This window comes from Lathyrus oleraceus, chromosome 7 (genome assembly GCF_024323335.1).
Source record: "Lathyrus oleraceus cultivar Zhongwan6 chromosome 7, CAAS_Psat_ZW6_1.0, whole genome shotgun sequence".
Lineage (NCBI taxonomy): Eukaryota > Viridiplantae > Streptophyta > Magnoliopsida > Fabales > Fabaceae > Lathyrus > Lathyrus oleraceus.
Genome location: NC_066585.1, coordinates 110,881,818 through 110,953,906, shown reverse-complemented (window position 1 = coordinate 110,953,906; position 72,089 = coordinate 110,881,818). Strand labels below are relative to the sequence as shown.

The following is a 72,089-nucleotide window of genomic DNA, read 5'->3' as shown; positions in this document are numbered from 1 at the left end:
ATTACTCCGATGGATCGTCCTTTTCTTCTTTGTGGACATATACTCCTCCACAGAGTTGTTTCTTTTGCATACATACATTTGCATCATGAGGTCTCTTAGGGACCAAAATTTGTCTCATTATTGTTATTTAAGCCCATTCTACCGCGTCGAGATGAAGATTTTAACCTTCACTTCTCCGGCTAGAATGACCTTAAATAGGGGCATCTGTAAGACCCCAATTTTGTCCCTAAGATCCCTCATGGCATCATATCATAACATTGCATTGCCTCAAGGATCATTGGACACCTTGCCTCCTTCCCTGTGGGTGGGATCTTTCTTGAGAGTGGTTCTTGATCACCAAGCATTGCTTGCATTTGTATATCATTGCTTTTCTTTTAATCTCTAACCAAAAGTACAAAAATATGTCATTAACCCTTGTTACTTGCAGCTTAAGCAGTCAACAGGTCAATGCATCAGGTGAATTCATGGTACAAAGAGCAGATGGTATTTTCTTGAGATATGGATCATGTGATCATTTCATGGAGCTTATTTGAGCTATAGGTTCATTTTGGAGCAAATTCCCAAGTGGTTGAGGCCCCAAATTCATCAGAACAATTTCAGGTCATCTAAGGGCCAATGCAGTCACTGAAAAGTCAACTGTGGGTTATAAAATGTGGGAATTAAGTTTCTTCATCCCATTCATCTTCAAACAAGTCTCATTTGACATTTCAAACACTCACATTGAAGAAATTGAGGTCAAGTCAAAAGTTTCCAAAAATGGAAAGTGGCCTATAATTTCACCTTTCCAAAAATGGCAAGTTTTTGGTTCAACTTCAACTCAACTTTCCAACATCAAAGAAGCTTAAAATGAATTTTTGTCCAACATGAAAGTTGAATATCTCTCTCTCCCATTTCCAAAAAGTCCAAGATCATGAGCATCTGATGAATGGTTGAGGAGATATGATCCAATCATTGCCAAGTGTGCATGGAACTTCAAATGGCCATATCTTTTGATCCATAACTCCAAATTTGGTGGTTCTTTTTGCATTTTGCTTCTCATGACATGAGCTTTTCAAAACATTCACCACATTGCATGAATTGTTATCACATGATCATTTGCTACTCCATGCCTTTTTTGGAGGGAAATTGCAAAATTCAAAAATGGTGCATCATGGGAACTTTCTACCATTACCATTGGGTTTAAAAAATGATTTTAAGTGTAATTGATGAAGCAAATGGTACTGTTCACGTGGGATTAGTCCATGCACCATGCATTTTTGAAATTTTGCAAAACACCTTATTTTAATTAACCAAATTAAGTATGGATTAGCAAGGTGATTAAGAGAGCATATAAATACTCTAATCTAACAGAATTTGAAGGAGGTTAATCATTTTTCACCATTTCAAGATCCAAATTCTCTCTCCCTCCAAAATTTTCTCTCAAGCATAATTCAAATTTTTTTCAAATAACATTGCTATTTCTTTCCATATTCTGGTTCTTTGGCTTTGATTTTGTGCAGATCAAGCTTTAGATTGGTGAATTCGTGCAAGAATCAAGTGTAGCAAGCTCATGAAGGTGAAGATGGAAATTCTGTTTTGAGCTAGATCTACACGTTTTCAAGCTTCCTTTTCTTCATCAATTTGTGTCACACCTTTGGTGGATGTTTTAGGATTGGTTTGGTATTTTTATCATTTACCATTTCTGTTTTATGCACATGTTTGCATGGTGTGACAATTTGTGTCACACCTTTGGTTGTTCAACTTGTGCAATTTAATTTCCATGCCAATTGATCTTTGATGCTTCTGATTTTTTGTATGATGATTGGATTGGATGTGTTGAATGCTCATGATTTTTTCCAGAATTATTTGAACCATTTCTGTTTTGATTTGGAATTTTCATTCATGATGATCATATGTGAGCTTCGAAATTGTCTTTGACTTCCTTTGCACATGAAATGCTTTTGCTTGATGATTTTGATGTGTTCCTTTTTAGGACATGTTAATATTTGTTTGAAGTTGCATTGTGTTAAATTTAAGCTCCTGTTTTGGATTTTTTCTTCACTTTTGACCCTAGGCTTTGACCAAGTGGTTTGTACTTACATGTGAGCTTTGAATTTTAGGACCAAGCACCTAATCTCAATGGTTGATATTGCTTCATCATTTGAATGTTGATGTTTTCTTTTGATTGCTAACAATTGTTTGTTTTGTAGGCTTTGATGATAGCTCATTTGAGTTGTTTGGCCTATATGTTGTACATTGGGATTGTCTGTTTGTTATTGACTGTTGTCTGAACATTGTACTGATTTGTTTAGTTGTTTACACAGGTACCTAAGTTGCTTTAAGTTCATTTGAACTTTGCTTTGCTTTGCTCGTGGTTGGCATACCACTTAGGTATTTTCCTTGATCTTCATGTAGTCTGGAAGACCTGTCATGTTACTTTGGCAGGCACCTGTCTGAAGCCCTCCTTAAGAGGCCATGTTTTTGCTTGTTTAATTTTGTGCCAAGCAGGTTAAGTCCTCTTAAGAGGCAATTGGCAGATAAAAGGGATGTGTAATCCATCCCCTGCTACTCAGTGTGTCATTCATCTTGCTCACACCATGTGTTGATGAACTTTGAATAAAAAACCCAAAATCTTGTCCATAGAGTCAGTCATTTGTGGAGAAGAGTTCCTTCTTTCTGAACTCCCACACTTTCTATTGATTAAAGCTCTCCCAGGCCAGGGATAAGAGCTATGTGGCATAACCCTCATCTCCATTTCATCTGCTTCATCCTAACTCTCAATGTTAGGGTTAAGAGCTCAAAATACCCATGACAATATTGGTTTGTTTGTCAAGGTCGATATGACCCCTTGACTAAAACCTAACCTTGATTGAGCCTATTGATTGTGTATAGTGTGTGATAATTGACTGATTGATTGCTTATTTGTTCATCTGTGCATAATTGTTTGTGTGTGCCTTTGTGCATTGTTTTCATCTTTGAGCATTAATTGTATATCATTTCATGATCATTGTTCATTGCTTTATGACATTTTGCTTTGTCCATTGAAGAGTCAATTGTAAGTCTATTTATTGGCAGTTGTTTCCTGTGATCTGGTAGGAGTTGGGACTAAGACCATTGATTGGCATCCCATTTCCTTGGAGTCGAGTGTAAGACCATTTATTGGCAACTTGTTTCCTCTTGCTTATTGCATTTGTTTTCTTTGCTTTGTGAGACTAGTGTAAGTCCATAGATTGGCATCTGGTATCCATGTTTTCTTTGCTTTGTGAGACTAGTGTAAGTCCATAGATTGGCATCTGGTATCCATGTTTCTTTGCTTTGTGAGACTAGTGTAAGTCCATTGATTGGCATCTGGTATCCATTTTCATTTTGTGAGTCTGGTATAAGTCCATTGATTGGCATCTGGTTTCCATTTATTTTGGTCATCTCTGATCCATGTTTACTTGTTTATTGCTTTGTTGCTTATTCCAAAGGATGGTACTTGCTTGGATCATCTACGTATGATCTCAAGAGAGGAACTCCTAATGAAGTTTTACTCCTCATCCCCACCTTTTGTCTCTTTGCAGCCTCCACTTGCATTTGCAACCCAAACCAGAAAGCTTTGTGCAAACATTTTTCACTTGTTTTCAAAACTAGAAACCTAGGCCTTAAGCCTTTGATTTTCAAACTTCATTTTCACAATACTTCTTCTGAATTGAATCTAATGTCAACTTTGACCATCTTTGTGAATACTTTTAACTGGTTAATTCCACTCACTCAATTGTCTTTTGTGATTTCAATGATCACTTCTTAATCAAGTTTTCATGCATTAGCCATAGATCTGAATTATCTTAGTGGTTGATGTGAATCTCACCTTTTGTCTTTAGTGATCGAACTATAAGACTTCCATACTGAAAACAGGGTTAACCCCTCTAGTATGTCGAAGCTATTCTCACATGGTGGACTTGTGGTTGTTCAGGTCGAGTTTTCTCCCTTTGATAATGAAAGACCTTAGGGCTTTTGTTTAAAATCAATCCACTCACTTTTTGGAAATCTTTTAGCCGAACTACGGCGTTTTGGTCCTTATCTTTCATGAAAAGGTACGTAGGCAATGGGTTCATCCATCCAAACACAAAAATAATAAAACTTGTATATTCTTTTCTCATCTCTTCAATCAATGTTTGCACAAAAATATTTCATAAACAAATAATGATACAACAAGTTGTGAAAAGAGGTTCCCTAGGAGTACCTAGGATGTTGTGGGTGCCTAACACCTTCCCACAACATAATTACCCCCTTACCCAGATCTCTGACCTTTCATTAGTTTTCTATGTGTAAAACTTCTTAGGCTTTTGTTTGCTTTTTAGCCATTCCTTTGGATAAATAAAAGTGCGGTGGCGACTCTATCTTTGTATGCTTTGCTTTTGATTTAGTCAATAAATCATAAAGTGACGAATACACCGCTACATCTATCCACATTAATTTTTTTCTCACCCACTTCTCTTCCCAATTTCAAAACTCTTCCTATAAATACCTTCACTACATTTCTTCCTACACCACATCATTCCATTCTATACAAAAAAATATTTCATCCTTTTTTCCTTTCTCCTTCTTTCTACCTACCAATCAAAATGGCGGAGAACCAACATCAAGAAGTGCAATTCGGAAATATTATTTTCCGATTTGAAGATAGTAACTATCAACGGGAGCAGTTTGTTCGGTTCCAGCAACACGGTGTCATCTCTACCAGGTACCCAGATTTCAATTGCTTACAAGAATTAGGATTACTTCAAGGTGTGCAATGGCTGCTTAGGCTATCCGATTTAACTTTTCTGTGCATACAAAATCACCCAACATACCCATCACTCACCCTGGAGTTTTTAAGCTCTTATTCATACACCACTCCAACCGGTGAGGACGAGTACTTAACCAGTGTCGCAAAATTCCGTATGTTCAACACTGAGTACGCACTATCTCAAGAACAGTTGAGTGCCATGCTACATTTTCCTGAAGGAGACCACGTCCACCCAAGAATCCCTCCAAACTCAGATTGGAACACGGTCGCATTCGAACTTTTTGGAAAAATATCTGGTGTGGTAACCACCAATTGGGATGCATTACTTGCTTCGCACATACACAACCCCATTATCCGGTATTTTATCCGTATTTTGCAAAACACCATCTTTGGAAGAGCCAACAACAGCAAGGTCAACGCGAAAGAATTATTCTTCCTACACTGCATCTTTTCAGCAAATACAAAGGTAAATGTCGCCTCTTTCTTACTTCACCATATCCGTACCCTTTGTGCTCGAGGCAGTCAACCTTTTGTGATTGGAGGATTAATAACCACCATCGCACTCGGTTTAAATCTAGGGGACCGACTTCAAAATTTGCAATCTTTGCCACCCCTGTTTATGGATATCAGCTATTGTCGCTCATGCCGCTTAATCAAAAATAGGGTAGGCGGGAATTATTATCTTATGGTCAATAACCAAGAAATCCCAAGCGTCGTTATGCCCAACATTGCTCTCACCGATGTTACTAACCCCAACAGATTCATCTACGATTTGAATGCTCCCGAACCTACCATGCCTACACAAGCAAACCCGCCCCCAGATGAGTTTGATGAAATGGAGCAAGGTGATCAAGGTCCTGAACAACATTCTGTCCCACTTAATCCTTCCGATAATGTAGCTGGTCCATCCTTTCGACGTCGTCGAAGAAGAAGGCCTGCAACAAATGATGACATCATGGATGCTATTGAACATAAAGCCCAACGGCTTGATGACATGCATGCGCAGAATAACGAAGTAATGCAACTGATGCGCCAGATGCAACAACAACAACAAGAGAGGAATGCAATAACCGACCAGAGGTTCACTGACTTGCTTAACAGGTTTGATGACTTGGCAGTACGTGAACGATCACCAGGTCCGCGAACAAGAGGACGCAGGCAGAATTGAGTTTGTTCCTTTTTTTCGCTTTTTGAAACATTGGGGACAATGTTTCATTTAAGTGTAGGGGGGAAAACTTTGTTTCAAGTATGTTATTTCCCTTTCAATATTTCCCTTTCAAGTATGTTATTTCCCTTTCAATAATAATTTTTTTTTCTTAAGTCAAGTCCCTAGTGTGAAAATTTTTATTATCTATTCTCCTCAATTTTCTTGAGCCATAACAAAATTCAACACACTCAATAAGTATAAAGGTTGCTTATTTTATAAAACTTGAGTGAAATTAAGACAAAATTATTACCGCCCCAACACTCTAAAAACCTCAGCATGTTAGATCAGTTTAAGTACCTATTATACCAATTCCTTGAACTTTTAGTTTTACAGTAACCCCGAGTAGTTTATATGAGAAGTCGGCACCATCTTAATAGCAAACTACGTGGAGAGCCGATGAATACAAGTGAATGATTCCCAAAACAACATATTAAAAAAAATCAGGAAATGCACTAATTAAGTTAGGTGATCCTTACCCGATCATTTAATCCAAAGGTTGCGGACCCTACAAAAACATAGTATGAACGATCCATTGTGAGTTGGTTCAGCGGTTTCTGGTGCTAAACTTGGTAGGGCGGACTACGGTCTGATCCCCCGCAATTTGCAATAGACTAAATGAAGAAGTTATCCAACGTATGTACCAGAACTTCTAACTAAAAGGGGATTAGAATCGCTAACCGGTTACTCCATCATGTGCGTGAAAAGATAAAGGGCTTAATGTGATTTCGCTCGAATGAAAACGGGTGAAATAAGAGTAAAAGAACTAGGCTGAGCTATAATAGCATGACTCGAACTGGTTTGCATAAGGTGGGGTTATCTAGTGTTGTTACGGTAGTTTCTGATGTTAAGATTAAACTCAGGTTATTTTTAAACGAGATTTACTTGCAACCTATTACGAATTGATGTGTGTTTGGAAATTTCATCTTGCTTGAGGACAAGCAAAAGTCTAAGTGTGGGGGAGTTTGATAACATGAAATTATATCACATTTTTAGACTTGATTTAATTAAATTATATCGTTACTTGATTCAATTTATTTTATATTATTCGATATTACTCGGTATTTTCTTATTATTTATTTCAGGTATCATTATTTAAAGCACGTGTGAAAAAGAAAGAAGAGGGGTGCAAAAAGAGGATTTTCTAGGAAAAGCAGCAAGCTGAAGCACCAAAGCCCAGCCCACGTTTGGAACAAAGGAAATGGCTGTCACGACCGCCACACGCACGTGCCGAGCGTCACGTCCCAAAACCTAGTGTTACGACCGTAACACATAGTGTGACGGACGTCACACATTCCATCCTACATTTTAGGCTTTACGTGCGTAACAGAGTGGACGGTTTCCCCTAAGTTTTCTCCTGCACTCGTTGACGCTTTGAATCATACTGAAGACCAATTCAAGGAAACGGTTATTTGGAAAGGTGAATATAAATAGACCTCACAAAAGCCAATTGGAGCTCTCTCTTCTCCGTACAATTTTTTACAGCAATATTTTCCAACATTCTAATTTTCAAGCAGTTTATTTTCTTTTCCTTTCTAGTTTAATTTCCGAAGCATACAATTTATTTTCTCACGATAGTTTCTACACCGGAAACTATTGTGTAATTTTTACTGGATCTAACCTTACGTTAGATCATAGTATTTTATTTCCTTGTTTTTACTTTCCTATCTGATTGAGAATTGTGAAGAACAAATCCAACCGACTTGTGGTGGAGTGTTCGAGCATCGAAGCTAGGAGATAAAATCCAGATTTCTAGTAATTTTCCAGGTTCATTAATTAATTGATTTATTGTTTTAATTTACATATGCTTTGTTCCGCTGTTTATATATATTGTTTGTTTGATATGGCCGTATTTATGCATGATTATTGTTTATGCATGTTTAGCATGTCTGGCTAATTAATTTAGATATCAGTATGTAAAGTAAGCGGAATAAAGGAATCAAAACTGAGTTGGTTTAAATTTATTTCAAAATATAGTCACTCTTTTTCTGGTCTCAATTTACAAAGTTAACACCAAGGTTTTTGTACGAGAGTAAAAGACATAAAGAAGTTAAAATCAATAGAACGACGATTTGAGTTTTTAACTGGACAGTGTAAATTGAACATTAACTTTAAATCAGGGCGAAAGCAATTTTTAAGGTTAATTAAATTCTAACCATTTTCAAAAATTATTTTTAAAAGTTAAATGTGAGGACGAGAGTTAAGCATTTAAGTTTAATCATATAATCTAAGTCAACAGAGCGAGAGTTTGAGACGAGGGTGTTTAAACGGTTAGTATTTTCTCAAAAGGAGTTTCTATAGATTCTATTATTTTCAAAAGTGATTTTAGATTTAACGAAATAGTGAGAGCGTACGTTACAATATAAAGTCATAGTCTAATTCAACAGAGTGAGAGTTTGAGGAAAAGACTTTTAATTAATAGTGTCTACTGAAAAGACTTATTTTAAAATTAAGAAAAGACCAATGAAGATTTTATTCCCTAATTATGACGAACTACATACTGATATCCATGTTATTTGATATTTTATCTAGATCCAGTTTTACTTTTCCCCCTAATCATTAAAGTATCATCCGCCTTAGCTTTATGCAGTAACCCTAGAAAAACGGTAGATCGATTCATTAAGTCCCTGTGGGATCGATATCTTTTAAAACTACGCGATTAGACTGTGCACTTGTAGTTAGTACCCCAATAGACTCACAAAGTCGCGATCACATGGAATCCATTTCAGATTTCATGGCTTCTAGCCACTTCTCAGACTCGGGACCAGTTATGGCCTCTTGGTGGGTCATAGGCTCATCTTGATCCATGAGTAATACATCACCTTGATCAGTTATGAGATATCCATATCTCTCAGGTTGGTTACGTATCCGGCTTGACCTACGCTGGTCTTGTTCTACTTGAGCAGGTTGCTCTTCCACAACTACTTGTGTTTCCTGCTCTAATTCCTCCATAGGTGTATCGATGCTCTGTGATTCTTAAATTTCTTCAAGCTCTACTTTCCTCCCACTGATTCCTTTGGAAATAAAATCCTTTTCTAGGAAAACTCTAGTTCGAGCGACAAACACTTTGCCCTCAGAAGGATTGTAGAAGTAATACCCTCTTTTTTCTTTAGGATACCCCACAAATAAGCATTTGTCAGATTTGGGCTCAAGCTTAGTTGAAATTTGTCGTTTCACATAAACTTCGCAACCCCAAATCTTCATGTAAGACATATGTGGTTTCTTACCACTCCATATCTCATATGGTGTCTTCTCAACCTTTTTGGATGGAACACGATCAAGTGTGTAAGCTGCTGTCAATAAAGCATGTCCCCAAAAGGAGTTTGGAAGATCGGCGTGACTCATCATGGATCGGACCATGTCTAACAGGGTTCGATTTCTTCTCTCAGATACACCATTCCATTGGGGTGTTCCAGGAGGAGTAAGTTGGGATAGGATCCCACACTCTTTCAGATGGTCATCAAACTCTAGGCTTAAATACTCACCACCTCGATCTGATCGAAGAGTTTTAATATTCTTACCTAATTGGTTTTGTAGTTCATTCTTGAATTCCTTGAACTTTTCAAAGGACTCTAATTTGTGTTTCATTAAAAACACATAACCATATCTACTGAAATCATCAGTAAATGTGATGAAGTACTGAAAACCTCCTCTGGCTGGTATGTTCAGTGGTCCACATACATCAGTATGTATGAGGGCCAAAAGATCATTAGCTCTTTCACCTTTTCCTGTGAATGGAGACTTTGTCATCTTTCCAATTAAACAAGATCTGCATGCCTCATATGATTCATAATCAAAAGAGTCCAAGATTCCATCTTTATGGAGTTTGGAAATGTGTTTCTCATTCATGTGGCCTAATCGACAATGCCAAAGGTAAGTTGGATTTAACTCATTAGGTTTCATCCTTTTAGTATTAATGTTATAAATAGGCATTTCAAGATCAAGGACATATAGTCCATTGTTCATTTGTGCAGTAGCATAGAGTATATCATTCAAATAAATTGACCAACAATTGTTCTTTATTATAAATGAAAAACCAAACTTGTCCAAACAAGAAACAGAAATAATATTCCTTCTAATTGTAGGTACATAATAACAGTTCTCTAACTGAATTATTAAACCACTAGGTAAAGTCAATACATAAGTTCCTACGGCTAAAGCAGCAACCTTTGCTCCATTGCCAACTCGTAGGTCAACTTCACCTTTTGCCAAATCTCTACTCCTTTTTAGCCCCTGCACATTGGTACAAATATGAGAACCGCATCCAGTATCTAATACCCATGATGCAGAAGTAGATAAATTAATTTCAATAACAAAAATACCTGAAGTTGAAGTCTCTACTCCATTCTTCTTATCTTCCAGGTACTTTGGGCAGTTTCTCTTCCAGTGTCCGGTCTTACCGCAATGGAAGCAGGTGCCTTCCTTTGCTATGCCTCCACTAGGCTTCAAAGCAGCAACAGTGGGTTTGGGTTTGGCAACTTCCTTGCCTTTCCCTTTATCACCCTGCTTGGTGGGTCTTTTGTTTTGTCTCTTTCCATTTCCGATCATCCGAATGGACTTCCCTTTTGACTTCAGATTCTGCTCAGCAGTTCTTAACATGGCTAGCAGTTCAGGAAGAGATTTGTCCATATCATTCATATTGAAATTTAGGACAAATTGACTGAATCTATCTGGCAACGATTGCAAGATCAAATCAGTCACAAGTTCCTTTTTGAGGGGAAAACCCAACCTCTCTAGGTTCTCCACATACCCAATCATCTTGAGCACATGGGGACCTACAGGGGCTCCCTCAGCTAACTTGCCCTGAAAAAAGGCTTTTGAAACTTCAAACCTTTCTTGCTTTGCTTGCTCTTGATAGAGCATCTTCAGGTGTTCGATCATATCGAACGTTGCCATGTTCTCATGTTGCTTTTGCAACTCTGAGTTCATGGTAGCTAGCATGAGACAAGCAGTTTCATTGGCATCATCGACATGCTTCTTATAAGCATCTCTTTCTGCCTTAGATGCAGAACTAGGAGGTTCCTCTTCAGGAACAGGTTTCTCCAAGACATACAGCTTTCTATCATGTTTGAGGACAATCCTCAGATTTCGGTGCCAATCCAGAAAATTTGTCCCAGACAATTTTTCCTTGTCAAGGATTGATCACAAAATATTGTTAGAGGTGTTTGTTGTCATGGTAATCTACATGAAAATAATGAAAATATAAGTATCAATAACATATTTAATTGCCTTTAATTAAATATGATCCCACTATTTTACTCAAAACAAATGACCCTCACCATTTGATTCGGAAAATCCTATTGGAAGATTTTCTAGTGGGTCAAGATCCATATTTCACTTTGTTTTAAGTCCGTGTAGGCGGATTACACAAAATTAGGTTATTTAGGTAGGAACTCCTTCCAATTGTATCTAATACAACTCTCGAAAATTTTAGTTGGGTGAATAACTCCTTATTCCAATCCATCACATGGATCATTTCCAACTCTTCCTTCTAAAAATATATAATCTTATTATAATTTGTTTAGTTAAGTTTGACCCATTGTTTTAGCAATTGGATATTACAATTATTCCATCGCACCTTACTAATATAGAACATGCACCTCGCGTAGGCGAAACCTACATTATCCGATACTAGTCTTGATGAGTGCTAAAACTTGGAAAGCATAAACTTAATATTTAATTTGAGGGAATTTGAAATTATTCTGATCTCACCAGCTTATTTATCATATAAATCGTCCGTCACATGCATCAACATACATAATGAAACAGTTATGGCCCCTAGCGCAATTGTTCTCCCAAGCCAATAAGAGAATCTAAGCTAACCTAATAACGATCTAAGCTTCTCCAAGCAAGATCTTCAAGGTTGTCCTCCTTTGATATTGAATTCTTCTCTTTCTTCATAACATTACATTACATAAAAGAAACTCGTTTTACATACGAGGGAATGAGATGAGAAAAGAAGTTACATGAAGAGATTAAAAGAGAGGCACGACACGCAGGTCGTATTTTGAAAACCCAAAACAAAATAAAGGAAAACTAAGGCCATAACCGATCACCACAAGACAATAATAATAAACACATTATTATTATTAATTTTAATTCTTTTAATTAATTGAAACCAAATTAAATTTCGGCGACCAATCACACTACGCAGAGTTAGCCGGGGGTCCGCTGCCCGGTCAACGGGAACGGGGGTTCTACTGCCCGGTCAGCGGACGGTGGTTCCGCTGACCGATCAGCGGACGGGGGTGAAGGGGGCAGCGCCCCTTGCGGGGTTGTAGGGACAGTGCCCCGCGCCGAAAATTTTAATGAACAATTCATTTGAAATCGATGTCGTTTTTCGCATCAACACTTGATACTTTAAGGCACAACTCTTGCACATTCACAACCTTAATCGCATAACTCTTTGACAACACAACCCTTGTGCCGTCATTAACCCTAATGCACCAATTTCAGACCGTCAAACACATCTCGATTGTTGATTCAGTATGATTGATCAACACGTCATTGCTTCACCATACTAATGTCGGATCAAGAAGCAAACGACCATTGATCGCTCAAAGGAAAACAACCATTAAGTGTTTGAATGAACGAAACAGAAACAGTATATCATATATACCGTATTTTGCATCAGGATTACTTATAGCATATATATAACTTGATCGATCTCAATTGCATAACCTATGGACGATCGATGTATCGCTGCTTCACCATACTAATGTCGGATTTCGAAGCATAGTCAACATCAATCATCCAAATCGTACACACATGATGCCAAATTTAATTACTCGTTTATTCTTTGATTCATTTTGTCTTTTAATCGTATTAATACAGAAAATACAAAAAATAATCAGCTATCAAATGCATGGTTTCGTAAGTGGCTCTGATACCACTGAAGGAGAAGAACGATCCAAAACACAACGGAATTTAAAATTTCTCCTTTAATGATCCTTACGAATGGGCATGATCAGTGATAGAATCGTTACCTCTTGTGGCGATTGTAACCTTTGATGCAGATCTACGGAGCGATCACGAACGTTGAACGATGACAACGTGTCGTACCTCATGGAATATGGGAATACGACCCAGCGAAACGTAATCGCACGCTCGCAATGATGGACTGAACAGAGTCGCCACTGAACTTTATTTATTCCTAAAAAGGAAAGGGGAAATATCGATAAAACCCAAGACAAAACGACAATGATATTGGTCGTCGCAACCAAATCAGGGTTCGAGAGTCGATTACGCGAGGGGAATGTATTAGCACCCCTCACGTCCGTTGTACTCAACGGGAACCATTAGGTTAGTTGTGCGCGTTAATGTTGGTTTGAAATTTTAGGCTTTTCAAGTTATTAGGTGGGAAATAAAAAATAAAAGAGAGGAAAATGTTTTTGGATTTTTGACGAAGGACTAAACCTAAGTTTTTTATTAGTGGGCCTGACAAGATTTACAAATCTTGCTCCTACGTATCTCAACAGAGAAGTCAAGGCTTACGTAGTTCTGGGTAGAAAAATGTTTGTTTGTTGGTCGATTTTAGCAAAAGCTACTTTGTGTCAAATCGACGAAAACATTGTTGGACTACCCAAAACAGGTGGAGAAACATTGCCTTGCATCGTTTTGAAACAAAGTACCTTTCGTTTGAGAAAAGGTTTGAAGGGTCAATCGTACGACGGCGAGAAAAGGTTTAAAAGTCAATCGTGTGGCGGAGAGAAAAGAAATTGATTGGTTTGATGTGTTTTGAGTAATGGCGAGAACTTGGATGAGCGAGATATCAATCTTGAATCCTAGTCTCAGGAGTGCGTGGTATCCACCACGTTCCATTTCCATCTTATTTGCAAAAATGTTTAATAAGAATTACGTGTTTTTGAGGTTTGATTGAGAAAGGGTTTGAAGAAACCACATTGACAATTTTAAATGATGGCGAGAGCTAAGATAGGCGAGGCATCCACCTCGAATCTTAATCTCAAGAGTGCACGGTATCCACCATGTTCCATTTCCATCCTTATTGGAAAAGTGTTAAATAGGAGTTAAATGTTTTGGGTTTTATTATGAAAATGGCTCGATGTTGGATTAAGCATTTGATGAGCGATTGAGAAAGATTTGAATGAGAGTTTGAACGAAACAGAATAGATAAATTTGTATGATGGCGAGAGCTAGGATAGGCGAGACATCTGTCTCGAACCCTAGTCTCAGGAGTGTGTGGTATCCACCACGTTCCATTTTCATCTTTATTGAAAAGGTCTTGAATATGAATTAATATTTTTTGAGTTTTTATTAGGAAAAATGGATTGACGTTGGATCAAGCATTTGATGAAGGTTTGGAAGAAATGGAATAGAATGGGAGGAATAAAAGGATTTGATTTGTTTATTGAGAAAATACTCGACGTTGGATCGAGTCATTATTTTTGATCTTTTGGAAATGGTTGGTTTTATTCTTGTGTTAGTAGCTAACTAAACAGTCAAACAAATAAAGAAATAGAAAGCAGTAACATTATTACATGCCAGGGGAGTGGGGGTACATTTGTTATGAATGGGGATGGTTCAAGGCAATCAAACAATAAGAATATATGCCTCAATCATCATACAAGTAGGCAATAGTTATCAATCAAATCAGATAAGTAAACAAGTATATAATCAAATCAAAGAATGAAATAATGGAGCATTAAACAAGGGATGGGAAGTATGAACATGTTAAACAATCAAGCAATAGTAAGCATGGATGAAAGAAACAAGTATGATAGATAACAGATGAACCAGACAGATGAAAAGATGCACAAAAAGGGTCCATTAAAATGATTAAATCAAGAAATGAGGTAAGGATCAAATAAAATCAAGATAAAAGGCCTCTAATACATGGCCTATGAGATGAACAAGGGAGGACCAAAAGATCTCTTCAATTGCCATAAGCAATCCCTAAGTCAAACATCGATCATAAAGAAATCAACTGAAAAATCGAGCCAACTTAATAAATATCAAATAAACAGCAAATTAATCAAGAAAATTATGAAAAATTAAACTAAGTAAGTGGGGTCAGGACATCATCATCCCCCAAAAAGATTTTTAAAATAATGAAAATTAGTACATGAATTAATTGAAATAAAACAGAGATCAAACCAAAAGTCAACCAACCAAACTAAGTTAAAAGTAAATCAAGAATAAATGGCAAATTGTGAAATAAAAATCCAAGAAAAAGTCAGGTTGACCATGGGACAATGGTCAACCTTCATCCCAAAAATCAGAAGCTAAAAATAATTTTAAGTTATGAAAAATAAATCAAGAATCTAATGTGTGCTAAAATGAACCGCTTGGAATGAACAATTTAAATAAAATATTAACATTAAATAAATGTGAAAATAAAAATTAAATAAAATTAAATAAGGCATCAAGAAATGTGGAAAATATTTTTGGATATTTTTATGAATAAAGAAAATATTTTAAATCAATTAAAATCAAAACAGAAAATAAATGTGAATTAAAAAAGAAAATGAAAAGAGATGGATTAGTGCTGATGGGCCTTGAGCGTGGGGTGTCAAAAGCAGATGGCAAAGGCCCAGTCCAAACAATTATTAAATCAGCGTGACAATATTTAAATAACATTTTAATTAAAAAAAACTATGTAACTTGTATCAACCGGTCAAGGCAACTTAAGTCGCTACAGGACAAAATGGAATGGACAGCCACGATTAAAACAAAAGCGCTTGATCCAGCGGTCCTCAAGATGACACGCAGTCATCTTCCTCATTGGGCCAAGAAAAACCCTAACGCCATGCAAGAAAACGCAGCTCATGCAGTGATTTTTCCTCAACTTCCACTTAAGAATACGACCACCATAGGGCATCAAAAATCACGAAATAAAACCCAGAACTCAAGTACAAAATGCAAGGTTTAACATGGTATCTTTGTTTAAGTGAAAAGGTGGCTTAATCATGGAGAAAAATTGTCAACAAGATGACAACATGGCCACGGGTAAGAGCAGAAATTCAACAGCACAAACTCAACATCAAGAACATGGCCTCATACTGAGGACTTTTAGAAGCAAGCATAAGCATGATTAGCATGGAAACAAGCATGAAGCAAACATGAATATATCAAATGTATCAACAACATAGCTATGGAAATGGTGCAAGGAAGTTACCTAGTGGAAGCTTGGTCCACTGCCTCTTGACTATGGAGAGAATAGAAGGAAATGGTGCTGCTCTCTTGGTGCTTCAAAAGTTTCAACTCAAGAGCTTGAAGAGGAAAATGGAATCTGATCTTAATGGCCTCCTTCCTTGCTTGCTCGAAAATCAGATGTCCCCCCTTTAGGTTTAGGGTTTATGTCTTTAAATATGATGGGTCAAATGTTCTAAATGGGCTTACAAAGGATCTGTCCATGAGGTGAGCAAAGGATGTAACTTGGTTGCAATTTGGTGAGGTGTATGAGCAATGGGGCATATGAGAGTTGTTATTTTGGGCAAAACTTAAGTGAGTGGAAATGTTACTGCATGGCCAAATGAGGAAACAAAACATGGGTTGGGTTTGTGCAGCATAGTATGGATGGTTTGGCAAGCAAGGAAACATTTCAAAGTGGTGACTTTGTGGCCATATAACTTGATGATCAAATCACCAATTGATGAGATAATGCAAACAGTAGAAAGATTTCATGGAGCTTGGCACGTTTCATGTTGAGCATGAGTGGAAGAAGATGAAAAATGGCCCTCAAGATCGTGTCACACCATTGCAAAACTGGTTGGGCAAGTTTGGCACAAATTCTGCCTAGAAATTTCAAGTCATGGTGCCCACTTTAAGTGAATGTATCTCTCAAACCATGGATCCAAATGAGATGATTCCAAAGGGAGGTGAAAGAAGACATGGCAAGGTATAATTGTTGTGAAGAAAATAATTTCAAATTATGCCTTGAAGTGCAAGAAAACTGGCCAAGAAGTTTTGACAAACTTGAAGATTTTTAGACTTAGAAATTTTTCTAAGTGTCCTAAAAATAAGCCTCACTTTGACCAAGCATAACTTTCTCAATTTTGATCCAAATGGAGCAAACTTTATATCTCTAGAAAGCTTGGAACAAGAGGAACAACTTCCATGTTGGAGAAAGTTTCAAATGGAGCTTTTATCTTGATAGAAGATGGGCTTAAAGTGAGTGCAAAAATCATAAAAACTTGCCCTAAATGGAAAGTCAACCAATTCCAAATTAAGTAGCTTTTCCAATTCCGGATTAAATGATGAATCCATGATCCAACCTTGATCAAATTTCACATGTAGGCTGCCCTAGGCATGAATTTTGAGATTCCACTCTCAAAAAGTCAGGAGTTGACTTTTCTGGCACCACAGTTGACTTTTCCCAAACTGTTTGATTCCCGATTCCAGTGATCAATTGAAACACTTCTGGCTCAAATAAAAAGCTAATTTTTTTGTATGTAGACCCTTGTGGACATATGGAAGGCCATGGAAAAGAGTTTCACCCAAAGAATCAGAAATAAACTGATTTTATACCAAACCCTAATTTTAGGGCAAAATTGACCGGGAACTGATTGCACTGCTTGCCAATGGATCTTTCTGAGGAAACCAAGAAAATGAATGAAATAATGATATGAATATCAGGGTCAAAATCGGGGTGTGATACAACGCCTCTACTCAGTCCACACGAACGGATTCCTTCACATCCAGTGCTAGCTGCTACGAATGAAGGCTTTGAGTGAGAGAGAGAGAGGGAGAGAGAGAGAGAGAGAGAGAGAGAAACGAAATTGCAACTACACAAATGCTTCTACACAAGGGTTCTATTTATAGAACCACTTGTGTGGGTTGCAAGCTAAAAAACCCACTCAAGTGTATGTGGCCCATATCTTATAATATGCCAAAATCACTTAAGCGCGTGGTACCTTACCATATTTTGTATTCTACTTAAGTACACTGTACCTTACGATGTTCTACAATTCACTTAAGGGCACCGTACATTACGGTATTCCTTAGTTACTCTATCTCTCATCAATCCGTCCTTTTGTGTGTGACCCTGTAGGTTTTCGCGGCATTGGCAATTATATTAAATCACGTATTTAACATAATAAACAGTGAATAGTATCTAGCAACACATCACTGTTACCCAAGACACGAAAATGTCATGTGATCTGACAAATCCTTTTGTGATAATACTTATGTGTACAATTACCCTTTTGCCCTTATGTCTATATTGAACACAAGGCATAGACCGTGTCATCCTTGTCCAGTTCAATAGTGGGCCCATAGACATTTATCTTGTTACGCAGGATGGGCAAATTCCATCTAGGTCACTCATGTCCCTTAGCATGCTTCGTGGAGTACTCATCAACTGTCTTTATGGCCATCCAGTTACGGACAATGTTTGATCAACAATAAGGCACTCGACTCTACATCTAGGGTCCATAGTGGTTTCAGGTCGAAGGGTGGTATACACCATTATCACCATGAGAATAACTTATGACACTTTGCATAACATTCTATATAGTATTCTCATAGTGGGTCAATCCAGTATAAATATTACTCTTAATATTCATACCCATGTTTAAGACTTGATAACTCCTTATCCATGATCCATGAGATGTGATCATCAGTCTATATACATAATAGTCTTAATGCTTTAATGTTATCTCACTTCACAATAAAGCTCGACTATGGATACTTTAAGAATAGTGTCCTTATGTTTAATGTGACCTCATGATTAAGTCACACTTGATACATTAAACGGACTATCTATTCTAGGGACTTTATTAGACAAACATAATAAAGAAAAAGCCTTGTATTATTAATAATTCGATACAAGTACCAAAAGTATTGGCCTCTAGGGCTTACACCAACATTTTGATCTTTAGAAGCGTCAGGATTCAAAGAGCAAAAAAGATACAAAAATGTCAAAAGGAAGCAAGTAAAATAATGGAAACTAGCATCTCTTCACTAAGTGGGTATTGATGTTGGTGAAATAACTCATTTGGATGAAGATAATTTAATCGTCCATTGTGGTAACGTAAAGGTTTATCGAGTCGGGTTGAATAAAAATGGGATGGTGGAGAAAGGTGATGGTATACGGGTTTTAGCTGCAAAAAAGGAGATCATGGGGAAACTTAGGCATAAAATTATACTTAAACTCTATGTTGTTTTTTTTAAAGGAGGAACCAACCTTTTAATTTTTTAGTATATGCCAAATGGTAATCTTTTTGAGCTCTTCATAGAAATATAAGATATGAGAAGGTTGCATGGGATTGGAATCAAAAGGCATTAGAGGTGCAAAAGACAATGATATTCTTGGTGTTGAACTTGTTGAACTTGTTGGAGTTGATGCACGTATTAATCGGATGATATGCTACTAAGATTGAACTTGAAGGTGGAAAAAGGTTTCAACATAGTAAATGTTGGGAGGATATTTTTCACACTATTTTGGAAGCTCATCATATGATATATAATATTGGATGGTCTATTTTCATCCTGTGAAACTTGTTCGCGAGCCAGCAAAACCATTGCCTTCGGGTGGAGAGCTTTCACTTGGAGAATTGTTGAAGTACAAGTCACAGGAAGAGTTAAGAGTTATTATGTTGATTTAGGATGATAGAACTTCACATGACAAGTTTCTTTAGAAAACAATAATTTTCATTTTCCTAAACATTCAAGTTCATTATCCCTTTCTTAATGTCGGAGTCTCCATTTTGATCAATGCTTTGCATTTGTCTGGGTTAGCTTCTATGTCTTTCTTCATTAAGTAAAATCTCAAAAAATTGTCGACTCTAACCTAGAAGGTGCGTTTCTCGGGGTTAATTCGCATGATATACTGTCGAACTCGTCTGAACATGTTGGCTTGGTATTTCTTGTGTTGCACTTATTTGTTGGATTTTACGATCATATCTTCCATGTATCCCTCTAATGTTTCGTCAATCTCTTCCTCAGAGGTCTTATTCATCATCCTCTGTTAATCAAGAATTAATTTTTCTTTATTGTGAATAATTTACTTTCCTATATTAGAAGGATAGTCCTAATGAAATGTAATTACTCATTATAAATTGTAATTACATGTATCTATTGACACTATTATATATAATGTGAAATACAATAGAGAAATGCATCAAGCCAATTTTGTTGACATTGTATCAGAAGGTTCGATCAAACTTGTGAAATCTTGTTACTGTGGCTAAATAGCAACAATCCACTGGGTCACTCTCAAAATATTGTTCCTCGTTTCTGTTTGTTTCGAAACAGTTTGTTTGAAAATCAAAACCTTGTAACTATTTTTGATTCTGAGTTTTCAATTGTCGTCTCGTGATTTTGTCTTTGTGATTTTCATTGCTGCTTTGCGATCTTGATTTTGTGTTTATCACAATCGATTATCGTTTGTTTCTTGTGATTGGTTCTGTTTCATTTATGTGATTGCTTTTTGTCGTGTGTCATTGGTTTTCAATTCAAGAATTATGTGAAAGAAAATGGATTTATGGAGTCACCTAGATGATATGTCTAAGTCCCCTATAGAAGTTGCATTAGATACGTGAGAAACAAAATATGCTCAAATAATCACTTGGATCCTCAGCACTATTGATCCTCAAATAATCAATAGTTTGCACTGATATTCAACTCCTTAAGAAAGTTGGAATTATTTTAAGTGTATTTACAACCAGAATAATGCAACAAAGTATTTTAAGTTTGAACTATAGATAGCCAATTACAAACAAGTTAATTTATCTATTCAAGAATATTATTCTAGTTTTTTTTAATTTGTGGATAAAACACACTGCTCTTATTCATGCTAATGTTCTTAAGTCTGTTCTTGCGGTTGTCCAAGAGATTTTCAATATAAGTAACCGATATAAATTTATAATGAAACTTAGCCCAAAATTTAAGTTGTCGAGGTGTTTTCTAAATATAAATCTAATTCCTTATTTAGATACATGTGTTTGAGAAGTTATAAGGGAGGAACAACGTGTCATTACTCAAGGAGTCATGTCTCACATGTTGCATATACTGCTCAGAGTCGAGGTAAATTTCAAGATATGAGACATGTTCAATGTTTTTCTTTGCAAATAATTTGGACATATTTCTCGGAGTTGTAGTAAAAAGTTCTCTAATTATTGCAAGCAACAAGGTCATATTATATTTGCTTGACCCACACGTCCTCCATGACCAATGCGATGTTCATTCCAAGCATTTCATACAACTACACTCGTCTGTATTGATCTCTCATTTTTTTGAATACTCGTCCATATTGGTTTCCAGCACTCGTTTATGTTGACCCCTCTTTTCGATACTTGTCCGCATTGATTTCCAAAACCCATATGTGTTGATCTCCCTTTTTTTAATACTTATCCGTATTGATTTCCATCACTCGTCTGTGTTGATCTCCATTTTTTCAATACTCGTCTGTATTGATTTCCAACACTCGTTTGTGTTGATATCTTTTCTCAATATTCGTTCATATTAATTTCCAACACTCGTCTGTGTTGATCCTTATTTCCAATACCCGTCTGTATTGATTTCCAACACTCGTCCGTGTTTATCCCTTTTTTCAATACTTGTCTGTATTGATTTCCAACAATTGTTAGTGTTGATCCCTTTTTTAAATAATCGTCCATATTGATTTCCAACACTCGTTTGTGTTGATCATTTTTTTCAATACTCGTCCGTATTGATTTTCAACACTCGTCAGTGTTGATCCCTTTTTTCAATACTCGTTGTATTGATTTTCAATAATTGTTCGAGTTGATCCCTTCTTTCAATACTCGTCCGTATTGATTTTCAACACTCGTCCGCATTGACTCTTTTTTCAATACTCGTCTGTATTGATTTTTAACACTTTTCCGTGTTGATCCTTTTTTTCAAAACTTGTCCGTGTTGATCCATTTTTTCAATACTCGTCCGTATTGATTTTCAACACTCGTCCGTGTTAATCTCCCTTTTTTTAATACTCGTCTGTATTGATTTCCAACACTCATCCGTGTTTATCTCCCTTTTTTAAATACTCGTCCGTATTGATTTCCAACACTCGTCCGTGTTGATCCCCTTTTTCAATACTCGTCTGTATTGATTTCCAATACTCATCCGTGTTGACCCCTTTCTTCAAAACTCGTATGTATTTATTTCCTACACTCGTATATGGTGATCCCTTTTTTCAATACTCCTCTGTATTGATTTCCAACACTCGTCCGTGTTGATCCTTTCTTCAATACTCGTTTGTATTGATTTCCAACACTCATCCGTGTTGACCTTCTTATGTTCAATACCCCTCTGTATTGATTTCCAACACTCGTCAGGTTGATCTCCTTATTTTTCAATTCTCGTCCGTATTAATTTCCAACACTCGTCTGTGTTGATCCCTTTTACGATACTCACATGTATTAATTTCCCACACTCGTTCGTGTTGATCTCCCTTTTTTCAATACTCGTCCGTATTGATTTCCAACACCCGTCCATGTTAATCTCCCTTTTTCAATACTCATCTGTATTGGTTTTCAACACTCGTCTGTGTTAATCCATTTTTTCGATACACGTCCGTATTAATTTCTAACACTTGTTCGTGATGATCTCTCCTTTTTTCAATTATCGTTTATATTGATTTCCAACACTTGTCTGTGTTGATCCCTTTATACGATACTCGTCCGTATTGATTTCCAACACTCGTATGTGTTGATCTCCCATTTTTCAATACTCGTATGTATTGATTTCCAACACTCGTCTGTGTTGATCTCCCTTTTTCAATACTCGTTCGTATTGATTTCCAATACTTGTATGTGTTGATCCCTTTATACGATACTCGTCTGTATTAATTTCTAACACTCGTTCGTGATGATCCCTATTTTCAATACTCGTCCGTATTGCTTTCCAACACGCGTATATGTTGGTCCTTTTATTCAATACTCGTTCGTATTGATTTCCAGCACTCGTTTGTGATGATCCCTTTTTTCAATACTCGTCCATATTGATTTCCAACACTCGGCCGTGTTGATCTCTTTCTTCAATACTCGTCCAAATTGATTTCCTACACTCGTCAGTGTTGATCTTCCTTTTTTCAATACTCATCTGTATTGATTTCCAACACTCGTCCGTGTTGGTCTCCTTTTCTTTTTAATTCTCATTTGTATTAATTTCCAACACTCGTCCGTGTTGATCCCTTTTACGATACCCGTCTGTATTAATTTCCAACACTCGTTCGTGTTGATATTCCTTTTATCAATACTCGTCCGTGTTGATCTCCCTTTTTCAATACTCGTATGTATTGATTTTCAACACTCGTATGTGTTTATCCCTTTTTTCAATACTCCTTCGTATTAATTTCCAACACTCGTCCGTGTTGATCCCTATTTTCAATACTCGCCCGTATTGATTTCCAACACTCGTCCGTGTTGGTCCTTTTATTCAATACTTGTCTGTATTGATTTCCAGCACTCGTCCGTGATGATCCCTTTTTTCAATATTCGTTTGTATTGATTTCCAACAATCGCCTATGTTGATCCCTTTTTTCAATACTCGTCCGTATGGATTTCCTACCCACGTCCGTGTTGATCTCATCTTTTCAATAGTCGTCCGTATTGATTTCCAACACTCGTCCATTTTGATATCACTTTTTTCAATACTCGTCCGTATTGATTTCCAACACTTGTTCGTGTTGATCTTTTTTTCAATACTCGTCCTTATTGATTTCTAACACTCGTTTGTGTTGATCTCTCCTTTTTTTCAATTACCGTCTATATTGATTTCCAACACTCGTCGTTGATCCCTTTATACGATACTCGTCTGTATTGATTTCCAACACTCGTATGTGTTAATCTCCCATTTTTCAATACTCGTATGTATTGATTTCCAACACTCTTCTATGTTGATCTCCCTTTTCCAATACTCGTCTATATTGATTTTCAACACTCGTTTGTGTTGATCCCTTTTTTCAATACTCGCCCGTGTTAAGTGCCGAGCAAGTAACCATTGTCGACGATTAATTTTTACTTGTATATAAATTGAATTTATGCATTGTGATTAGGGTCGCAAGTGTCATTAAGTTCTCTATAAAATCCAATATCCAAGTCACAATGATTTAGAGATTCAATGATAAATGTATGATTATGCGCACAATTTGATGTTAATGTAAACACTTTACTTTCAACTTGTTTTGTTATTTTCTTTGTTTTGATTACAATCTTATTGCTTTTGATTCAAAATCGTCAATTTTTTTTTGCACATTTCTATTTTCTTCACACTATTCTTGAGTTCTCACGAACTCAGATAAAACCACTCTTTTAAACACACAAAAGTTTCTCAAAATATCCATGCACAAATCTGTATTTGAGATTTTTCGAGTTTAATCTTTTAAGTGAACCAAACTCGTGATTGTTTACTAAAAATATCAGTAAACACACACAAAATAAATAAAATGAAATAAATATTCACACTAAGGGTATTTAAATCCAAACTTATCCAAATTTAACCCGTAAGCCGATAAAAAAAATCATAAACCGCACAAAATCAAATATTATTGGATGTACTTTGATATAATTTGTGTGAAAACCATTCGGATCAAATTAAATTTTGAATTGATTTTTAAAACCGAATCAAATCGAATCAAACTACACTAAAAATGCCCTTAATTCACATTAGTTTAGAAGGATCTTTCTAGACACTGTTTGAAAGACGAATAAATCCTTCTAAACAATATCAATATTACCAAAATAGAAAAAAAAATGTATTAGCAGAATATGATATAAAAATATACTATTTGTAATTTAAAAATTTGATGAAGTTGAAAACTAAATTGCCTTTCTGATCAAATACAATAATTGAATAAAAAAAGTTGTGAGGATTTAAGAAAATTCAAAATATAGTATTGAATATGTTTAAAAATTTAATCACGCACGCACATACACCTAGATTTTTGAGAAAAAAATGATAGAAAAATCCCTTTTATTTATACAATCATAAGGATTATGAATAATTACTTGTCCTTGTTACTTTCATCTCTTTGAATAATGCTCGGTGAAAAGGAATAATTTATAACTAAGTTATCCTATCTTCTATTCTTGTAGTAATACAATAACTTATTAATATTCTCGTAATTTAAATAAAAATCATTAATGTAGTAACACACTCATATGCCTAAATTATTACTCCCTATAATAAGTGAGTCATTTCGTTGATCATTTTACACATATTAAGAAAAATGAATAAATAAAAGAGAGAAAATGATATTTTTAATAAATATATTTATTATGTATTGAGAATGATGAAAGTAATATTAATTAGAAAATAAAGTTGGAAAAAATACCTTAAAAATTAAAATGCATCATTCAGTTTGAGACACTCTTATTTCAAATGGATCCATGAGTATCAAATAAAAATTTAATCAATTACCACCACACTAGTTAGACAATACTACAAATCAAAAAATAGTTAACTTATAAATAAATGATATAAATGATTTTTAGATTAATTAAAAAATTGTAAAAATATAAAAAAATTGTGCATAAAAGGAGTAGCAAATTCATAGAGCTCTCATTCGTTCTTATTTCCCTCCCACCGCCAAGTTGGTTTCTCCAAGAAACCCTTTTTATTGTAGTTTCTGAAATACCCATTTGTCAAAATTGTTCCTTTTCGTGGTTAAAGCTCCATCTGATGTTGGGTCAGAAGCACCCAAAGAAGAAGGAGAAAAGATTGACCAACCTTATGAACTCAAATTTGTGAAAGGAAGAGATGGTGGAACTTACATTGATGATATTGCTCCTGGTGGATCAGCTGACAAGGCTGGAATGTTCAATGTTAGTGATCAAGTATTCACCACCAGGTTTCTGCTCTTCGTTTTATTTTCAGACAACTAGATATAATAGGGGCTTTAACCACCATGCTCATTTGTTCTGATTGCTTATATTAATATATCATGTCGTGGTTCTGCAACAAAGGTACTTTCATGGGCTGAGTTAACCAATGAATCCTATACAACATGATAAGACATACATTATTAATTACCAAAGCAAATTAAATAACACTAAACATATGCACATCAAGTCTTACTTACAATTCTCTTGGTTACTAATATGGAGGCATCTGAAATGTAGTCTCGATTTGGTCTCAGTCGAGCCCTCTTCCACTTCTCATATTGTGATGGTGAAAATGGTTTTCGATCACGACTCATGGAGTCCCCGGCAGCTAAATCGAAGGCTAGTCAAGAACGAAGAACACAATATCGACTCTCTCCTCGACGGTGCGAAAGTAGAGTCGTTAGTTGAAAATGTTGTTGTTTCTTCAGGTTTGAAGATGGTGTTGAATGTTTCGTTAGGGTTGAAACTGGTTTTGTGTCATTGAGGTTAAATGGTGAAGTATGTTTCATTAGGATTGAAATCACGTTGTTTCGTCAGAGGTTGTTTCTTGATGAAAATGAAAATATGCAACTGAAGAAACAAGCTAGCTAGCTTTGTATAAACTGATTAAATGATATCACCACAGTTGTTTTTCAAAATCGTTGTGATATATGATGAAATTTATTAAAAAAAACACCATGTCTTAAGCAAATAATTTTTTTTTTAAATATATCACAACGGTGTTTTTAGTCAACTATCGTGATATCATATTTACATTAATTATATTTTATAAAAAAAGCGGCAGGTCTGAAGCAAATAAATTTTTTAAAAAATAATTAAAAAATATCACAACGGTGTTTTTAGTCAATCGTGATGATATCATTTTGATATTTTATAAAAAAAGCGTCAGGTTTTAAGTTATTAAAAATTTTTAAAAATAGAAAAAAAAAATACCACAATGGTTTGTTTAAATAACTGTAGTGATATATATTTTTTTGTTTAAATACAAATTAATGGTGGTGCTAAATTTTGAAGAAAATCACGAATTAGCAGGCGCTGAGAGTCAAACTCATGAAACGTCAATTGATATCACCACTGTTATTTTAAAAAACCGTAGTAATAAATTATCATTTAATTAAAAAACAAAAAATTATATATGCGTCTGAATTTAGAGATATCATCACAGTTCTTCGAAGGATCATGATGATGGTGGCATCGTTGTATCTACTTTTTGTAGTAGTGATCCCTTCCAGTCTTCTTTCTTTTCTCTATAACTTGATCCTCTAAAGCCACTGCTTTTTCCTGAGAATCTTTTGTTCTTTTTTGTTTGATACCAAAATCTTTTGATAATAAATGCCATTTCTTCATCATCATAATCTTCTTCAGAAGTTCCTGCATGAGTTGCATCTTCAGATTCCCAGATTTTAGAAGACTTGGCAGGTTGAGTAACAAATTTTAAAGCAAGAGACTTTGATTTCTTGGTAGGTTCATCTCCATTGTACTCCATCTCATGACTTTGGAGATTGCTTATTTGATTTTCAAGACTTATTGTGTTTACATATTTGGCTTCCTGAATGGTTGTCACATTTGGTATGTTTCTAACGGAAAGACTCCTAAGAATCTTCTTGATATGATCAGAAGTTGTATATCTCTTGTTCAGAACATGAAGACCAGATACAGAACTTAAAACCTTGAAAACAATGTCGAACAAGTACTAAAAACTCCACTTTTCTTCCATCTTTTGCATATGATCGAAAGTGACATTTTTAGGGCATCTGTTACCCTGTGAATTTCGACATTGCATTAAACCTAGTTTGGCAGAGTCTTAGGAACAAATCCATAAGATTATGATCACTCTCTCTCTTCAAAATATATCCATAATCTCTAGTTTGACGACGCGTACATAAAATGTTAGGGACTTAATGTATTTTTAAATCAGAAGGTCAACTGAATTAAGGATGTTTTGACAACACTATATGAATCGACTAGAGGTTCTTGACAGAGGAAGTTGAGAGATTTATAGGAAGTTATCAACGTAAGTGACGATTTGAAGCAGTTTAAACATTGAAGACTCGTGGAAGCCGTGCAGGGGCCAGTTACCCACGTACATGGGAACATGTTGAGTAAGTGAGTGTTGTCGACAATTATTCTTCACTTATATCTAAATCAAATTTATGCATTGTGATTAGAGTCGCAAGTGTCATTAAGTTCTCTATAGAATCCAATATCCAAGTCATAGTGATTCAATGAGAAATGTATGATTATGCGCACCATTTTATATTAATGCAAACACATCTTTGATTTTTGTTTAAATTATGTGAATATTAATAAGTTTTGTATTATAAATAGTCTTATAAGTTACAAGAATAGAAAGAATAGAAGATATGATAACTTAGTTCTAAGTTATTCCTTTTACCAAGCATTGTCGCACCCCAAAATTTGACTTTGGCTTTGTTGACCACATCTTGATTAATCTCGTTGTCTCGTATTCATCTCAATTTCTTAAACTTCGCGTGGCAACTGGTTTGATTAGGTTTTGTGTGTTTTGGTTGCTTACCGTGTTGTATTTCGTTGTTTTAGCAAAACCTGGCCGATATCGTTGCCTCGTATTTATCTCGCTTATCTCTTTTGTGCGTGGCATCGCTTCGATTAGGTTTTGTGCGTTTTTATCTATTTAATTGTTTGTTTGTCGGTATTTTGACTGTATTTCGAATATATTAGAGTTTTCGTATTGTCCGATTATTTGTGATTGTGTTTGTTAGCGTTTTCGTGATGTCGTGTTGATTTTATTATTGCCTAGGGTTGTTTATTTAATTACGTGTTGTGCCGTGTGATTTAATCGAGTCTGTTTGAGTCGTGTTGTTGATTTTACTGGTTTACCGGTTTACTGGTTTATTGGTTTTATCAATTTGTCTGTTTTGCTATGCAAATTGTCATCGTTTTTATCGCATTCGTGTCGCTCGATTTTATCGTATTTTAATCGTGTGCCGTTTAATATTATTTGTGCTTAATATTAATTGTGTTTAGTTGTTAATTAGTTTATTTAATTAGGATTAATATTATATTAGTTTATTATTATTATTATTATTATTATATAATATATAAATTATATTATTAATTTATGTTAGATATTTTTTTAGGTTTCTTATTGTTTAAGTAATCTAAATATATATTATTAATTTATGTTAGATATTTTTTAGGTTTCTTATTGTTTAAGTAATCTAAATATATATTATTAATTTATGTTAGATATTTTTTAGGTTTCTTATTGTTTAAGTAATCTAAATATATATTATTAATTTATGTTAGATATTTTTTAGGTTTCTTATTGTTTAAGTAATCTATATATATATATATATATATATATATATATATATATATATATATATATATATATATATATATATATATATATATATATATAGATGTGGTTAGTAAGAAGAGAAAAAGGTGGATCAGTAAGGAAAAAACGTGTGGTGAGAGAAACAGAGAATTGAAAAGAAATATTTTTCCAAAAGCATTACCGTATTTCACTTGTTCTTCATTTTCGGTAACCCAAAATCGTCCCGATTATTCACCGAAACACAAAACCGATTTCATATCTTTGAAGTTCGTTGAGTCCAAAGCACAAATATCCAAGGTTCATTTCATTCCGGCGTCGTTTCACCGATCAAAAGCGACGTTGAAGTCAGGTACTCACGAAGGCAGCCAGCACTGCGTCGGTGACGGTTTCCAGCTTTCGGTCGATCATTTGGACGATCAGAAGTTCATCCTCTTCACACAAGGTAATATTCTTCACTTATCTCTGAAATCGGCAAAGTTCCGGCTTGCCGACATGTGTTTTAATATATTATTTATCTATATATATACATATATATATATATATATATATATATATATATATATATATATATATATATATATATATATATATATTATTTTTGTCTATTATATATCTAAATATATATATATATATATATATATATATATATATATATATATATATATATATATATATTTATATATATATATATATATATATATATATATATATATATATATATATATATATATATATATATATATATTTTTGTCTATTATATATTATTTGTCTAAATGTACATATATATTATTTTTGTCTACTATATATTTATTGTCTAAAATATAAATATATATATATATATTTATATATATATATATATATATATATATATATATATATATATTATATATATATATATATATATATATATATATATATATATATATATATATATATATTACTTTTGTTTACTAAATATTGTTTATCTTTTATTATTATTTTGCATATATGTTTTATTTAAATGTTGGTTAAATTAATTATTTGTTTAAATGTTTATTTTAATTAAATGTTTATTTATATCAAATGTTTATTTTGTCTAAAGTAAATGTTTATATTGTTTTTTTATATTTGTTTATGTTGTTACTAACCGTTTCGTTTCAGTTTCAGCTCGATTAACTCCACTGACTATTCGTAATACTAACTATTCATAGCTAACTGTGTTGTAATAATTTACTTTCTCGCATTTTTTATGTTCTGTATTGTGTGTTTAATCGTATTGTTCACGTTTTATGTTAAAAAATCGAAAAATCCAAAAAAGAGAAACCCGATGCGATTCCAACGGTCGCCGTTTAAGAAACCCTTTTCACACACTCACAAGCTTACTCTTGGGCTTCCTTATAATGAGCCCATTTATTTATTGTTTCAGGGTTTAGACTCATTCAAATCTTTTGCCAGCTTTGGCTTTTCAGTTTAAAAACATTTTCAAAAGGACGTGTCAGTCTCGAAGCCTCCCGCCCAGGTCGAGCAAGAGATGGCAAGACACGCCAATCTAAAATCAACAAAACAGACTTTCCCCTAGTTCTTTTGGGAGAACTACGTGGATTCTGATTTCTCCATTGCGCCTTGGAGATACGTAGGCATGAAGTCTACGACTTTATCGAGTCCAAAAGCAATAAAATCAAGTTCTTTTCTCATCTCCCCAATCAAACGATCAAAGTGAAAAAAGCAAAGCATTCACATAAACATAAGCAAAAAGGTTCCTGTGGAGTACCACAGATGTAGAGGGTGGTAATACCTTCCCTTTGCATAACCAACCCCCGAACCCGTAACTCTAAAGGGATTTATCGTTATTTTTCCCTTCCTCTTTTTGGATAAAATAAAAGACGGTGGCGACTCTTGCATTTAAAATATTTTTCAAACGGGTTAAGTTCAATCAATACTTAATCTCGTGAAAAATCCCGCCGCGACAGAATGGCGACTCTGTTGGGGACTACAAGATTAAACTTATTTGAGGGTTTAGCCTATCTTTGCTTGTTTATATGTTTGCTTTGTGAATATTTGCTAAATTGTATTGTTTATAATGTTTGTTATTTTGGGTTTTGGGGGATACTTGTGATAAATCCTATACCCGGATTTGGGGCACATTTGAGATAGGATGGATGATAATTCAGGTTGACTTAATAGGAGACAATCCTTACCGAGTTGACTTGAGCCTTTGTCCGCTTGGTGGAGGCCTCTTTGAGGGTGATAGTGCTAAACAAGTCATTTGTGAGGCATTGTTGCTTTCGACGGGCCCGTGAAGCCAAGGACCTTAGTTTACCTTTACCCCATCTTGGCCTTACTTAGGATGTGATGCGGTGACCACTTCGGACCAAAAGTCTAGTTTGGTTGATACGCGATATCACACTCAAGCGAGATTCTTTTGAGAATAATATTGGAAAGCGAGCAGTTGCTTAACCCGGTATTATCCGAAGAAGGATCCATAACCTTGGGAACTTTTAGAACCCGTTTGGCAGATGAACCTTAGAACTTATCTTGGGGCTTTGTCCTAAACTCCATGCTGGTGATGAACTTTGAGCCTTGTATTGTTTGACCATGTTTGTGTTTGTTGCATTCATGCATGACATGCATTCATTCCCATCATTTCAACCTTTTTCCAAGGAACTTAAAGTGAGGATTGCAAATATTGCAGGAAACATGGATTTTGGACGGAGAAGTGTGAAAAAGTACAATCTCATCAATCCAAAGATAGATGAACTAAAGAAACTGGTTTCTTCGATCGCAGATCCTATTGGTTTCAGAGACAGATATGGGGCACTTATATCTTTATTGACACCTAGGATGGAAGAAGGGTTATTGCAGACATTAGTACAGTTCTATGATCCAGTCTATCACTGTTTCACATTCCCAAACTATCAACTCATGCCTACATTGGAAGAGTATGCCCAGTTGCTTCACATCCCAGTTGCTGATACAGTACCTTTCTCTGGTTCAGAAAAGTTACCCGAGCACAGTTCTCTTGCCAAAGTGTTATACATGAAGAAGTCAGAATTCAAGAATAACTTCACCACCAAAGGAGGACTTCCAGGTTTCACTGCCAAGTTCTTAATGGGGAAGGTTTCTTATTTTGCCAGTCAAGGTTGTGATATTATTGTGGAGCATATGTTTGCCTTGTTGATCTACGGTTTGTTACTATTTCCTAATATTGAAGGTTTTGTGGATTCATATGCTATACGCATCTTCCTAAGTGGTAATCCTGTTCCAACTTTGCTCGGAGACACCTATCATTCCATCCATTACCGTACTTTGAAAGGAGGAGGAACCATAGTTTGCTGTATACCGTTACTCTACAAATGGTTTGTCTCTCATCTTCCTAAGTCAGCTACTTTTTGGGATCGCAAGTCAGGACTTCAGTGGTCACAGAGGATTATGTCTCTTACCCAGTCAAATATTGCATGGTATAGTAGAGTTTTAGACGATGTGAAGATCATTGATAGTTGCGGGGAGTTCCCCAATGTGCCCCTCATGGGCACAAAGGGAATCATTTCTTATAATCCAGTACTTGCTAGGAGACAACTCGGTTACCCTATGAAGGACAAGCCTCCTAACATTCTTTTAGAAGGTATTTTCTTGAGGGATAACGAGGAGGACCCTACCATGAAAGAGAGAGTAGTAAGAGCTTGGCATCGTGTTTGTCGCAAAGGGAGACTTGAATGGGGTAAGAAAGATTGTACCTCCTATGAGCCGTACCTCCAGTGGATCAGAGCCAGAGCTATACAGTTGAAAATGCCATACCCACATCATGATCCTATCAAACCCGCTCTGTTGAAGACCCCCTACCTTCCGCTAGATGACAAAGAAGAACTCCAAGCCACCTTGGAGAGGGTCGAGAAAGAGAGAGACGCTTGGAAGGATAAGCCCCAGGTGCTCGAAATGGAAAATGAAGAACTTCAGAGACAGTTAAAGGAGCAGAGTGGAGAAAATCGTGCAGGTAAACGTCCAAGGGTGCAAGAGGATTTATTTTCCTCAGGCACAACAGATTACTCCCAGATTCCACAGTCCTCAGGTGCATGGAAAGGTCTTGTAGACAGTTTGGTGAAGGAGAAAGCTTTTATGCAGAAGGCCTATGAAGAAAGAATTGAGAGACTTGAAGGACAACTCCTACTTATTTATGCTCGTCCTGATGACACATGTCCTTAAATAGTTTTCTTGGTTGTATTTTGGGTTGATAACTTTGTATATTTTGATAAAAATGCTTTAAATGAAAAAATTTGTTTTGTTATCAAAAATGTTTGCAATTCTATCTTTTCCTTCACTTAGAGTTCCTTGGAAAATCATTCATTTTGCATATCCATGCATCACGTACATACAGGTTGTCTGTCTTGGTCCAGTCTTCTAACAGTTGCTTCCCGCCAGCAGATCCATTTCAAGCTGACGCATAATTACAACACAAGAGCCAACTACAAAAGAAGAATGGAGATAACAGATAACGAGAACCGAGAATTGAAAGCTCGGGTTGACCACCTTTCTGCTATGGTCGAGACATTGATAGCAAACCAAGCAGCCCAAGCTGCTCAACTTCAAACAGCACAAGCTCAGGTTGCCGAAGCACAAGATGCACAGATCCAGGCGCAAGCACAGGCAGCAGAGATGCGCAACCAAATGTTAACCGCCCGTCTACAAGCAGAGGAAGCCCAGGCTAGGGCTCAAGTTCATAATTCAGGACAGACTTCGGCACAGAATCAACCTCAAATTCAGAATCAGACAACAGCAGCACCCGTCACTATAGTCATCGCTTCAGAAATCAACGATGTCCCAGTCACTTCTGTTACCATCACAGCATCCTGTCCTTGGGAAATACCCAGGGATCTTAATCAAGATAGATATCAACAAGAGTTCGTTCCACCAAATGCTCTTGTCTTCACTAATGTGCCTCCCGTTGTTCACTATACTCCTCACCTAGGAGAACCTGTCTATCACGGCCCTACCCCAAGTGAGGATCCTGGTCTCAATGATAGAATGGATGAATTCCAGGACCAGTTTGCGGAATTACAAAAAGAGATAAAAGCTCTTCGAGGGAAAGACAGAATGGCGACTGGAGTAGTTATGAAGAACTGGACCGCAGTTGACATCCCACATTGTGTCCACATATCAAAGTAATTAAGCTTTTCAGTTTTCAAAAATCTTCCGCTTTAGCCCAAAGCGCGAAGCATTAATTTTGTAAAATGGGCACTTTTGTCAAAAACGTACTATCCATGAAAAAGATCTTTTGTGTTCCTATACACTTGTGTCCTTTTATCTTTTCAGCTTTTTCGGAAAATGGTAACACAAAAAAAAAACCTTAAAAAGAACACATTTTTGCATGTCATGGTCAGTCCTCTAAAAACAATTGTTTGTACAGGTTACTTAAACCCGTTGAACACAATGACATCATGCCCTCTCCCAACTTTGAACATTCTGTATTCGAAGCTGAAGAGGAAGAGTGGGATGAGATTCCAGAAGAGATCGCCCGCCAGCTTGAAAATGAAGAAGACAATATTCAGCCATACAAGGAGCCTTTGGAAACAGTCAACTTGGGTTCGGAAGAAAATGTGAAAGAAGTCAAAAATTGGAGTATTGTTATCCCCACAGGTCAAGGAGCAATTGATCAGCCTGTTGAAAGAGTATGTAGATGTGTTTGCTTGGTCTTATCAAGATATGCCTGGTCTCGACACTGGCATCGTAGAGCACAAGCTACCTTTGAAGCCAGAATGTCCACCGGTCAAACAGAAATTAAGAAGAACACATCCAGATATGGCCGTCAAAATTAAAAGTTCTGAAGCAAATAGATGTTGGTTTTCTTGCCACTTCAGTGTATCCAGAGTGGATAGCAAATATTGTGCCAGTTCCTAAGAAGGACGGGAAGGTACGAATGTGTGTCGACTATCGTGACTTAAATAGAGCAAGCCCAAAGGATGATTTCCCCCTGCCTCACATTGACATGTTGGTAGACAATACAGCAAAGTTTGACATATTCTCCTTCATGGACGGATTCTCCGGGTATAACCAGATCAAAATGGCTCCCGAAGACATGGAAAAAACTACATTCATAACACCATGGGGAACATTCTGTTATCAAGTGATGCCGTTTGGGTTGAAGAACGCAGGTGCTACTTACCAGCGAGCCATGACAACGCTCTTTCACGACATGATGCACAAAGAGATTGAGGTTTATGTGGATGACATGATCGCGAAGTCTCGTTCAGAAGAAGGTCACTTAGTAGATCTATTGAAGTTGTTTCAACGATTGAGGAAGTTCCGTCTTCGCCTCAATCCGAACAAATGCACATTTGGCGTCAGGTCAGGTAAACTCTTGGGCTTCATTGTCAGCCAAAAAGGCATTGAAGTTGATCCAGATAAAGTAAAAGCTATCCAAGAGATGCCCGCACCAAAATCAGAAAGGCAAGTGAGAGGTTTTCTAGAACGATTGAATTACATATCCCGGTTTATTTCTCACATGACTACCACTTGTGAACCTATCTTCAAATTGCTGAGAAAGAGTCAGAATTGTGTTTGGACAGAGGATTGTCAGAAAGCATTTGACAGTATCAAAGAGTACCTCATGGAGCCTCCTATCTTGTTACCACCTGTTGCTGGAAGACCGTTGGTTATGTATTTGACAGTGCTTGAGAATTCTATGGGCTGTATTCTGGGTCAACAAGACGAAACTGGAAAGAAAGAGCATGCCATTTACTACTTAAGCAAGAAATTTACTGACTGTGAATCACGATACTCCTTACTCGAGAAGACATGTTGTGCATTGGCTTGGGCTGCTAAGAGATTGAGGCGGTATATGTTAAGTCACACCACTTGGTTGATATCCAAAATGGATCTAATCAAGTACATTTTTGAGAAGCCTGCACTCACTGGTAAGATTGCCAGATGGCAGATGCTGTTATCAGAATACGACATTGAGTATCATACCCAGAAAGCTATCAAGAGCAGTGTGTTGGCTGAGTACCTTGCTCACCAACCCGTTGAAGATCACGATGATAATGAGGATGAGTTTCCTGATGAAGATGTCATGTTCCTAAAATCCAGAGATTGTAAAGAGCCACTTCCTGAAGAAGGACCTGAACCAGATTCTCAATGGGGTTTAGTATTTGATGGAGCTTCCAACGTTTATGGACATGGAGTAGGTGCAGTCATTATCACTCCAGGAGGTTCTCATATTCCTTTCACGGCAAGAATTTGCTTTGAATGTACAAATAATATTGCTGAATATGAAGCCTGTATCATGGGTCTTGAAGAAGCCATTGACCTCCGCATCAAAAATCTTACTGTTTATGGTGACTCAGCGTTAGTTATCAATCAGATCAAAGGAGAATGGGAAACACGCCACCCTGGCTTGATCCCATACAAAGACTATGCAAGAAGATTGTTGACTTTCTTCACCAAGGTTGAATTGCATCACATTCCTCGGGATGAGAATCATATGGCGGATGCTCTAGCTACGTTGTCTTCAATGTATCAAGTGGGTTTTCCAAACGAAGTACCCAGAATTGTGATCAAGCGACTTGATAGACCAGCACATGTGTTTACAGCTGAGGCCAGTTTTGATGATAAACCATGGTACCACGATATCAAGCATTTCCTTCAGACTCAGGAGTATCCTCTTGGAGCAACAAAAAAGATAAAAAGACTTTGAGAAGATTGTCAGGCAGTTTCTTCCTTAATCAGAATGTGCTCTATAAGAGGAATTATGACATGGTCTTACTCAGATGTGTTGACAAAAAGGAAGCAGAAATGTTGATGAAAGAAGTTCACGAAGGGTCCTTTGGTACTCATGCAAACGGCCACTCTATGTCAAGAAAGATGTTGAGAGCTGGTTACTACTGGTTGACCATGGAATCAGATTGCTGCAAATTTGTAAAGAAGTGTCACAAATGTCAGATCTACGCTGATAAGGTTCATGTACCACCAACCTTTTTGAATGTGATTTCTGCTCCTTGGCCATTCTCAATGTGGGGCATTGACATGATCGGTATGATTGAACCCAAATCTTCCAACGGACACCGTTTCATTCTCGTGGCAATTGATTACTTCACCAAATGGGTGGAAGCAGCTTCGTATGCAAAGGTGACAAAGCAAGTGGTGGTCAGATTCATCAAAAATAATCTCATTTGCCGATATGGCATTCCAAACAAGATCATCACTGACAATGGCTCCAATCTGAACAACAAAATTATGGATGAATTATGTGAAAGTTTCAAGATCGAGCATCACAACTCTTCTCCTTACCGTCCCAAGATGAATGTGGCAGTTGAAGCTGCAAATAAGAATATCAAGAAGATCATTCAAAAGATGGTTGTTACCTACAAAGATTGGCATGAAATGCTGCCTTTTGCACTACACGGATATAGAACACAGTCCGTACTTCAACTGGGGCAACCCCATTTTCACTTGTATACGGTATGGAAGCTGTGTTACCGATAGAGGTTGAAATTCCATCAATGAGGATACTAATGGAAACTCAGTTGTCAGAGGTTGAATGGTGTCAAAGCAGATATGATCAGTTGAATTTGATTGAAGAAAAAAGAATGACTGCCTTGTGCCATGGACAGTTATATCAAAAGAGAATGAAGCAGGCATTTGATAGGAAGGTTAAGCCGAGAGAATTCAAAGAGGGTGACCTTGTACTCAAGAAGATGATACTATTTCACAATGATTCTAGGGGCAAGTGGACTCCTAACTATGAAGGACCCTATGTTGTCAAGAAAGCCTTCTCAGGCGGTGCTTTAATTCTTACAAACATGGATGGCGAAGAGCTTCCACGGCCCGTGAATACAGATGCAGTCAAGAAATACTTCGCCTAAAAAATGAAAAGAACAGCTCGCTAAGTTGAAAACCCGAAAGGGCGGATTAGGCAAAAATGAGCGTCTCGGTGGACTGAAAACCTGAAAGGACGGTCCAAGCAGAAATTAGAGACATAAAAAAACAAAGAGAATATTATCCCGATAGATTGAAAACCCGAAAGGGCAATCTAGGCAAAAGTTAGGGATTTCAGGCAAGTAACTGCATAACAGAGATAAGATCATTAAAGTATCAGAATATTTTCAACAGTTCTCCAACTTTCTCAAGGCTGCAATACAGGTCAAAAGTGGAAGAGAGAATGATGTCATTGTAGTTCAACGTACCCTTTTTCCACGAAATTACCATTTTCCAATTTGTAAAGATCTATGGAATCACGCTGTTGGCTGATTACCATCCTATCAAATCAATTTGAGCCTTTCTATATTTCTTGGCACTCTTAATTTTCATTTCAATTTACGAAAGTTCTTTTACTTTGACAAATATGTTTTGAAACAAAAGTTTTGAATTAAAAACAGTTTTTGAAAAATATAAAGATTATTTATTTTGATTTGTGGACATCAATAAAAGGATTGAGACATGTGGTCTCAGTAATTCTGAAATCATGTGATTCCAACTAGACATGTTCATATTACTATCCTTATATGTATATGATGAAAAACAATCTCCACAGGTGTTTTGGCAGTAATATTTCTCCAGCAGAGGTTGTGATTCTGGATATCCCCAGCTATGCTTCCTAGTTTTCCTCAAGAGATCATGCAAGAAATATTTCAAGAAGTTTCTTCCCTTCACTTGGGGCATGAAGACTCCCCAGTTAATTGATCATGAAGACTCCCCAGTTAATTGATCATGAAGACTCCCCGGTTAATTGATCATGAAGACTTTGATCCAGGTTTTAAGTTACAGATTTGGCCTATGGGATTACTACAGGTATTTCCCCAGTAATTTATTAAGGAGGGATCAGCAATGTCCCCAGGAAAGGATGAGAAGGAAGATTTGATTTCCCTGAGCAGGAGTAATACAGAGGTCTCCATCCCTCAGCGAGTGAAGAAAGTTGATATTCAGAAACTACAGGGAATCTCCTGTTGTTCTCTGTCCATTCAATAGAAGGATAGGTCTCCTCCTCAGTAATGTTTTGTAGTAAAAGAAGAGTGTGTTATGCATTTTAAGCAAATTCAAGAATTGCAGGATTTCTCCTGAATTCTCATTTATATTCAAAGGTCAGACATCACTGTTCCCCGACAGAGTCTCCTAGAGGAAAGATCTCGTAACCAGATATCAGACACCATAATCCCCTGCAGAGTCTTCAGATACAGAAAGTCTCCATGATAATTAAAGCAAAAAAATCAAGGATAGATTTCCCCTATATTCTTATTCCCTGGAAAGATACCACCTATCCCCAGCGGACTTTATCCCCAGCAGAGTCTTCCAGAAGAATAATCCCTTCTGCATTATCAGCAAATTCAAGAATTGCAGGACTTCTCTTCCAATATCATCTTATTTCCAGAGGATAACACCTTGTATCCCCAGCGGAGTCCTCAGAAAGGTCCAATCCTCATATACCTCACAAATTCAAGAACCACAGGGAATCTCCTGCATGTTTGAAGTAGAAGGCATCTCCATTCTTCTACGGAATCCTCAGCAGAGACAGACTTTTAAAGAAACCTGGATATGGTGCTCTTGTACCAATTCCCCAGTAAGTCTTTGTACTACTCCCTAGCGAGTCTCAGTGCAAATCTCCAGCAAGTCCTTATGCAGCTGTTAACATTTTTAGTTATTCCTAGTTTTGTCTGTCCATCATGCATTCATTACTAAATATTCATGCATATCTATGACATATCATGCTTGCATTCATATGCACCTTGTTTCCTTGTTTATATTGTGGGTTGAGTCAATCTCTCCATATAGAGTATCCTCATAAGCAGCAAAATACCTTTTATTAGTCATGTTCCCCACAGAGATCTATGCCTCGTGGAAGATGGTTGTTTCAGTTGTAAATCCTGATGAGTTCATTCCTCTTCAGTTGAAGTCTTGTTTGACCGTTTCATTCTAGTTCTATCCTAGTTTGAACCTCGTGTCTCCAGATAAAGCTCAGAAATTGCCAGTAAAAGAAGGCAACAATATAGTCTTTGTGACTCTCATTCAGTAAAACAGACATGACAGATATTGTGTCCAAGTCCTTTATACCTTCATCTTTGAGTTGGTACCTGTTACAAACTTGAGTTACCTACATCCATGAGTGGTAACCTTTGTTATCCCTCGGATAAATTAATTACTATCTCCATCTATGAGTTGATAACATCCTCACAGAAAGTTTCATGGTTCTACCTGCAACTTTGAGCCGGTAGCGTGCTTTCGTCTTTGAGTTTAGCACAGATTCCTTTTGATTCCACCTTCGTCTTTGAGTTGGTGAAGTACCTGCAACTTTGAGCTGGTAATATGCATTCATCTTTGAGTTAGCAAGATTTCTTTTGATTCCACCTTCGTCTTTGAGTTGGTGAAGTACCGTCATCTATGAGCTGGTAGTGTGCATTCATCTTTAAGCTTGCACAGGTTTCTTTTGATTCCATCTTCGTCTTTGAGTTGATGGAATGCCTTCATCTATGAGTTAGGTACACTTTATCCTATTACCTTCATCTTTGAGCTGGTAACGTGCTTTCGTCTTTGAGTCAGCACAACTTTCTCATGTTTCCATCTCCGTCTTTGAGTTGATGGAGTACCTTCATCTATGATTTAGGTACATAGTGAGCCCTCATCTATGAGCTGGTAGTATGCATTCATCTTTGAGTTCACACATTTTCCTGTGATTCCATCTTCGTCTTTGAGTTGATGGAGTACCTTCATCTATGAGTAGGGTATGTTTGATCCTTGTTGAACTGATAGTGTGCTTTCATCTTTGAGTCAGCACAGATAACTTCTGATTCCATCTTCGTCTTTGAGTTGATGGAGTACCTTCATCTATGAGTTAGGTACATTTTGTCCTTCCACCGTCATCTTTGAGTCGGTAATGATAAACATCTCCAGGAGAATATGTTCTAAATTCTTTTAAACACCTTTGTCAATGAATCGGTGGTTGCCTTCAACTTTGAGTCGGCATTTCTCTGTCTACCTCATCATGAGTTGGTAGTGTGCATTCAACTGTAAGTCTGCACAATGATCCTTAGATCTGATTCTTCATCTACACCATCATCAATGAGTTGGAATTTGACTTCCTTAGTAGTGTTATTATCAATCTTTTGAAGCTTGCCTTCAACTTTGAGTTGGCATGTCCTGTTTACCTCATCAATGAGTGGGTAGTGAGTTGTCAACCATGAGTTAACGCAGTTCGATTCTTATTATGCCCTTGTTATACCTTCATCCTTGAGTTGGTATTCATCTTTTCTGTCACCTCCATCTTTGAGTTGGTAATGTACTGTCACATCAGTACTCTTGTTATATTGATCTTTTCCCACTTTCATCTATGAGATAGTGATGTATCGTCAACATTGAGTCGATATCTCTTTTCCTCCTATTTTCCATCTATGAATAGGTAGTGAATCTTCCCCAGCTGAGTATTCTCAGTGTTTACCTTCATGCATTGAGTCGGTGTATGTCCTTCCCCAGTAAAGTTTGCACTCCTGTGTCTCTGTGTCTGTCTGTCTTTTGCATCATGCATACATGCATTTGCAGTCAAATTTTGTGGCGTTTGTCATATTTAATTACCTTACGCCATTCGATAGCCTCCGGCTATCTGGCCTAAGTTAATTAAATAGGGGCATCTGTCGCACCCCAAAATTTGACTTTGGCTTTGTTGACCACATCTTGATTAATCTCGTTGTCTCGTATTCATCTCAATTTCTTAAACTTCGCGTGGCAACTGGTTTGATTAGGTTTTGTGTGTTTTCGTTGCTTACCGTGTTGTATTTCGTTGTTTTAGCAAAACCTGGCCGATATCGTTGCCTCGTATTTATCTCGCTTATCTCTTTTGTGCGTGGCATCGCTTCGATTAGGTTTTGTGCGTTTTTATCTATTTAATTGTTTGTTTGTCGGTATTTTGACTGTATTTCGAATATATTAGAGTTTTCGTATTGTCCGATTATTTGTGATTGTGTTTGTCAGCGTTTTCGTGATGTCGTGTTGATTTTATTATTGTCTAGGGTTGTTTATTTAATTACGTGTTGTGCCGTGTGATTTAATCGAGTCTGTTTGAGTCGTGTTGTTGATTTTACTGGTTTACCGGTTTACTGGTTTATTGGTTTTATCAATTTGTCTGTTTTGCTGTGCAAATTGTCATCGTTTTTATCGCGTTCGTGTCGCTCGATTTTATCGTATTTTAATCGTGTGCCGTTTAATATTATTTGTGCTTAATATTAATTGTGTTTAGTTGTTAATTAGTTTATTTAATTAGGATTAATATTATATTAGTTTATTATTATTATTATTATATAATATATAAATTATATTATTAATTTATGTTAGATATTTTTTTAGGTTTCTTATTGTTTAAGTAATCTAAATATATATTATTAATTTATGTTAGATATTTTTTAGGTTTCTTATTGTTTAAGTAATCTAAATATATATTATTAATTTATGTTAGATATTTTTTAGGTTTCTTATTGTTTAAGTAATCTAAATATATATTATTAATTTATGTTAGATATTTTTTAGGTTTCTTATTGTTTAAGTAATCTAAATATATATATATATATATATATATATATATATATATATATATATATATATATATATATATAGATGTGGTTAGTAAGAAGAGAAAAAGGTGGATCAGTAAGGAAAAAACGTGTGGTGAGAGAAACAGAGAATTGAAAAGAAATATTTTTCCAAAAGCATTACCGTATTTCACTTGTTCTTCATTTTCGGTAACCCAAAATCGTCCCGATTATTCACCGAAACACAAAACCGATTTCATATCTTTGAAGTTCGTTGAGTCCAAATCACAAATATCCAAGGTTCATTTCATTCCGGCGTCGTTTCACCGATCAAAAGCGACGTTGAAGTCAGGTACTCACGAAGGCAGCCAGCACTGCGTCGGTGACGGTTTCTAGCTTTCGGTCGATCATTTGGACGATCAGAAGTTCATCCTCTTCACACAAGGTAATATTCTTCACTTATCTCTGAAATCGGCAAAGTTCCGGCTTGCCGACATGTGTTTTAATATATTATTTATCTATATATATATATATATATATATATATATATATATATATATATATATATATATATATATATATATATATATATATATATATATATATATATATATATATATATATATATATATATATATATATATATATATATATATATATATTAGACAATAAATATATAGTAGACAAAAATATATATATGTACATTTAGACAAATAATATATAATAGACAAAAATAATATATATATATATATATATATATATATATATATATATATATATATATATATATATATATATATATATATATATATAAATATATATATATATATATATATATATTATATATATATATATATATATATATATATATATATATATATATATATATATATATATATATATATATTACTTTTGTTTACTAAATATTGTTTATCTTTTATTATTATTTTGCATATATGTTTTATTTAAATGTTGGTTAAATTAATTATTTGTTTAAATGTTTATTTTAATTAAATGTTTATTTATATCAAATGTTTATTTTGTCTAAAGTAAATGTTTATATTGTTTTTTTATATTTGTTTATGTTGTTACTAACCGTTTCGTTTCAGTTTCAGCTCGATTAACTCCACTGACTATTCGTAATACTAACTATTCATAGCTAACTGTGTTGTAATAATTTACTTTCTCGCATTTTTTATGTTCTGTATTGTGTGTTTAATCGTATTGTTCACGTTTTATGTTAAAAAATCGAAAAATCCAAAAAAGAGAAACCCGATGCGATTCCAACGGTCGCCGTTTAAGAAACCCTTTTCACACACTCACAAGCTTACTCTTGGGTTTCCTTATAATGAGTCCATTTATTTATTGTTTCAGGGTTTAGACTCATTCAAATCTTTTGCCAGCTTTGGCTTTTCAGTTTAAAAACATTTTCAAAAGGACGTGTCAGTCTCGAAGCCTCCCGCCAGGTCGAGCAAGAGATGGCAAGATACGCCAATCTAAAATCAACAAAACAGACTTTCCCCTAGTTCTTTTGGGAGAACTACGTGGATTCTGATTTCTCCATTGCGCCTTGGAGATACGTAGGCATGAAGTCTACGACTTTATCGAGTCCAAAAGCAATAAAATCAAGTTCTTTTCTCATCTCCCCAATCAAACGATCAAAGTGAAAAAAGCAAAGCATTCACATAAACATAAGCAAAAAGGTTCCTGTGGAGTACCACAGATGTAGAGGGTGCTAATATCTTCCCTTTGCATAACCAACCCCCGAACCCGTAACTCTAAAGGGATTTATCGTTATTTTTCCCTTCCTCTTTTTGGATAAAATAAAAGACGGTGGCGACTCTTGCATTTAAAATATTTTTCAAACGGGTTAAGTTCAATCAATACTTAATCTCGTGAAAAATCCCGCCGCGACAAGCATCAAATAACATTTTTGTATTAATCAATCAAAGATGCATTTTAATGGTTTGTTTTTATGATTTATCTCTATGATGATTCTTATTATTATATTTATGTAGTAGTAAATGAATAACTTTATTAGTTATTGATGCAATAATGGAGTAAGTTGCATATTTTATTTATTTTATTAGTGTAATAGATTATAAAACCAAATATTATATGTGCTTTGATATCAATTTTGTGCGATACCGCTCAGAACAAACTGAATTTCAAATATAAATTGATTCAAACTATATCACAAACGCCCTTAATTCACACGTTTTGAAGAATCCTTCTAAACAAGCTTTAAAAGATTTCATAATGATTCTTCTAGACCATATAGGGTTAGTTTATTTTGACTTTTTTAAAAATGATTTTTATAGTGTTATATATTTTAGTGTAAAAAAAGTTTATAAAGAAACTTTTCATAAAAGTTTCAAATGAAAATTTGGTTTGAATAATTATTCTTAAAATGTTTTGAAGCTATTTCAAAAAATCATTTAATTTTGAAGCTATTTCAAATATGTTTTCATACAAATCATTTTTAAGATACAATTTTTTGAAAAAATTATAATTTTGAATATGTTTTGATCTTCAATAATGTATATTTATGTTATAGAATGAAAAATTTAATCTTTTAATTTATAAAAAACAAATTTAGGAAAACTTATAATATTTTTGTAAAACATTTTTGTAGAATCCATTTTCAAAAATACAAAGAAAAAATATATTTTTTTAAAGCTAAAACAAATTGACCCTATAATAGAAAACAATATAGAAATACATTATTTGTAATTTAAAAATTTGATGAAGTTAATGATGTCGAAAAATAAATTACAATCAAATACAATAATTGAATAAAAAAAAGTTATGAGAAATTAAGAAAATCCAAGATATAATACTAAATATATTTAATATTTTAATCACACACGCACACACACAGACTTTTGAGAAGTCTTTGAGAAAAGAAATGATAGAAAAATTCCCTTTATTTATACCATCATAACGATTATGAATCATTATTGACCAACGTTATTGACCAACGTTATGTAATCAAATTTGTGAAAGGAAAGGATGGTGGAACTTACTTGCCATTGCCATCAGGTTTGTTTCTTTGAATTTATTTAAGCTTGCAAGACTGTTTTGAATAGATTATGAAACAACATATCACATGTCTATAATTTTTTTTTCTTCTTATTTTGACATGATCTCCGTGACAGTTATTGATAATTCATGTCTACAAATTTATTGAGAGCTGTCTCGGAACTTGAAGAAGCTGCATTTCACTACTTCTTCATTGATTTTGGATCATTCATGCTTATAACTTTTTGAATAGATTTAATCCTTCTATATAGGTTGTGAGTAATCTCGTCCAATGACCCCTCTATATATGTATTATAACATCAGCCACAATATTTAAATTAGAGAAAGCATGTTCCAACCTCATTTTGGATCCATTTAAGTCCCACATTGGCTACAACATCACACAAGCAAGTGTTTATAAATGCCTTACATGCTAGTTAGTTTGTTGAGCTGAGTAGCGCCAGCATGTGACCCATATGGGGGCGTCAAGGAGATGGAACATGGCTAGGGCTTAATAGGTTGGTCTGATGGTTGCACCATGCTGGACTGCCTGAAACCAGCGGAGGGTTCACATAGTACATCATCACAGTTTCAATATTAGTATACTATTTTTAAGAATTGAATGCTAACTATTTTTAAGAATTGAATGCTAACTATTTTTAAGAATTGAATGCTAACTATTTAAAAGAATGTCTTCATTCTGTTTCATAAGTTTTCCAATAAAGAACTGTTTTAAGGTTAATAATGATGATGGTAGTTTGCCACCATTTGCTTAGAGCACATTTTGGCATTAATTAAATGAAGTGTCTAAATTAAACATCGATGTTCATAGAATGACATGATTTGGTTATTTAGGTGCTATAAAAGCCATAACACTTCCAGCCTCTGCTTATGGATTTCATCTTAAGAACAAAGTGAAAGAGTTTCCTAGTCCTTTCTTAGATCGTTTTGAAAAGAATTTGAAGACATGTGAAGCAAGTGCCTAGTTTCACTTTCAGCTTCAAATTCAATGAGCAAGTGCTTAGGTAATTGACGTCACTTTTAAATGTCTTACTACAAATTGCATTTGGCAAGTTTTCTATGTCTCTGATTACATATATCCTGCCAATTTTATATTGTTTATTTGTTTATACACTTTACACATTTTGCTGTTATGTTAAACTTGTTTATCAATGATTATGTTTGAGTATTTGGAATACAAACACATTTTAGATCCATTGAAAAAATGAAAAAGGTAAAACTAGAACTAGGTTTGGTGGGGTGTGCCCAGCTATTGCAATAGTGCAAAGCAAAAGCGACACATGAGAGACCCAATAGCAAGCTATTAAAATGATAAGAACAGATATTACGCTTGATCTTAGCCAAAAGGCCAAGAAAGGTATGAGTAAAAAGATATGCTTGTTGTGTTTTTTATAACTGACAATCTGTTACGTTTCTTACTTCACTAACCGAAGTGAGACTCTTGTGCAGCAACTTAGAAAGACTTTAAGTTTCATAACTGCAGAGCTATTATATCAGAATACAAGTTGAAGATCTCTACACTCTCATTTCCTTCCTCTTGATTCTAAATATTTTCACGTAGTGATTAAACATCAAGACCTTACTCACATTTGATAGCAAAAACTACTTTGTAAATTAGCTTGTTGGCTTATAATATTTTCTATACTGGTGTTCCTAATTGGTAGTTTGGTTGAAGTGAACACAATTTTTATGTCCACGTGTTTATCATTTATGTAAGCAAAATCATTTCTAACAATCACTGTCTTGGCCAGTTGCAGAATATGGAAGAACAAATGTATACACCATATTTTGTGACTGAATCAAAATGTTTGAGATATGATAAAAATTTCAGATGCAAAACTGTCTAAGGAAATAAGAATTGACAGATGCAAAACTTTCTACATATTGCCTGCAACATCAACGTTACACCCAAGCTATGTTCACAAGTAATTGGAGGCATCATGCTCACAAGTAATTGGAGGCATCTATGTTTGTGTAATTTGATGGTACATTAAAAATCTGGTGATGAATACATCTTTTGAATATGACTTTAGTACTTAAAAACAATATATGCATATGACGAAGCAATAGTAATAGTAAAATGTTGAACATCTGCAATGCTGTTTTTAGGACTTAAACATGTCTAGCTGAGAAATATGGAAGGACAATGTACACGATTCGACAAAGAATTGGCCTGTTACTCATAGTTTTCATTTTTTCGCAGGAAACAGTAGAAACTGGTCATAATCCAAATTATCTTGAAACCAACACTTGTTGAATGAAAAATCATGGAAGCAGATACAAAATGAAATAACATTCAAACTTCTTAAATAAAGCGTCTTATCAATACATTATGATGTGTAATGTGAAGGATGAAGTTCAATTGGAAGGCCTTTTTCAGGTTCTAGCATAGGATCATACTTGAAGTTCTCATCAGGATTAACTAAATCCCACTTGAAACGTTTCACAATATTATGCATAAACACGAGTATCTCTAGCCGAGCAAACTCTTGTCCCAAACACATTCTAGGTCCTCCTCCAAATGGAACATATGAATAAGGTATTGGTCCTTCTCCTTCAAATCTTGATGCATCAAATTTTTCAGGATTTGTAAACAGTGTTGGATCCATGTGTGTTGTACGAGTGTTCCAATGCAACTGTCAAAAACACCATACACACATGCTTTATCATAAACACACTTGTTTTCTGTGAAACACAGACATCGAACACGACACCAACACGGACAAGTCAACACTGGTAATAATTTGAAAAATAAATTATTTGAACGCGGTGTTGATGTCTGACTCTAACACAATCACATTTTTTAGAGGTGTTGATGCTGCATAGTTTGTATAACTAGAATCTTAATAATGATACGTCATTAACATACCTTCCAATCAATAGGGATGGTATAATCAGCATAGGTCAAATCCTTCATAGCATTTCTGTAGGCGCCGTTGATTGGCGGTGACAACCTCAAAACTTCAGATGCAACATTCCATGAGTATTTCATTTTTTGAACATCCTCCCATTGTAATAATTCTCCTTCCTCTTTCCCTTGGCTAATTTCAAGTTGTTCTGTCATTTAAAAAGAAAAAAGGCAATTTCAACATTTATCCTAATCAAATTTTTATTAAAAGTTCTCGTGTTTCAACATCAAGTCTGCTGCATTGCACAAAAAACCAATGTATCAGACTTAAAAGTCGGAACACCTTGAAATGAGTGTTGGAATATTTCATTGATAACCTTTTAACACTTGTTCATAAACTTCAGGCAAATTTCCAAGATACTTCATGATCAATGATATTGCTGATCTGGAAGTGTCATGGCCGGCGAAAAGAAGTAGTAACATGTTATCAAGAATCTCTACTTCACTCATAAACCTTCCACTTGTGTCAGATGTAACAAGTAAATGTGACAAAAGGTCTTGTGTAGGTGATGCTTTCTTTTCTTCCAAATCCACTTTCCTTTTCTTCATAATCAATTTAATTTCTTTCTTTATTACATCTGCAGCTTTCATTGCCTTATGAAACCTTGTTCCAGGAAAATTGATGGAGAAGCCAATGATCCCTTTGAGAAATTCTTCAAAATAGGATGAAAGGTTTGATAATTGTATAGGATCTTCCATACTTAAGAATAAGCAACAGGCCAATTCAAATGTGTATAGCTGTATTATTGGATAGACAACAACCTGCTCCTTTCCTTCAAAAAGTGAAAACCAACAAGTATTCAACTTTTGATCACTAAAAAGTTATTTAAAAAATAAATAATTGCAAAAAATAAGAACCGGAACCAACCGTAGTTCAATCAGACTAAAGTATAATCAGAATCGAATCAACTGATGAACTAGCTAGTCTCTAATTTAACCGATTAAACCGACCAATTCAGTATTTTTTGTTTGTTTATCGACTATTTCAAAGGGACTAATCCCACGGTTCAGTAGCAGATCCCATTTAAAGGTAGAGTAAAATTTTGTATGGATTGATTCAACACAAAAATTACTAGCATCTAACAACCTAAAATCTTATAAGAGAAACACACTCTCAGATCCTATGTCTTTACCAATAGGCCAACCCTTAAAAATTAAGTGGACAATTTTCATAAATTTAACCAACAAAGTATTAATTAGCAAACTTTAATCAAATGGAAGAAACATATTCCCCTATATTGGTGACAAAATTTCTTACCTTTCCAATGTGTGTTGATATGATGCTGAGCAATCCTATCCATTTTTGGCAGGTAATTTCTGAGTGTTTCTGGATTAAGAAAACTCATAAGCAACCTTCTAGTTATCTTTCCTTCATCACCAACTTTATTAACAAAAGACAACCTTAACAGCTTCTTAACAGAACTTGGCCACCACACTTGAACATTCTTGTTTTCATTGCTAAACAAGAATTTGTTCCCAGCTGTTCCACAAAACACAGCAATATTCTCTCCAAAAAGTGATGTCTTGAAAACCCTTGAGTCATATTTCTTCATTCTCTCTTGTATGAACCTTATTTGTTTCCCCTCAAGATTTGCGTTGAAAAACTCTAAAGTTTCTCCAATAATAGGTAATCCTAAGGTTCCCTTAGGAAGATTGAGCTTTCTGAGTTTGATAATTCTTGTGGTGAAATGCAAAAAGAGGACAAAAAGTGCCAAAACTGTTGGTAAAACTATGAGCTTAATCATCTCTATAATAAGCTATGATGAACGATAGACAATTAAAGATTGGTTTTTGAAGATATGTGATAAACAAAAGTACTCGATTTTAATGTATCAATTAACCAAATTCAATATGGTAATAGCTGAATTGTTATTAAGGAGTGTTGAATTTTGAGATCTAGTAATATGATTTCTCTGTATATGTTTCTTCAATGAGACTAAAAGGGTTATTTTTCAATAGTTAAGCTTATAGGAAGTGAAGTAACATCAACATGTGCATAGAACAGACCATTGACATTAAAATGCTAGTTTATAGTGTAGTGGAATGCACATGTAACAATGACACACACGTTTACTTATTTAATAAGTTCAATAATTACATTATTTATATTGGTTTATTGTTATTAGTTTATCGCCGACCATTCCTTATTTTATGTTTTACCCGAGTCTCACTTCATATTTTTTTAAAATTAGTCCGTAGATGCATCTTCGGACTAACCCTATCAATTTATTTATATTTAAACAATTCAATAATTTTTTTGAAAATGCATTTTCGGATTTGTGAAAGTTTAAAAATCTATCACCTTTATACGTCAATCATTTTTGGATGTGCATTTCTAAAACAACATGATTTTTAATAAAATAGAATCTTGCATGATCAACCACAATTACCATTTTTTTTACAAGGTGCAGCTAATTTATTTAACCCAAAAGTGATGGGTTGTATTGGAATGCACATGTCATGAGATTGATAAAACAAACTTATTTATTTAAAAGACATGTTTTTGTTACACAAAATTAGTTGAATTATTACATTATTTATATTAGGTTGTTCTAAGGAAATTTCTTTTCCCACCTCTATACCTTATCATAAATTCTTGGTAACAACTCAAATAATTTTAGAGTTCGAAGATGTATCTTCGGACGCCTCAATTTTCCACAAAATTAAACACAAACGAGTGAGTCACTCATATTATACTTAATTTTAGTTCGAAGTTGTATCTCCGAACGTGTATTTGGTATATTTCGAAGATTCATATCCGAAATAGACATTGATACTTCAAAACAGAAACAAAGACAATATGAACTAAACCACAACAATTTGACATTAAATTAAAACACTCAACATTACATAAATAATCATTAACATAAATTTAACATTACATATCATTATAAACTAATAGTTGAGGACATTGCAACATATTGATAATATCTTCGACGAATCTTGCAATCTTCACATCCACTTCAATCTGACCCTTTGATTCATAACGGTGAAAAATACTTCGCATAACCTTTAAATCTTCACTCGTCTTCAATTCAAAGTTAGTGAATTGTATCTTCCATTCGCTGTAAAAAAAAGAGTGAACGATACTCAAGCTTGACAATTTTTCGATGTTTTGGATATCGAAAGAGAGTATTCAGTTTTGATATCAGATCGGCGAGATATGTGTCCTTGTGACCCTAAATTGAAGTGGCGGATTCACGTCATTGAAATATACAAATACAAGGTGAGGATATGCGTTCATTCTCCGATTTTGGAGTGTTTTGTAGAAAATATGGGATGAGGGACACCCTATTTATACATATTTTAGATCACTTTGGATCTTAGAAACCTTATCCTATCATCAGGACACTTTTCGGAGATGAATATCCGAATACACCTTTTTTAACGAAAAATTGTGTTTACTGATATGCATATTCGTAAAGTGCACAATTGTGTTTTTTTTAATTTAGTAAGGAGTGTATCCGGATATGCATATCTGGAATCACCCCTGAACCAAAAATAGAGCAAAATTGTGTAAACATAAACAGAAGATGTAAACCATTAAATTTGTAAACATAAACAGTCGACATTTACATCATCATCAGTGAATATGTATTACTTATGTATTAAACCGTATCGAGATTACATCATTGACGATAATACGTTCAAAAAAGTGTATCGTTTACAATCTATAATGCATCCAAAGATGCATCATCGCCAAAATCTAATACGGGTTCCTCCTTCAACTTTTTCTTATTAGATTCTCTTTTAAGTTCGCTAAATTTGGTGAACTCTTCCATCCTTTTCAGAAAGTGATTCGACCAAGTTTTTGTCTCTTATGTGGAATGTGTTGTCCACTCCAATGACGTGTTTGGTATAGGACACTCAGGTTTCAAATAAACCTCAACAAAATGTAGCTATTTCAGATGAGTCCAAAATATGTCACGAACATTGACTTTATCCTAAAAAACTTTGTACCTAGAAACATAATGGTTATCATCCAAAAGCTTCAAAAGTTGTTACATTTTGGATCCTGAATCTCTTATCGCCATGTTGTTTCGATAACACGCATTGTATACCCGCTTGATTTTTGAAACACTTTAAGGTCTTTTCCGTTTCAAATCTTCAACTATGTTTTCGGAGCCACCCTGATTAAAGACATGTTCAAAACAATTTCCTTCTCCTTCGGTTTAAGGCGACATACGATAGGATGACCGACTAGCTCGGTTTGCAAGACATGATTATGTATACCAGAAACCACATTAAATTTCCATGTATCATTCACCTTACAATATCCGCACAATTTAAACAGACTCTCGCATTTCTCAATCTGGTGTCATCACGTTTCAACTTCAGAATCACTGAAATATACGTGCCACTTCTCTTGTATCTCATGACTGCAAATGTTTACCTTCTATTTAAACCATTGTCAGGTCTTCCGATTACAATGTCAAACCTCAATTTCACGGCCTTCATGTGGACCCATTGAAGCATATGTTCACGAGCAGTAAACAGTTGTTCATTTCTAAAATGTTGACCAACATCTGTTTCGACAACAACCGGTTTAACATCCAGTTTAACATCATCTTTCACCTCATCCGGTTTAATATCATCCTTCACTTCATCCAGGTTTAGATCATTACTTACAACATCTTTGTGAAACATATTTAGGTGCACCATATCTAATACAAACCAAAACAGATAAACGGTTTAAAAAGCTCACAGTAGCAGGAAAATTAGGAGATGCAAATTCGAAACATGAAAAGGTAAATTCGGAAATGCACATCCGGACATAACATACATTTTTTCAGCTCAAGAACAAGATTAATGCAAGCAATGGGGGCTGAAATGAGTGAATTTTACTTTAATTTGCAACTTGTTTTGCTCCCTTTGATGTGATAAAACACAAGAATGATGATTTGGAGTCGAAAAGTTGATTGAGAATGAATATTTTTAAGAGTTTTGGGCTATGGAGGTGGTATGGAGTGTGGGAGAGATGATCATGCAATGTGGTGATATATTCAATTTTCCGCTTGACATTTTCGAATATGAATCTTCGAAGATATGAATCTCCGAAAATGTCACAGAATGGTTAAATAAACAAGCTCAATGAAATACGTGTAGTGAATGGGTTTTTTCAGAGATTCAACTTGTTTTGCTTTGAAAAACTCTAAGGTTTCTCCAATAATAGCTAATCCTAAGGGGAAGATTCAACTTTCTGAGTTTGATGAAATGCAAAAGGAGGACAAAAAGTGCCAAAACTGTTGGTAAAACTATGAGCTTAATCATCTCCATAATAAGCTATGATGAACGATAGATAATTAGAGATTGGTTTTTGAAGATATGTGATAAACAAAACTACTCGATTTAATGTATCAATTAACCAAATTCAATATGGTAATAACTGACTTGTTATTAAGGAGTGTTGAATTTTGAGATCTAGTAATATGATTTCTCAGTATATGTTTCTTCAATGAGACTAAAATGGTTATTTATTTAGAAGTTATGTTTTTGTTAAACATAATTAGTTGAATTATTACATTATTTATATTAGGTGGTTGTTACACCTCTATACCTTTCAAAAATATCTTTAGAGTTGGAAGATGCATTTTCGGACGCACAAATTTCTCACAAAATTAAACACAACTGAGTGACTTACCCTTTTTATATTTAATTTTAGTTTGAAGTTATATCTCCAAACGTGTATTTGATTTCAAAACAAAAACAAAGACAATATGAGCAAGATCTATAAACCACAACAACTTGACATTAAATTAAAACACTCAACATTACATAGATAATCATTAACATAAATTTAACATTACATATCATTATAAACTGATAGTTGAGGACATTGCAACATATTGGTAATATCTTCGACGAATCTTGCAATCTTTGTATCCACTTCAATCTGACCCTTTGATTTATAACAATGAAAAGTACTCCACATAACCTTTAAATCTCCACATGTCTTCAGTTCAAAGTTAGTGAATTGTATCTTCCATTCGCTGTCAAACAAGGGTGAATGATACTCGAGCTTGACAACTCTTCGATTTTCTGGATATCGGAAGAGAGTATTCAATTTTGGTATCAGATCGACGAGATTTGTGCCCTCGTTGACCCTAAATTAAAGTGGCGGATTCACGTTCATTGAAATACACAAATGCAAGGTGGGGATATGCATTCATTCTCTGATTGTGATGTGTTTTATATAAAATATGGGATGAGAGACACTCCATTTATACATGTTTTGGATCACTTTGAATCTTAGAAATCGTATTCTGTCATCAGAGCACTTCTCGGAGATGCATATCCGAATACACCCTATTCTTTCTACGAAATAAGGGTGTTTACTGATATGCACATCCGTAAAGTGCCCAATTGTGTTTTTTTAATTTAGTAAGGAGTGTATCCGGATATGCATATATGGAATCACCTTTGAACCGAAAACAGAGCAAAAACTCTATAAACTTAAACAGAAGATGTAAACCATTAAATTTGTAAACATAAACAGTCGGCATTTACATCATCATTGCTAAATATGTATTACTTATGTATTAAATCGTATCAAGATTACATCGTTGACGATAATACATTCAAAAAAGTGTATCGTTTACAATCTAAAATGCATCCAAAGATACATCATTGCCAAAATCTACTATTGGTTCCTCCTTTAACTTTTCCTTATTTGATTCTCTTTCAAGCTTGCTCAATTTGGTGAACTCTTTCATCATTTCCAGAAAGTGATTCGGCCAAGTTTCTGCTTCTTTTGTGGAATGTTTTGTCCACTCTAATGATGTGCTTGGTATAGGACACCCTGGTTTCCAGAACGTTGGTTCTTAAAGTCGAATGAAAAAGATTAAGGTTGGGGTTGCTCTTGAAAGTAAGCAAAGTTCTAAGTTTGGGGTTGGGGTACTAGAGTTAAGTGGTCAAAATTTTTAAAAATATTGAGAAATAAGAAGTAGAAAAAGTCACTTCTTCAAAAAAAAAGAAAAAAAAAGACCAAAACTATAGTACCAACAAGAAGGAACGAAACAGTACAACAATAGAAGGAGAACTAGGTACCTAACTCCAAAGGTTTAAACATACTTTCCTAAAAATATCCTACCCGAATATAAGCCAAGTTACAACCTGAAAATACTTTTTATGTGTGTGTTATGATTTTTATGATAAACTATATTAGAACATGATCAAGGCAAGTATAATTTATTTTGCATGTTGATTGAGTGATAACCATATCCATTGAGCAAGTAAAGTGAGCTGAGAGATATAGTACAAGTCAATTTTATTCCAACAATATACCTCAGAGTCTTTACCCTTTTTATGTGCCTTCAAACACAAATTTAAAAATTCATCATCTGAGCTCGAAGTAGAAGATGAAGAGGAGCTCTCATCTTCGTCTTCTCAAGTGATATAAGCCTACAACCTTTGGTATGATTACCATTCGTCTTGTAGGAGGATTTATCCTTCTTTTTGTTGCACTTGTTGAGACTGAGACATGCATGTAGTGCGGTAATAACATGACTTTCCACATTCATAACATGTAACACTTTCTTCCTTTTACTTTTCTTCTTTCTCACGTGGATGATATTTCTTAAAGTTGATTAAATTCATGTCAAAGCGCTTAAGCCGATGTTTCTTTATATATAGATTATAACGCTTGACAGATAACCCCATTTATTTCTCTTTGAAAGAATCTTCGTCAGAACTTTCATCATCTTCCTCTGCTTTCAAAGGAGATGTCAAACTTCTCTTCTTTCACTTTCTCTTTCTTTCTGGCATTTACTTCAATGCAGCAAACCTTCTTAAATCATTTTCATGTTCAATCAATTTTCCAAATAAGGTTGAAACTCCCAAATTATTTAGATCATTTGATTCACTAATGATTGTAATCTTAAGGTGTCATTCCATACACATTGATCTCAAAATTTTGTTAGCACATTGTTTATTAGAAATGGATTTATCCAAATTTTCTAACTTGTTGATTAAGTGGAGAAAACAAATATGCATGGATTCGACTGTTTCACTAAGTTCCATACAAAATAGTTCATACTCCTTTGTCAACATTTTAATTTTAGATTCCTTAACATCTGTACTCTCATGGAGCACTTTAGAGCATTCACATTAATTGTGTAATCTTATGATGAGGAATTGAGTAATGCATTTTTGCACTTAACACGGAAATATGTTCCCCGCCTTCAAAGCATAAGATGCCTTTTGAGTTTCTTCATCTGACCAATAGATTGATTCAAAAATATTACTTTCGAAAATCAAAATTTAAAAATAGTTTTGAGAAACAGGAGATTTACACACAAGGAAATCTTATATGATTTTTGGACATAACTGATTGAATGCTTAATCAAAGAAAGAAAAAGAAGATAGATGAAAGAATAACAACATAATCAATATATCAATCGAATCAAAATCATTCTATAAGTGTAATTTATAATTTATTTATAAGACTAAATATTTCTAATACTATAACTTACTAATATTCTCGTTATTTAAACAAAAGAATTAATGTAGTATTATAAAATAAAAATTCAATCAATTACCATCGTAATAGTAAGATATATACAAATCATAAAATAATTAGGTTATAAATAAATGATATAAATGATTATAGATTAAGTATAAAATTGCAAAAATGACGTTAAATATATAAAAATTTCCCGGGTAAAGCTCACGAAGAAACCCTTCTTCTTCTTATTGTTTCTGAAATACATAGCTAGTTGTTCGCTATATCATCTTCAAGATAGTTATTTGTCAAAACCGTTCCTTTTCGTGGTTAAAGCTTCATCTGATGGTTGGGTCAGAAGCATTCAAAGAAGAAGGAGAAGAGGAACCGTATGAAGAAGAGTATGAGGTTGAGATTAGCTGACAAGGCTGGAGTGTTCAATGTTGGTGATCAAGTATTCGCCACGAGGTTTCTGCTCTTCATTTTATTTTCAGACAACTAGATATAGTAGGTGCTTGTTTACTATATCATCCAAGATAGTTATTTGAATTGAAGGCTTAGGGTTTGTTTGGATTGTGTTATTTATGCTTATCTATTTGAATAAGACATGTCAATAACAAAACATTTTCCATATGAAATTAATGACATCTTATTGATAATCTTAATGTCCATTTCTTTCCTGGATTCAATGTTGATGGAACTCAAAGTATGAGGAAGCAGTAGAGAAATTTGATTCTGTTTTGGGAACAAAGCCAGAACTTCATCAAGTCATAATGTTGCTTGTTGATACTCTAAGCTAAATCAAGTATGCATTTCACTACTTCATTTGTTTTGGATCATTTTGCTGAGTGTACTTAGTCTGCGTATAAATTTCTAAAATAGATTTAATCCTTCTATATATGTTGTGAGTAACTCGGTCCATAATACCTCTATATGTATTATAACATCAACCACAACATTTTTTAGTGTTATAACATTCAAGAAAGCATGTTCCAACTTAATACTACACCATTTTGAATCCATTTAAGTCCCACGTTGGCTAGAACATCACACAAGCAAGTGCTTATAAATGTCTTACATGCTATTTAGTTTGCCGAGCTGAGTAGCACCAGCTTGTGACCCATGTGGGGGCAACAAGGTGATGGAACATGGCTAAGGTTCAACAGGTTGGTCTGGTGGTTGCACCATGCTGGCCTGCCCGCTCCAAGTTGTGAGTTGACACATGGGACTTGTGCGAAGGCACGGGTCTTGTGGGTCTTAGACAGGAGGGTACTGCGTGAGGCTGGTTTCACAGAGCAGCGAACACTTCCTACTCCTGACAGTGGAGGGATCACGGGCCGCTGTACCTCCAGCCTCAACACCTGGCTAGCCTAGTCTCTTGAACCATCTCTTTTTGGTGGTGGGGGTTCATAATGATTCCAATTATCTATGAAATGAAGTAACATCCACGGTCATAGAATGACATCATTTGGTTATTAATTTGCTACGAAAGCCATATCAAATACTTCATCTTAAGAACAGAATGAAAGGGTTTCCTAGGCCTTTGCTAGATCTAAGCAAATCATCATTTTGATTCATATGCAAATGATATCAACTTTCTGCTTGCATCTTATTTGATTCCTTATGTTGGTCTTACTGGATATGCTGAGCCAATCCACTCCAAAATGCTACATCTATCTTAAGAAAACATGCTTGTAAGTATTCAGAATCAAGAAATTAAATAATCCTTCCAAAAAATTTAATATAAGAATAGGAAGGGGCCGCGCGGACGCAGGCCCCCACTGCAACAAATTATGATGTAGGTTCCACCACATGGGTAGACCTTAGGATAGCACCCCTCCTAAGTGCAATGGAGGTCACTCTCCTAGGCCATGGTCCTTCATGATCAACCATTGACCCCATCCAGGTAAGTATTTTGAAATGAAGGTATTCAAATTCTTTTATACTCTTGCTTATCTCAATACCTTTCACCTTCTTTCAATATGGGACTCAACTACTAGTATGCAATGTACTTCCCACCCTTTCTACTCTACTTTTTATTTTTTCACTTGAAAGCGACCAACTTCAAGCATGACAGGTTCCCTTTAGCTTTTATTATTGAATTGGATATTTCTTTCCTTATTACTTTTAATTACCCTATTGATGTGTTTAATACCGAGACCTGAATACTAACTACCCTATTCGACACCACTGCATCTTCAGAAAACTATGTAGACATTAACTCCAACTTGTGCTGAAGTTGGTTTTTCGTAGTGTAACATACAGTCAGATGGTGCACATGATTTCACGAAAGAAAGTACAGTAACAAATTAGTTAATAAATTTATCAAAGAAAGTGATTAATTTAAGGTGAGGTCTGAGTACTTGGAATGCAGAAAGTAGGATTAAACTTTGTATAGATTGAATGATAATTTATGGGATTATCATTGGTCATGTTGGCTTTTTGTAGGTCTTCAATGTATTTGTATTATGATAGATTGATGGTGCCAAAAGGATTGGTTATGGGAAACTTTAATTGGTCCAGTTTATGGACCTATGAATACTAATACTCCACTCAAGTGGTACCCCTTAAGCTTATCTTATACTATAGAAAGTGTTACAGAACTGATGCTTTAACTGATACTAATTTCTTGCCCTTGCATTCTGCAGAAATATAATTAACACTTGTGTAGAATCAAGATCAGAAAAGTAGAAAAGCATAAACCCAGTTAGAGGACAAAACTTGCACTAGGTTTGGTGGGGTGTGCCAGGCTATTGCAATAGTGCAATGCAAAAGCGACACGTGAGAGACCCAATAGCAAGCTATTGAAGTGGACTCTCCCCCTCAAGAAATAAATTTAATATCGTGTGAACTATTGGCCCACATATCAGATATTAAACTGATAAGAACAGATACTACACTTGATCTTAGCCAAAAGGCCGAGAAAGGTATGAAATTAAACGTATGCTTGTTGTTTATTTTATATCTGACATCTGCTATGCTTCTTTTCTGACTCTACAATGTGGGATTTTATATAATAATTTGAGTCTACTAGTGTTTGTGTTAGCTCAACACTTGTGTAACTTGCTCTTATGTAACATTAATTAAACCAAGAGCGAGATTGTCCGGTTGACATACATTTTATGCTGAAAGTGATTTTGTTCATAGAAAGAAGTGCCTCTCATTTTATGCAACAACAAAATTAAATAAGTAACAACTCTTGTAGTCTTCTTTTTGTTTAAAACAGCCCAATTTTGTTAACTAATAATTTTGAAATATAACGTTTGTTAGAACAAGACTGAATATAAAGCAGAAAAGCCCCAGTAAAAGTTGAACTCTTTCCCTTTAAATAAATGCATCTGTAGTTTATGAAATACTTACCTAATTAAGTTCATTAACATTAGGATTCTCTTGATGTTGATTACCATTACTACGAATGTGCATTTTACTGAAATTTCCACATAGATCAACAATCCTCTTAATGTTGTTTTTGGATAATCATGATCTCTATATGAGAGGTCACTAGGACAACTGTAGCTACAAAAGCTTAAGTGTATCAGTTTAGAACCAGAACAATTGTCAAACACACAGAAAAGTTTACATATTTATGAATTCTAACAATGATTTTATCCGATGTAATATATTTAATCCCTCTATATATGTATTATAACATCAACTGCAGCATATTTGGATTACAGTGTTATAACATATCAAAAGTAATTGGGGAGTGCTGAGTACAAAATAAGCTATTTAAGAAATCATGTTCCAACCTAACACTACACCATTTTGGAACCATTAAGTCCAACATTAGCTAGAATATAACACAAGCAAATATTTATAAATGTCTGACATTCTAGTTAGTCTGTCGAGTTGAGTACGACCCATGTGGGCATAAAAGTGATTGAGCAGGGCTATGGCTTAACAGGTTGGACTGGTGGCTGCATCATGCTAGTCTTCCCGTTCGAAGTTGAGAGTTGGACAATGAGATTTGTGCGAAGGCATAAGTCTTGTGGGTCTTAGACGTGGGTCTTAGACGAGAGGATACAGCTTGAGGCTGGTTTCACAGAGCAGCAAAAACTTCCTACTCCTGACAGGCCGCTGCACCTCTGGCTGAGTTGAGAGTTGAACTACGGGACTTGTGCGAAGGCACGAGTTTTGTGAGTCTTAGACTGGAGGGTACAGTGTGTGATGCTACCTGAAATTATTTATAAACTTTCAAGTCAATCTGTTATTCTTTTCCACAAAGGATTCTGATTCTGTCAGTCATTCTATGTATCTACCTAATCAACATATTAATAATGCAATATCTTAAAACAGATACAACTCTACAAGTTGCAATATCATCATTAATATGTGTGCTTGGATAAGAACTAATTCTGAGTTTATGCTTAATAATTTTTGCTTCTTAACATATATTTAAAGTTTGACATCCTCCTTTAACATATACGGACAATTGGTCCTTTATGCAGCTCAACGCAAAAACAACACTTGAGGGACCCAATAATAGCAAGCTATTGTAGTGATCTCTACTACTCATAAAATAAATTTAATATCATGTGATCCATTGGGTATGAATTGAAATGCATGCTAGTTGTGTGTTTTATATCTGACATTTTTTCTGCTTCTTTTGCTATCTTGGAGATGTGGGACTTTAAAACTAATCTGGAGTGACTCTCCTTTCTACATATTGCCTGCAACATCAACATTACACCCAAGCACTTATACTATAAACCTTTTAATTAAGTTGTTTATTTGAACAGATTCTTATTTGGTCAATGTTGAGCTTATGATTATGGATATTGATATTGCATTAAAATTTTGATGATGAATCACTGCATTGAATATGTATGACTTTTGTACTTTGAGACCAATGATGTCATTTCATGCTCAAAAGAGGTAATTGAAGGCATCTATGGTTGTAGAATTTGATGTTACATAAAAAATATGAAATAATTACGGTTTAATACTATAAGATGAAAACTTCATAAATGAAGTTTCTTATCGGTACATTATGATGTGTAATGGAATGGATGAAGTTTAATTGGAAGTCCTTTTTCAGGTTCTAGCATAGGATCATACTTGAAGTTCTCATCAGGATCAACTAAATCCCACTTGAAACGTTTCACAATATTATGCATAAACACGAGTATCTCTAGCCGAGCAAACTCTTGTCCCAAACACATTCTAGGTCCTCCTCCAAATGGAACATATGAATAAGGTATCGGCCCTTCTCCTTCAAATCTTGATGCATCAAATTTTTCAGGATTTGTAAACAGTGTTGGATCCATGTGTGTTGTATGAGTGTTCCAATGCAACTGTCAAAAACACCATACACACATCTTTATCATAAACGCACTTGTTTTTTATGAAACACAGACATCGGACACACTAACACTGAAACGTTCATACCGGTAATAATTTTAAAAAACAAATACATTGAATGTAATCACAAGTGTCGATGTCGTGTCGGTGTCCGACACTGACACTAACACAGACACCTTTTTTCGGAGGTGTCGGTGTTACACAGCTTGTTATAATGATGCATGAATAACATACCTTCCAATCAATAGGGATGTTATAATCAGCATAGGTAAAATCCTTCGTAGCATTTCTGTAAGCACCACCGACGGGCGGTGAGAGCCTCAAAACTTCAGATGCAACATTCCAAGAGTGTTTCATTTTCTGAACATCCTCCCATTGCAATAACTCCCCTTCCTCTTTCCCTTGGCTGATTTCAAGTTGTTCTGTCATTGAAAAACAAAACCATTTCAACATTAATCCTAACTAAATTTTCGTAAAATTTTCATTATCCTAATCAAACCAAGTTCCCTTGTGTTCCGACATCAAGTCTGCTGCATTGCACAAAAAGACCAATGTAGTAGACTTAAATGTCGGAACATCATGAAATGAGTGTTGGAATATTTCATTGATAACCTTTTAACACTTGTTCATAAACTTCAGGCAAATTTCCAAGATACTTCATGATCAATGATATTACTGATCTGGAAGTGTCATGGCCGGCGAAAAGAAGTAGTAACATGTTATCAAGAATCTCCACTTCACTCATAAACCTTCCACTTGTGTCAGATGTAACAAGTAAATGTGATAAAAGGTCTTGTGTAGGTGATGCTTTCTTTTCTTCCAAATCCACTTTCCTTTTCTTCATAATCAATTTAATTTCTTTCTTTATTGCATCTGCAGCTTTCATTGCCTTATGAAACCTTGTTCCAGGAAAATTGATGGGGAAGCTAATGATCCCTTTGAGAAATTCTTCAAAATAGGATGAAAGGTTTGATAATTGTATAGGATCTTCCATACTTAAGAATAAGCAACAGGCCAATTCAAATGTGTATAGCTGTATTATTGGATAGACAACAACCTGCTCCTTCCCTTCAAAAAGTGAAAACCAACAAGTATTCAACTTTGATCACTAAAAAAATTATTTAAAATGTAAGAACCAGAACCAACCAACCGCTGTTCAATCAGATTAAAGTATAATCAGAATCAAATCAACTGATGAACTAGCTAGTCTTTAATTTAATAGATTAAACTGACAAATTCAGTATTTTTGTTTGTTTACCGACTAATTCAAAGGGATTAATCCCACCGTTCATTAGCGGATCTCATTTAAAGGCAGAGTAAAGTTTTGTATGGATTGACTTAACACAAAAATTATTAGCATCTAGCAGGATTTGAACCTAAGACTTTAAGAGAAACGCACTCTCAGGTCCTATGTCTTGTTAACAAGTTGGGTTTCTAAATCATTAACAAACTATAATCAAATGGAAGGAACATATTCCCCTATATTGGTGACAAAATTTCTTACCTTTCCAATGTGTGTTGATATGATGCTGAGCAATCCTATCCATTTTTGGCAGGTAATTTCTGAGTGTTTCTGGATTAAGAAAACTCATAAGCAATCTTCTAGTTATCTTTGCTTCATCACCAACTTTATTAACAAGAGACAACCTTAACAGCTTCTTAACTGAACTTGGCCACCACACTTGGACATTCTTGTTTTCATTGCTAAACAAGAATTTGTTCCCAGCTGTTCCACAAAACACAGCAATATTCTCTCCAAACAGTGATGTCTTGAAAACCCTTGAGTCATATTTCTTCATTCTCTCTTGTATGAACCTTATTTGTTTCCCCTCAAGATTTGCTTTGAAAAACTCTAAAGTTTCTCCAATAATAGGTAATCCTAAGGTTCCCTTAGGAAGATTCAGCTTTCTTAGTTTGATAATTCTTATGATGAAATGCAAAAAGAGGACAAAAAGTGCCAAAACTGTTGGTAAAACTATGAACTTAATCATCTCCATAGTAAGCTATGATGAATGATAGACAACTAGAGATTGGTTTTTGAAGATTAAAGTTTCAACTACAACCATATATTCAAACTACATACTCATTATGTATCTAATCTTTGATGTTGTCACTATCAAAGACAAATTTGATGATAGTGAGATAGGAAAGGAATAAAACACAGTATTTAGATCATAGATAATATTTGTACACTTAAAGTTTTAACATTTGTGACACCTAGTTCAAAATAGTGGTTGATGTTTTATTGAGTTTGGTTAGTGGTATTAATCATGATTGTGTACATTGACATTGTTAACCAAATAGTCTTTTAATCAAGCTAAATGAATGATTTAGTATTGGTTAATTGCGTTTGAAATTGTGGTTAATTAATGAAGGTATGTGATTAACAAGATACTCAATTTTGATGTATCAATTAATCAAATTTTCAATATGCTAATAACTACTTAAACGTTATTAAGGAGTGTTGAATTTTGAGGTTTACTAATATGATTTCTCAGTATATATTTCTTCAGTTAAGACAAAAAGGGGATATTTTTTCAATGGTGAAGCTTAAAGGAAGTGGAATAGTCGCATCAAACAAGTGTATACTTGGATATAAATGAACCAACAAATGATGATAGTACATTAAAATGCTACCAGTTTATAGTGGACATTAAAATGCTACCAATTTATAGTGGACATTAAAATGCACATGCCATGACAATGACAAAGACACATATTGTAATTAAAAAAAGTAACAAAGAATTAATAGTAATTAGTTGTTTCAATCAATTCTGACGGACGCTGAATTTAATAGAAAAGAACATTGTTCAATTCTCCGCATCTGCGATCAGGAAGAGACTACAATCTATTGATGTTGAAATTGATATTCAAACTGGATTAATCAGTCAAGTAGATCGAATACTGATGGTGAAAACAAAAAAAATAATAATAAAAAAATAATAAATAATAGGGTTAAATATATTTTTGTCTCATAAATATAAATAGTATATAATTTAATTTTAATTTTTTTTTCAAACAATGATCATCATAATATTTTTCGTCCATATTTTTGGTATCTTTTATCAATATCCGTTAACATGATGTGATACGTCACATGAAATATTTTTTATGATTTAACATACACATAACAATGTCAGCGTGACAAAGATATTAACATGACATGTCACATGGCTAAGGTCAATATTGTGCTTGAACCTAGAAATAACAACTAATCCGTAACTAAAGTCGTAGTTAATATGTATCAAATTCAATATCTAAAAATTGATTTATATGCGTTTCAATAAAAAATAAAAAAATTGAGACTTATTCGAAATTCAATTTTACTTTTTCCCCGAATCCTAATTTTTTGAACGAACATCCTTGAAAACTAATTTTTTCCCTGGTTAAATCTTCCATCATTTTCGTTCTTCTGTGTTTTTCACTACTTCTGAAGTAATTAAATACAACTCAGTTTGTCAATTGTTCGAAAATGACGAAAGCATCTTTTTTGGGGATAACAATGAAGATGTGAAGTATTGTGTTTGTTATGTATTTGTGGTCCATTTCCTGGTTTGTTTATTGTCTGCTCTCAGCTATATCATGTTGATAAGCATAAGTCACCTATCACTATGGTTTACATCTGCAAGCATCGAGCAAGATGAACAACAAACTTGGACCACAACAGTAAGTCACATAACATCCACGGGGTTCAAACCACCTAACAACCACGACCCACCCAAGGGGTGCAGGGTTATGAGGTGTGAATTAGGAGGGGTGTGACCCTTGGTGTAGAGACGCACCCATTGGAGCCAGGAAATGCGACTTGAGAGGATGCAACTGTTGAAGAAAAGGTGCATCCCTTGGAGCCATACAACATCAAATTTGGAGCAATTATAAATGGGGACACTCACAACCATTCTGATTAATCGTGCCAATTAGGAATGCATGTTAGATGCATAATAAATAGAAGCAAATCAGATTAAGAAATGTTGGAGGAAAATTAGGAAGAATAAAAAATACGTAGACAGGCTCTTGAGAACCTATGTTGTAATATATCCCAAAAATTATATGTATAAAATAATGTTCCATTTTTTCATTTATATTCTATTTTATTAGTTCTTATTGATTGTTGTCAGAGCATTGTACAAGTGTTTTGCTTCCAACTATGGTGACAACTCAATCAAATTTCGATAATGTAGACTAGGATTGATAAAATAAGTTGTACTCGCGGATAAAATTCATCACAGGCACGGGTTGGATAGTTTAATAGGTATCCACAGATAAAGTAAATAAATATTTATTTACCTATTTTCTTACGGGCATGAATACAGATTGGATGGTACTCGTACCTATGGGTATCAGGATTTGTTGATAATTAGAAAAATTAATTAAATATTCTTTAAAATTATTACACTTAATAAATTATTTTCATTAATAACCACTTAATTTAACTTAGTAATCTTTTTTCATTTAAAACCCTAGTTGCGTACGTTTTTCTTCTACGTCTTCATCTTATCTTGCATCTTCTTCAAATGTTATACACATAATTTTCTATTTATGTCATATAAGAAAAATTAATATTTTTTTTTTAATTTTAAAAAGGTATGCATGGATATCAATAAATATCCGCGGGTATCTCCATGGGAATGGACGGATCCAAAGTCTAGCATGTGGGTGCACTAGCCCCCAGTATAGTTTAATTAATTAATTTATTAGCGTATATGTAAATATGTTTTTATGTAATGTTTTTCTATACAAGTCTATATTCATTATGAGTAAGTGATATTGACTCATGTGGCATGAGACCATGTTTCTTCTAAAGTATAACTATAAAAAATGTATATATTAATTAGGTTCACTTCAAGATTTTCTCAATTATTTTAAGGATAAAAAAGTTTAATAACTTTAAAATATTTGAAATATATATTTAAAATTTTCATTTACAATATAAAATTTCTGAGTTCGTCTCTGTCCATGAGTATGCATTTTCATCCTTAGACACAATAGAGAGAACTTTGGAAATATTTATGGTGGCCTGATAAAACCGAGATGGAGGAAAAAGTAACTGACACTTTTAATTCTTTTGTTGGTACCGGCAGTGTATCCGTGAATAAAACAGAGAACACCAACCAACCCAACTGATTTCAATGATTAATTAAAGCAAAACTTCAAGAAAAGAGGACGAAATGTGAATGTTTTCGATGTGAAGAAAAATGGAGCACCTCTTGTGTATTAAAAAATAATCAACTTCAGATAATGTTAATAACAGAAGAAAAATGGAGCACCTCTTGAAGATCCAAGGAAGTATTCAACAAATTATTAACTAGGAGAAAATACGAGTTTTGTTCGGATCATTTTAATCTTCTTAGTTTTACTTATTTACGTCTTTTCTTTTCCTTTAACAAATATTTTTATATCATTAAATTCATGACAATAGATATAATTTCAAAAGTTTGAATATTATTTTTATATGTGACCTACAAGCAATTATGTCTTAACCACTATTTTATAATTTAGTTTAATTGACTTTTTTGATATTTTCATCGACCATAGGAAAAATTAAATTCAATGTGGGTGCTTCTTTTTTTTACTATTCATAATGGACTAGGAATAATTGTTTGTATCAGAGATGATCATGATGCTTTTGTGATTGCAAAAATCGAATGGATCACTCCAATTTGTGATATTTATACGAAGAAGTTTATCAACTTACTTCGGCTTTTCGTTGGGTACATGAGCTTAATATGGGGCCAATTGAATTTAAATTAAATTCAAAAATTATGGTGAATATTTTCTCTTCTCCCAATAAAGATTATATTAAAATTTGATAACATTATTAGTGTTATAACATCCCAGTTTTTAGATTAATTAATTTTATTGAGTTTTATATGCTTAAATGATTTATTATAATGTTCTATGTATGTTTAGTGTGGTTATTTGAAGTAGGGTAGATTTTATATAATTTATCATTATTTTTGGATTAATTAAAATAATAGAAAATTGGATAAAATAATAAAATAGTGAATTGAAAATAGAATAATAAAATAAATAGTGTGACAAAGAGAGATAAACCAAAAGTGGAGGGGGGATTAAAAACAATAAAAGATTAAATTATGTTTTTTATTTAAAAGAAAACTAGTAACAAACTCGTGCCTACTAAAATAGAATTATGTTTTTGGGTGAAATATAATTTTGCATAAGCATTTATTTGCAGACTCTCGTAAAAATAGGAAGTTGATAAATAAAATTAAGAATAATAATAAATTTAAGTTGAAATAGTACTACGTGTAATAAAAGATGGAAGGTAAACAAAAATATAAAAAATAATATGATTAAAAATAAAATCTATTGAAATTTGTATTAGATAAATCAATTGTTTTAGTTTTTTTTACAAACAAGTAATCATTTTATATGAGATAATATAATTTTTTAATATCTACTCTTTTTTTTAAATAATTAAGCTCCCTTAATCTTTTTCAAATATTTGAAAAATTGGTCGATCGATTTTTATTATTCAATAATTGAATCAATAGTAAAGTTGTTCCCGTTTATAACAATAGTATTTTTATTGTATATAAAAATGTTTTAATCAATAATGTATTTTTTTCCGTTTATAAATATTAATTTTGTTTTGACATTATTTATTAAAAAAATTGAATCAATAGTAAAGTTGTTTCCGTATATAAAAATATTTGAATCAATAATAAAGTTGTTCCCGTATATAAAAATATTTGAATCAATAATGTATTTTATCCTGTATATAAATATTATTTTTGATAAAGTTGTTTCAATTTATAATAGTAATTGTATAGTAGTTTCATTTTTCTTGTTTTAAATAATTTTCAAGATATAAAAAAATAAAATTTATTAAAATTTTGTTGACTTAATAAATATTTGGATAAGTAGTTGCCAATATATAATATGTGTTGTCAATATGTAATATTATGTTGTATATATAGTTTATGTAATTTTTTTTTTTGTATCAGACCAGTTTGATAAAAATTGTGATAAAGATTAAGATAAAGACTGATTTTTGGTAAGTTAGAAAGTTTATTTTTCTATGTAAATGTTTATTAATAAATTTATTTTGTTGATAAATAAAATTAAAAAAACAATTGTCATGAAAATTTGTTTATTTATTTTGTTAAATAAATATATAATACCAATTGAAAAAACTAATATAATATAATATTTGTAATCAATTTTAATCCACACTCTTTAATCAATTTTAACTAATATAATATCTGTAAATAAAAAAAATTCAACCATTGTGATGATAACTTAATAATAATAATGCGAAAGAAGATATATTAATACGTTTGAAGTAAATGATAAAGAAGGAAAATTTGAAATTATTGTTTCATACATTTTATCATTAGAATTTTTTACCAAAATAATCTATTTTTTAAAGAAAATTCCCAAAATACCTCTGGTTTCAAAAAAATTCTAAAACTATCATATTTTTAGGAGGAGGTGCCAATTCAATTGGCGACTCCTCTTAAAGATTGAATGGAGGCGCCAATTGGATTGGCTATGGCACATGCCCTAGCCAATCCAATTGGCGCCCGTGTGCAATTTTACAAAGGATGCGTCAATTGGATTGACACCTCAGTGTAAATGCAATTTTTTTGTTATAAATAGATGTGTTGTATGAGTCATTGTTCCACATCTCAATTAATCATTTGACAATCATGTTTGATGTTCGTCGCCGATACGGAAAGGTGATTTATGCGAGAGACAAACCTCAGATGCTGATGTTATTCTGGAACATCACTATGTTCGAGCAACTGAAGAGGGAGCCGGTTCGTTGGTTAGATGGGAAAATACCATAAGGAAAAAAAATAGAAGTATTGAGAGACTCGACAATATCTTTGGTTGGGTGCAGATGAAGACTGATAAGGATGATGGGAAAATGATGTTCGGTCGAGATGGCATCAATTTGATTGTTGTAATCAGTTAGAAATATTTCAGTTTTCAGTTAGCTTATTTTTTACTGATGTTTGTTGTGAACTTCGTTGTAACAAAAACTTTATGATATATAATGATTGAAGGTTACAGAAATACAATGTTACAAAAAGCTTATGACCCGGATGATGCTCCTCAATTGGGACAGTTGTTTTTGTTGTGTCCTGGTTGACGATAGATACTACATAATCTTATCATTTTATGTGTCGAATCCATTTCTGTTCTGATACGTGTGTTGTTTGGCCTTCCTTTTTTCTTTCTACGCATCTCGTCGGTGTGCCAAACTATATCACCTTCATATGGAGGCCAGTATTCCTCCATTGGTAGTACCGAGAAGCTTTTATTATATACATTCATGACGGTGACGGACTTGTACACATCAGATAAATGACTGTAAGCATCTTGACGAGTATATGTGCACGCTGCAATGACATGAGAGCAAGGAATGCGGAAGGCCTGGAATTTTCCACAGTCGCACCAACTTCTATTTAGTCTAACAGCATAGGCTAAATTTGGTCTTCCCTCGTTGTGGTCCATTGTTTCCTGGACGCTAAAATTTTGCCTATGACAGTCAAAGACTATTACAGCGTGTGTGCTAACTTTGATGCTTTCCTCTTTCATGACTTTCATGCAACACTCACTGAATACTTGTCCAGACATTAACACCGCATTCCATCTTTCACCTCTGGTTGCGAACGTAGAAGCCAACCTATAATAGGTCGATCTTACCAAGGTGGTTATTGGCAGATTTCTAATTCCTTTGAATACCCCGTTCATGCATTCGACAAGGTTTGTTGTCATGTGGCCTCATCGACAACCTCTGTCAACTGCCCTTGTCCACTGCTCTACTGGTATGTTATTTAGCCATCTCCATGCGTCTTCATTAGACAGTCTAATTTCATTATGATAATATTAAAATGACGGTTGAGTTAGAGCATACCCAGCATTCACCACCTTCTTGCGAAGATTCTTATCTTTTATTGCACGCATGAAGTTTTGTGCAATATGTCTAATGCAATAGACATGGGTAGAAGGAGGATCATGCCATCCGTTGTCATGGTTTTTGTAGGCGCTCTCAATGGCAGCATGTCTATCAGAAATCAAACAGAGATTGGCTTATGGAGCCACATGCGTTCTGAGATGTCGAAGAAAGAAACCCCATCCACCAGCCGTTTCACCTTCAACCAGAGCAAAGGCAATGGGAAAGACATTGGTGTTGCCGTCTTGTGCAACCGCCATAAGCAAAGTACCCTTGTATTTTCCGTATAACCAAGTTCCATCAATTTGAATAATAGGTTTGTAGAATGCGAAACCTTTGATGCATGGGTCAAACGCCCAAAAGAGACGGTGAAAGATTCTATTACCTGTAACACAGGTTCTGTCTGGCATCATTGCCGGCAATGTCTCCATAATTGCCACAGTTCCTGGGACATATGTTTTTAGTGCCCATAAAAACTGTGACAATTCTTTGTATGAATCCTCCCAGTTTCCGAATACCTGTTCAACAACCTTTATCCTCGCAATTCAGGCTTTCTTGTAAGATGGAGTATAATTATATGTTGTTCTGATATGTGATATAATTATACTCACCTTTAGTGATGGGTCTTTATTAACCAACGACAGAATGTCTTGACATATCAATGCAGCACTTAGTTTACGGTGATCTTGTTCAACGTTAGTTGCAATGCAACTGTGAGGTGGGTCTATTGAAGCGATCTCCCAAGAGTCGTTTTTCTTTTTGTAAGACGCAGCCAACCGAAACTTACAAAGGATGTTACGACATTCGATGACGTATCTTCTCGAATCAATGCGTTTCACTGTAAAATCAGCAGAATTGTTCATGTGAAATTTTTTGATAGCTCGCACACATTCTTCTTTAGTACGAAACA

At 34.5% G+C, this 72,089-nt stretch overlaps 1 protein-coding gene, 1 long non-coding RNA gene, 2 other non-coding genes and 1 pseudogene across 7 annotated transcripts; 1 reads left to right on the top strand and 4 right to left on the bottom strand.

Moving 5' to 3' along the window:
• Positions 1 to 46,838: 46,838 nt before the first annotated feature.
• Positions 46,839 to 46,965, bottom strand: LOC127109748 (uncharacterized; annotated as a pseudogene).
• Positions 46,966 to 47,760: 795 nt separating this feature from the next.
• Positions 47,761 to 64,463, bottom strand: LOC127101810 (beta-amyrin 28-monooxygenase). 4 transcript variants are annotated; one of them, XM_051039253.1, is made up of 5 exons: positions 63,758 to 64,463; positions 63,153 to 63,321; positions 48,830 to 49,116; positions 48,474 to 48,661; positions 47,761 to 48,240 (listed from the first exon to the last, which is right to left on the bottom strand). In XM_051039253.1, exons 1-5 carry the CDS (start codon positions 64,248 to 64,250, stop codon positions 47,935 to 47,937), a joined length of 1,443 nt encoding a protein of 480 aa, XP_050895210.1. In that variant the 5' UTR covers positions 64,251 to 64,463; the 3' UTR covers positions 47,761 to 47,934. The 4 variants fall into 4 exon arrangements, with proteins under 4 accessions (XP_050895210.1, XP_050895211.1, XP_050895209.1 ...); XM_051039254.1 differs by lacking the exon at positions 63,153 to 63,321 and adding an exon at positions 49,771 to 50,081 and having other exon boundaries at positions 48,830 to 49,285; positions 64,069 to 64,463; XM_051039252.1 differs by lacking the exons at positions 48,474 to 48,661; positions 48,830 to 49,116 and adding an exon at positions 62,488 to 62,675 and having other exon boundaries at positions 62,866 to 63,321.
• Positions 57,189 to 58,335, top strand: LOC127101811 (uncharacterized). The gene is made up of 2 exons (XR_007794696.1): positions 57,189 to 57,420; positions 57,660 to 58,335. It is a non-coding gene; the product is annotated as an uncharacterized LOC127101811 (long non-coding RNA).
• On the bottom strand, positions 58,706 to 58,866 carry LOC127109126 (U1 spliceosomal RNA). The gene has a single exon (XR_007796538.1). It is a non-coding gene; the product is annotated as a U1 spliceosomal RNA (small nuclear RNA).
• On the bottom strand, positions 59,688 to 59,883 carry LOC127109596 (U2 spliceosomal RNA). The gene has a single exon (XR_007796869.1). It is a non-coding gene; the product is annotated as a U2 spliceosomal RNA (small nuclear RNA).
• Positions 64,464 to 72,089: the final 7,626 nt, after the last annotated feature.

Excerpts from the sequence above, each read along its gene's own strand:
- LOC127101810 (XM_051039252.1), bottom strand. The coding sequence starts at position 64,250 with ATGGAGATGATTAAGTTCATAGTTTTACCAACAGTTTTGGCACTTTTT. Across the intron at positions 63,322-63,757 it reads TATCAACACACATTGGAAAG|GGAAGGAGCAGGTTGTTGTC; the intron begins GTAAGAAATTTT and ends CACTTTTTGAAG. Across the intron at positions 48,241-62,487 it reads ACATCCCTATTGATTGGAAG|TTGCATTGGAACACTCGTAC; the intron begins GTATGTTATTCA and ends TGTTTTTGACAG.